The 72089-nt window shown below is 36.3% G+C and overlaps 5 protein-coding genes and 1 long non-coding RNA gene across 11 annotated transcripts; 5 read left to right on the top strand and 1 right to left on the bottom strand.

Moving 5' to 3' along the window:
- Nucleotides 1–3621: 3621 nt before the first annotated feature.
- On the bottom strand, nucleotides 3622–8745 carry LOC147292481 (uncharacterized). Of its 6 annotated transcripts, XR_015120489.1 has the most exons (8): nucleotides 8285–8719; nucleotides 8081–8181; nucleotides 7231–7285; nucleotides 6582–6643; nucleotides 5877–5970; nucleotides 5160–5295; nucleotides 4894–4943; nucleotides 3622–4021 (listed from the first exon to the last, which is right to left on the bottom strand). It is a non-coding gene; the product is annotated as an uncharacterized LOC147292481 (long non-coding RNA). The 6 variants fall into 6 exon arrangements; XR_015120488.1 differs by having other exon boundaries at nucleotides 3622–4943; nucleotides 6582–7032; nucleotides 8285–8745; XR_015120491.1 differs by lacking the exon at nucleotides 4894–4943 and having other exon boundaries at nucleotides 5141–5295; nucleotides 8285–8718.
- A 125-nt stretch (nucleotides 8746–8870) lies between these two features.
- LOC147292480 (germin-like protein 12-2) lies at nucleotides 8871–9440 on the top strand (the record flags this gene model as incomplete). The annotated part of the gene is made up of 1 exon (XM_086230386.1): nucleotides 8871–9440. A coding segment is annotated over one exon (570 nt), but the record flags the coding sequence as incomplete, so codon positions are not given.
- Nucleotides 9441–20658: 11218 nt separating this feature from the next.
- LOC147292479 (germin-like protein subfamily 1 member 14) lies at nucleotides 20659–21697 on the top strand. The gene is made up of 2 exons (XM_086234541.1): nucleotides 20659–20794; nucleotides 20947–21697. Exons 1-2 carry the CDS (start codon nucleotides 20659–20661, stop codon nucleotides 21501–21503), a joined length of 693 nt encoding a protein of 230 aa, XP_086090667.1. The 3' UTR covers nucleotides 21504–21697.
- Nucleotides 21698–34732: 13035 nt separating this feature from the next.
- On the top strand, nucleotides 34733–35782 carry LOC147292478 (germin-like protein subfamily 1 member 14). The gene is made up of 2 exons (XM_086234536.1): nucleotides 34733–34879; nucleotides 35032–35782. The coding sequence occupies exons 1-2, from the start codon at nucleotides 34744–34746 to the stop codon at nucleotides 35586–35588; spliced, it is 693 nt and encodes a 230-aa protein (XP_086090662.1). The 5' UTR covers nucleotides 34733–34743; the 3' UTR covers nucleotides 35589–35782.
- A 10992-nt stretch (nucleotides 35783–46774) lies between these two features.
- Nucleotides 46775–47840, top strand: LOC147292477 (germin-like protein subfamily 1 member 14). The gene is made up of 2 exons (XM_086234501.1): nucleotides 46775–47002; nucleotides 47155–47840. Exons 1-2 carry the CDS (start codon nucleotides 46867–46869, stop codon nucleotides 47709–47711), a joined length of 693 nt encoding a protein of 230 aa, XP_086090627.1. The 5' UTR covers nucleotides 46775–46866; the 3' UTR covers nucleotides 47712–47840.
- Nucleotides 47841–56834: 8994 nt separating this feature from the next.
- Nucleotides 56835–57883, top strand: LOC147292476 (germin-like protein subfamily 1 member 14). Its single transcript, XM_086234542.1, has 2 exons — nucleotides 56835–57016; nucleotides 57198–57883. Exons 1-2 carry the CDS (start codon nucleotides 56881–56883, stop codon nucleotides 57752–57754), a joined length of 693 nt encoding a protein of 230 aa, XP_086090668.1. The 5' UTR covers nucleotides 56835–56880; the 3' UTR covers nucleotides 57755–57883.
- The last annotated feature ends 14206 nt before the right edge of the window (nucleotides 57884–72089 follow it).

Below are 72089 nucleotides of genomic sequence, written 5' to 3'. Positions count from 1 at the left end.
CTCAAGAAATGGTAACTTTTTCTCAATGAATTGTAAGTTACCATTTTCTTAATCCAAGTTACCATTTTCTTGAACCAAATCTCAAGAAAATGGTAACTTCATCACTGGGCCAAAAAAACGTTTCGCACTGCAACTGTGTATACACGAAAGGGCAATTGCATTCTCAGAGTGCTAAATACAAGCTCCTGTTTAACAATCAGATTTTGACATGCAATTCAAAATTACACTATTTGACAAGTCTGGAGACGCGCCAGAGGTTCATTTTTTTTTCAACTTGGGTGGGTTAATTTTATATTTTGGGCGAGGATGGAATTTTTTTGGTTTCAATTTCAATATTTTGTGTTTTAATTTTTTTGTTTTAGTGATTTTCAGTTTTAGTTTTTTGAATTTTAAATTTTGTAGGGGGTTTTTTTTAGATCAAATTTTTTAAGGTATTAAGTATTAACAAGTTTAATTAAAAACCTTATACTAAAAGTCTATAACTATATACATTACACATTTACATGTGTTTTACATTTTTAATCAATATTGTATCAAAATGTTTAGGCATTCTTGAGTTGGGTAAAATTTGTTGAATATCAAGTACCCAAAAGTGCCAATACATATTTTGCCAATACACATGCTTGTATTTTGCTGCCCCTTTATGTATTAACCAAAATCTTTTTCTGTTTTTTAATCATTGAATAATGCTGTTATAATTGGGATCCTGAGCAGTCCCTGTCGAATCGTTTAAAATCATTTAAACAGATCAAACGCAATGGATGAATTGTCAAAAGAACAAAGCAAATGCCATTTGTTTTTTCAGCCCAACTGATATCCAAAACAAGATTGGAAATCGTAATCAAGTTTTTTCGATGTATAAAACCTCCTGAAACTGATATAAATAAACAAGATTATACATGTCAATTTTTAATGGGATTTGGATGTTATAAATGTTATTTATATTCCATTCTCTCATAAAAATCCATCCATTCAACAAAAATCCATCCATTCATAAAAAATTTCATCCATTCATTTAACTAATCAATATTTGTTCAAATACATGTTCCAAAAGCACGGAGAGTTTCAGAGACCAATTTTGATCCTTGGAGAACATAATGGGACCATTGGAAGTGGTTTGGAAAATATCAGCAACTAGCTTGAACACACTTGGTATGAAATACTAGTCAATCTTCATGTGTTGATTGCTGTGACGTTGCAGACCACACAATGGCAACATACTCTGCCTCTGCAATAGGTCTGGAGGTAAGATTGCTTCTTCACACAATTTTAACATGAAGATATACAGTGAGCGAACGGAACTACCAACCCAATCTGCATTCATTAGTTTGTTTTCATTAATAGAGCCTTTTAGATCCCAATTCAAAAACTTCATGAGATAGCAAAGAAATACATAAGATAGCACAAGATACATGATTATTCAATTATAACTGCTGAAAATGGCAACAAAACAAGTAAGAAAGTAGTGTGTGACATTTACTAAAGAAATCGGAATATTAATGTGTGATTTAACTTCTCAATGTTATCTGCTATATGATACTTAGGTTATACCAGACAAAAGGATAAAAGAGTAGTACTTATCTCGGTGGTATAAGCTTCTGTGCTTCTTTTCCTCAGTTTGTCATGCTGGTCAATAATTCTGAAAAACAGAGAAAAGAAAAGTGGTAAGCATGCTAAATACTTGCTAAAGAAAAGTGGTAAGCATGCATATACTTGCTAAAGTGGGAGACTTGAATATATTGTGCCCTGGAAGAATTTCATGCTCATATATTGTCTGAACACCCATGCCCAAAATTTTTAACCATGGAATAGATTTAGTCTCTAGTTGTTAAAGTCAAAAGCGGCTGCCAAGTCCATGCAAAAAGTCTGAATTACTAGTGACCTTCCCATTTCTTAGAAAAAACTCAGATGAAGGGCCTTCGTTTTCTCTTCTCTACCTCTCTACTCCAATTTTTAGTCATGAATTTGACCCGTGCAGCTGATACCGGTTGTTTTTGTACATGGTTCGGACTCCATTTTTTTGTACATGGTTCGGATTCCTTTTTTTTTTGTACATGGTTTGGCTTCCTTTTGTACATAGTTGGGATTCTTTTTTAACATTGTTCAGATTCCTTTTGTACATGATGCGGAGTCCTTTTGTACATGGTTCTGATTTATTTTGTACATGGTTCGAATTCTTTTTGTAAAGTGCACATGACATACTAAAATATTTTCAGAATATTTTGCATAATCGAAGCACTAATTTCTGAAATTTCTTTTTTGGCCACTGCACCCATTTCTTAACTTCCCTTCATTTATATAACACAATCTTTAATGTTGAAAAAAATTAAAATGTCTATACGTGTTTCATATACCACGCATGCAACTGTATGCAGACAAAGAGGCAATTGCATTATCGGGCTATTACAAACAAGCTCCTGTGTATCAATCCGGTTTGGAAATTCAATCACAAAATTAAATTTTGCAGAACAACTAAAAAAATTACCCATGTTGTAAGTGACCATTTTCTTGATCCACAGTTACCATTTTCTTGAGATTTGGATCAAGAAAATGATAACCAAATCCATGCCTCAAACCAAGTTATCACTTTCTTGATCATTAGAATTGGTTCAAGAAAATGGTAAATTGGACCAAGAAAGTGGTAACCAAGCCCAAGATTGACCAAAGTTACCATGTTCGTGATTTTTTCCCTCAAGAAATCATAACTGTTTCTCTAGTAATGGTAAGTTCCCATTTTCTTTCTTCAAGTTACCATTTGCTTGAACCAATTCTCAAGAAAATGGTAACCAAATCAGTGGGGCAAAAAACGTTACCACTTTCTTGGTCCAATTATCAAGAAAATTGTAACTTGAATCAACAAAGTGGTAAACAATCTCAAGCTTGACCAATGTTACCATTTTCTTGATGTTGTTCCTCAAGAAATGGTAACTTTTTCTCAAGAATAGGTAAGTTAAGATTTTCTTGATCCAAGTTACCATTTTATTTAACCAATTCTCAAGAGAATGGTAACTTCATCACTGGGCCAAAAAAAGGTTTCGCACTGCAACTGTGTATACACGAAAGAGCAATTGCATTCTCAGAGTGCTAAATACGAGCTCCTGTTTGACAATCAGGTTTTGACATGCAATCAAAAATTACACAGTTTGACTAGTCTGGAAACGCGCCAGAGGCAGCATCTGTTGAAAAATCTGCCTCCTTCTTGGACACATGGAACTCTGCATGGGATTGAATGAAAGGTCTACTGCATCCTCGTGCACAACTCGGGTTCGTATTAGGCATATTTTTACGGAGGCAAGCCCCTGACCATGTCATTATGTTTTCAGCATATCTTCTTCGTAGAATGTAGATGTTTAGTTTCATACCTCATTTTTGGGAGGGGAAGCAAATTTGGTTTCAATTTCAATATTTTTTTAGGGGGTGGGAATGAATTTTGATTTCCATTTCAACAAACTAGGGTGGGAAAAAGTAAATTTCATTGGAAGCCTCAGTCATCGCACTATCTACCATATCAACTAGCTCTTACGAAAAATAACTGAGACAATGTATTAGAGGTCAATATTGGTACTGCATAACACTGAAGTTGGAACATTTTTTCGTCTATCACAAAAGCTTTCACTAGTAAAACAAATTAGCCCTGTAATGGATATGGACTTGTTGCAATCATTTAATTTAAAATACAAGAAACAGCAGTAGATACAGTAACACTCGTTTAAAACAAAAAACTGGGAAACAAGGGACCCAACTATAATTACTTTCTTGCTGAAGGCGGACTCACATTTGTATTCAGCATTCACTATACCCGTACACTTAGGAACTTAAACTCACCCCAGACAGTATCAAAGAGGTTTCAGACTTGACTCAATAATTGACAACAGCACAAATCAATTGACATCAATTCACATGAACCATAATTCAATGAAAAAAAAAGAAATTATAAAAGCAACAACGTTTCTCTCCAATATAATCCTATGCAAAAGGATTCCCTCCAATAGATGCAACAGGTCCATGCGTTGGGACACTCCTGCAAAATAAGCAACTCCACATTGGTTTCAGGAAAAGTTACAAGCATACAAAATAACAGAATGCAACAGCAGTATGTCAAGCATCAATCTCTTCTCTAACACCAGGCAACTTGAGTTGCCAAACTCTATGTAGCATCTTCATAATGTAGTTCCAGATATTCAGATTGTCCATAATCAATCTTATCCAGTACCACCAATACACTAACATAAGTATTTAGTGAAAAAGTATTTAGGGAAAAGTATTTAGTGAAAAACTTAATTAAGGTCTTGTGTCGGCATGCTGGAAAAGACAGATGCATAGATAATTTAGGTTAAGTATTTTACTGAATTTAGCTTCCTAAATCAATTGGGAGTGAAATTTTTAACAAGTTTAACTGTAAAAGAAAATTATTTAAGAAATCATAAATGAAGAGAAAGATAAATTTATACTATTATATCTTAGAGTTTAGGTCTACAAAATACTATTATGCAATAAGTAATTGCACAACAACTAATTATTTTGAACTAATGTGGTATAATAAACTAATACATGATCTGGCAAGTTTATTTATGTTGGTTCCATTTTAGAGAGAACTTTATAGTTGAATTCTTCTTTCTTGATCTTCTAAAAAGTAAGAACAATCTATTATAACTATAAATACCCTTATCATTTTAATCATAATCTCATCATTTAGTGAAATTGAGATTGAAACTATTATTTGATTAAATGGTATTTGCAAAAGCCAACTTTTACCAAATTCAAATTGTAGGATCTGAAGCCATGTCTACTATCATCTTACATATTAGGATTCCTAAACCCTAATCACCGGAAACTGATATAATACTAATGATGAGAAAAGAACAGAATCCAGAACACGAGTAGAAAAACAACTTATGGAATTTGAGAACTTTGTGCTTGCCCAGCCATGTATTGCAAGGGACCTACACAATGAAATCAAAATCTCATTGAATGAAAAGGATAAGATTGTTATGACTAGACATGTGTTAATGGACGACAAATTTCTTCATAGCATCTAATATGATGCTTGAAGCACCACTGGATTAACAAATATACCGCTCTGGAACAAGTGGCAGGAAAAGGCAAAAAACAAAACCAAAAGAAAATAATGTAGCTTCACCTAGGACTAAAAAACGTACTTTCTGCTGCAGCTGGAATATAAGGCATCACAGTCACCGGATTTTGGGGAAACCATGGCTGAGATACACCACCCATGAATGAGGATTGCAACTGGGCATTTCGGAGAGAAGTTTGTAAGGAGCTCATGTCCAAAAACTGAAATACATAACACAGACAATTAGAAACGATAAACCTAAAAAGTGTACCATGTTTATGTTTTTGGAGTCAAAGTTGCTGTCAGTATTCCTGAAATTATGGAAGAAGAGCGGGGGAATAAAAAAAGTCTTGGTGTTCTTAATCATTGAGAAAATGAACAAAGGAGTTTTAGCTTCATGGCACCATTAGGTTTGAGAAACCTCATGTTAAATTGTAGACCAATTATATATGCCAAGGATGATTGAACTATAATAGTATATACATGTAAATTGGTCCTTGTACAGTCCAAATCCTTCTTTAATTTGACTAATCCCCATTTACAGTCCAAGCAAGACATGGTATACATTGATTAAAACCAATATGTTACAGTCTATAAATCACATCACTTGCAGACTTGGTCAGGAGATTAAAACCACAACAATGAAATAACAAGCAATTGAACAATGGCCATCTCTATGTTTACATCTTTCATTTTTCTTTCTTGTTTATCACTCTGTTTTCTTACAAAGCCTTTTCTATGATTGATCGCAACACAAATTCAATTTCTATCATACAGTACAAATCAGCATAACAGAGGCAACCTGACGAAGTTACCAATGGCACGCCCAAAACCACATGGAACTGCTGCAGCATCGACATCCCAATGCACATGAGTCGTGGCCAACAGTTCTCACCCTGAAAGAGAAAAATTGAACTGCCTTAATAAGAGGCTCAGCAAGGGAAAAAGCCATAAATTGAAAAAAAAAAAAAAAAAAAAAAAAAAATGATGCCTAGATACTTCATCAGAAGTGGGGAAAATCAAGGCTGAAAAAAAGGTGCTTTTAAAGGATTTTTTTTAGTGTGGTACTTAACACTGGCCAATGCCTCTAAACAAAGCATGCCTCTCAACCCCAGTAGAAACCAAAGAGTTTTAAAATATAAATTGATTGCATGTCGCACTGGCAAGGTTGCTTCTTCACACAATTTTAACATGAAGATATACATTGAGCGAACGGAACTACCAACCCAATCTGCATTCATTAATTTGTTTTCAATAATAGAGCCTTTTAGATCCCAAATCAAAAACTTCATGAGATAGCAAAGAAATACATAAGATAGCACAAGATACATGATTATTCAATTATAACTGCTAATTATAACTGCTGAAAATGGCAACAAAACAAGTAAGAAAGTACTGTGTGACATTTACTAAAGAAATCGGAATATTAATGTGTGATTTAACTTCTCAGTGTTATCTGCTATATGATACTTAGGTTATACCAGACAGAAGGATAAAAGAGTAGTACTTATCTCAGTGGTATAAGCTTCTGTGCTTCTTTTCCTCAGTTTGTCATGCTGGTCAATAATTCTGAAAAACAGAGAAAAGAAAAGTGGTAAGCATGCTAAATACTTGCTAAAGAAAAGTGGTAAGCATGCATATACTTGCTAAAGTGGGAGACTTGAATATATTGTGCCCTGGAAGAATTTCATGCTCATATATTGTCTGAACACCCATGCCCAAAATTTTTAACCATGGAATAGATTTAGTCTCTAGTTGTTAAAGTCAAAAGCGGCTGCCAAGTCCATGCAAAAAGTCTGAATTACTAGTGACCTTCCCATTTCTTAGCAAAAACTCAGATGAAGGGCCTTCGTTTTCTCTTCTCTACCTCTCTACTCCAATTTTTAGTCATGAATTTGACCAGTGCAGCTGATACCATATCTCCATCACAATTCATCATAGAATGTTTTTGCAGCATTCTTGTAACAATCTCATAAGAATAAATTCAGTATCACATATAATCATTTACTTCAAAAAAAAAAAATTGTTAAATCTTGTAAAGAAACATGAGCTGACAAACATAAAGGGAGCATTAAGACAGGAGCTCTGCATTTCATGAAACCTAGAGGTGTGGAGGTCAATTGTTGAACTCTCAGAGATTAAAATAAATGAATTACCATGAATCTGTTCCTTATGCTCAGTTGCAGTTTGAAACAATCCCACATTGAATATCTGAACATATTTTGATGAGTTAATAGATGATGCTATACATAATGCTTCAAAATATGAATTAAAAATGAACCACGTATGCAATTCAAACAGGTCGATAACATGTCATGCTATCACAGAATAAAAGAAGAGGTCCAGTGGCATGTTTTTGTATCAAGCACAAAGGTACAAAAACCATTTAAGCAATTATATGTAAGGTCCTATAGCATGTAGTTTTCACTACTTGCAGTGATCTACAATACCCGAGTACAGGACCCGAAAGGACGTATCTAAGCATTGTAAAATAATACAATGCTTAGATGGGAAAGAAATCTTTAATACAAATTTATTATTTAAGAAATAACCAATCAGAAATGGAGCCAATAAAGTAAGCCAGAAATTGTAATGCCCTACTAAGAATTGGTTGATTACAGGCACTGATCCAATCTACCATTTTCTTCTATTAAAACCTTGAACTAAAATATAAAATTGGTCTTTCAATAACAATGGAAAAAAGCATCAACATCAGCAGATTAGAGAAGACCAAGCACATGGCCATAGGAAATATGCTATCTACACAAATAATAGGAAAAATAAGATGCGGGATTAGCCTTTAACTCCAGAACAAACATACACAAAACTAAAACTTCAGACAATTTTTATCTCTCCCTGATAACATTAGATTCAGAGAACGTAACAGTACAGGTAATGCAGGTACACATAGTTGCACATATCATAAATTCCTGCATCAAGGCAGCATACAAAACTGTACCCATACATACCAACATGTATCCAGTTTAAGGATAGAAAAAAACATACCAACAGATCTTCCTCCTGGCCTCTGTGCTGCTATATGTGAAAACCCAAATCGGGGAAAACACCAATTACATTTTCTGGCATAGCAAGAAAAACCAATTCCTCTGAAATCCATACAAGTAAGAGAATTTAAATACACAAATTTCAGAAAGCCATTGCAAGGTAATTGACAAGATTCACAATCTCTCTATGAGGACGCAATTATACCTCTGTAATGATCCGGTAGCGACCATGACCTGATACCTGATCCCCGAGAGAGACCTCGAAGCCGCTAGAAAACTCAGATCGCCGGCGAAGGGGTTGGATCTGTTCTCCTTTGATTCTCCTTCATGATTGAATTTTAGGTCTAAAGGAGGACACCCAGACGATCAGTGTGTCCAGAGGACGATGTCTTGGGTGGTCGGTGTCGCAACTCCGCCGGAGAAGGCGGATGGCCGTCACGAAGTTCAATCGGTTCATCGATTTCGACATGGTAAGTGGTAGACGAATATTTGAGGCCGATTTTGTCAACGTTGCCGCCGGACGGCTGGGTTTTGATCGGAGAAAGGGTGCGGGAGAGAGAGGGTAAAGAAGCAGATGAGATTTGCGTTTTTTGTTTGCGACTCAGAAGGATTTCTTTTGTTTTGTTCAGTTACGTCTTTCTCTCTCATAATGGGCTACCGATTCAGCCTTTATTTTTTTTCTCAACCGTTAGATCAAATATATCTCATCTAACGGTCAAAAGGTTGAAGGCATCTAATACCTGCAGTTATGTTAGAATTTCCGCACAACTATACATGAACTATATATTTTTTTTGTGCGAGCAGTGTTTGTGAATGGGAAATTCTGCAAGGACCCAAAGCTTGCATCAGCAAACGATTTCTTCTTTTCCGGGTTGACTCCGAAAAGTGCAGCAAACCCGGTTGGTTCTACAGTGTCACCCGCGAATGTGCAGCAAATAGCAGGACTCAACACTCTCGGTATATCCTTGGCTCGCATAGACTATGCACCAAAAGGCATCAACCCTCCCCACACTCACCCACGTGCCTCTGAAATCCTTGTGGTCTTGGAAGGCACACTCAACGTTGGCTTTGTCACCTCCAACCTTCCAAACGCTAAAAACAAGCTATTCACCAAAGTGTTGAACAAGGGAGATGTGTTTGTCTTCCCAATTGGTCTCATTCACTTCCAACAGAATGTGGGACACACCAACGCTGTGGCCATTGCTGGGCTGAGCAGCCAGAACCCAGGAGTCATCACCATAGCCAATGCTGTCTTCGGCTCCGACCCTCCCATCTCTGATGATGTTCTTGCCAAGGCCTTCCAAGTCGACAAGAATTTGGTCGACTATCTCCAGAAGCAGTTCTGGTACGACAACAATTAATTAATAAGTATACACAAAAAACAAAAAACAAATTACAATATAATATTGATTAAATAAAATGGTTTGCTAGCCAGCTCAATGATGTACTTCATCCTACGTGGATTTACTTGATGATCAGTATAATTATGATAATGATATTGCCCTAGTACGTGGTGCGGTGTGTTCCATTTCTTAATCTCTTACTTCACTTTGGAGTTTGGATACATGCAATTCAATTAAGAATTACTTACAAATATATCCATTAATTTAATTAGATATATATATATATATGAACACGTGCCTATGCTGGTTCCGGAGTCAATTTGATAATGAAGACTTCAAGAACATTGCTTTAATACATCGTACTATTAAATTGTTTTATGTCAAGTGAATTGTCCAAGCACCTAATTTTTTGGTAAGTATGAGTTTGTAAATAAATTCACCCGTTTGATTTAACCAATGACATTGCCACGTATCCTAGCCAATCATCCCATTTGAGGCGTTGACTTGTCAATGGAGGAGGAATCGGTTAGCACAGAAAACTGGGCCCTGATTCGACCACCGAATGATGTCTCAGGCCACTATTTGACCCCATGTTAAAGAGTTTGAAGATGGAGGCTCAAGAAAAGAAGCCCATCGGCCCAATTGCTCCTTGGCCCAATGGCCCATCAGAAGCCTTTACAAGGCCCATTGGCCCAAAGGCCCATCTACTACCTTATATAAACACCTTTACCCCTAAAAGTTAGGGGGGCTGATTTTCATTTACACATTACAGCATTCAAGTGGCTTTTCTCAAGCCAAATTTGTAGCTCTCCCATACAATTGTAATCTCTCCAAATACATATGCGGACTGTGGATGTAGCCCAAGTTTGGGTGAACCACCTAAACACATTGGCACGGTCTGTGGGAATTCGGCAAAAATCCATGTCGTTTCTCCACCAATTCTACCTTTGTTCACTGTGGAAAACACATGAACGAAGAACGTCTCCTCTTCCTAAAGAGTAAAGACCAAGATTCAAGAACATTCATTGTTCTTCATTGCCCTCACCTATTCGATCTCTTTGCAAAACAACTCATCTCTCTCTCTTCACTCACTGACAGAGACTCAAATTCAGAAAATACATCACCCATGTTCTTCTTCCCACTCTTACTGTACGGTGAAGAACAGGGGAAAAAACCATTCCTTTTATGCAAAAAGGAGAACAAACCAAAAAACCCCCCATTTTTGTGCTCTCTCTCCCTTCTCCCTGCCAACAAAGAAAACAATCGAGACCAGCCATGGTCTTCTAAACAAAAACAAAACTCCTATTGAGGAAGGAAAAACAGTTCATACAACTTACATACATTTCCTCTCTGCCAAAGAGAAGATCACCAACAAAAACACTCAAATCTTTCATGGGTAAAAATATCTGTCATCTTTCCCTCAAGCAACACCCAAAAAAGATCCATCTCACCATTTTTTATTTGGGAAGAGGAAATTAAAAAGGTTATCACTTCTCTGAAGGAATTCACTTCTCTCCACCGTACTCTCTCACTATACAGTGAATGGCGATAGTGATAAGAAAAGGACCGTTGGAATTATGATATTTTAAGTAATGAATATTTAAATTAATTATGGAAATATTTATTTGCTTAAATATTATATTCTATCTAAATGGAAAATGTAAATGGAAATGAATTAAGTATTGGGCTTTATAAAGTAATAGGTCCAACATTGATTTGTTTTATATAGGGTCATCCTCTAGTAATCCACTGGTATACGTTCAATTAAAACTGAACAGATACAAAGTTTCAGAAAGAAATACTGATTGAATTAAAACAATCATGGCCATGAACAGATGTGCCTTTTGCCCATTCAATAGAATATCTCTCTTGGCCATTTAATTCAATCAAAACCTTTTCAAAAGGCACTTTGCATCTATAAATATAGTAGTCTTGAAATTTTTGAAATATACAAAAAATTACTAAGAAAACTTGCATTCATTCAAGCATAGTCTTCCATTACCAAAGAAAAAGTTCTTTGCATATTCGGGTTCGCAAAACCTTGTAGTTTGAAGTGCTACTACTGCAAGGAGGAAGTCGTTGTATCCTGGGAGGCGAGCGCTGATTGACCATAGCACGGTAGGGTGGGCGTAAATCGTCTTAAGGTCATAGTGTCGAACACTAGACTCGATTTCAAAGGTTTTTCTAAACTTCCTTTATTGTCTAATGCTCTGTATGTTTTTTTTTTTTAATCTCTTTGTTTGAATATAGCAATTTATACCTGTAGTTTCCAATAATCTTAAGACGATTTAGTATGTAATTTGCTATATTGTTTCTACTTTTATTTTTTTTTTATTGATCATTATCTATTCATTCAATAACTGCTTTGACTTTGTTAATTTTGGTGGCTTTGATTTTTGTTCAATTAAGATTTGCTTTGGTTAGTAGTTTACGTTTTGATAGATATATATATATATATATATACTGTTTGTTGTTTCCAATTATATCAAGAATGCTCTAAAACTAACTGGTTAGTAAGTTAATACAAAACTAACCACCTTGTTGGGCCCACCGCATAATGTAATTTCAAAATCCATCGGTAACCTAGGTCAGTTCACGTTCTTATCTTTTTTGTTTTAGGTTTTGCTTATTGGTTTTTTTTGGGGTTTTCAACTTGCAAGTGCATGATTGAGCCTTGTCATTCGTCTACAGCACCGTCGTTCGTCATCATCACTGGAATGAGCTTCGTTGAGCCAAGGTCAAGAGTTTCGTCTCTCTCTCAGTCTCACTCTGCGAGTCTCTCTGTCTCGGAGGTCGGACGGCGCTTTGCGATTGCCTGTTCTCGGAGGTCGGACGACATCCTCTCGAGGCAGAAGCTTGGATCTCAGCCAAACGTGTGTTTTCTTACAGTTCTCTACCAGTCTCCCGAAATACACATCATCAGTAGCTCAGAGGAATTTGAAGAACTTTTGTCAGGTAAGCTAAAGTTGAGAATCTTGCCCCATGAATTCCGTAGACCATTGATTGGGAAGTGATTTTGGTTTTAATTTCTTTTTTCTGCAGGGGACCAATGCATGGTTGTTGAGGCAAAGCTGTTCTTGCTTTTGAAGAAAATGGATCCTCAAAAATTGGGGTTAGATTTGATAAAAGGATACAAGATGGCAATGATCTTGGTGGTCTTTGTGAAGAAGATCATGGCTTTTTTTTGTTCTGGTGATTTTCTAATATCATATGACTTTTCTATCACTACTTGCTTTAATTTGCTTTATTTTTGTTGCTGTATTCTTGTGTTAATAATTGATGCTTATTATGCAGCTAATAATTTATGTCACTTAGATGGTCCTGGAGCTGATGATATTGAAAAGCTTGCTATTAGTGAACTTCTTGAGGTACTCATCGCCCTTTACTGGACCAAGATAGTTGATGTTGTTCTTATAAAAAAAAAAAACAAAAGATAGTTGTTGTTCTGGTATTAAAATTTAAAGCACCCTTGTGCAGGTTGCATCAAATGATCGAGAATAAAAGTATTCCTTTGATATTGTTTGTGAAAGATATAGCAAAGGCAATGGCAGGTAACTCAGATGCATATATTGTCTTAAAGAGTAAGTTCGAAAATTTGCCAGAGAAAGTTGTAGTAATTGGCTCCCATACCCAGTTGGACAATTGTAAGGAGAAGGTAAGAGGTTGAGGATTTTGTTCAGTTAGCTTATTTTAAACTATTTTCGGTTTGACATTGAACTATATTTCATGTTTTCCAGTCCTATCCCGGTGGTCTTTTGTTTACGAAGTTCAGTTTCAGCCAAACAGCTTTGCTTGATCTTGCTTTTCCGGTATGCCAGTTGCCAGTATCTTCTTTTTTTCCTTGTTGTTTATGGGCATGTACGATTGGTTTCATTTATGTGAGTGTTGCTACTTGCTGCCTATTTCTAATGTCCTTTTTGGTTGCTATATCATCATCTGTGATCATGTTAATTTTGATTTTAGACCTTCATAAATGTGCGACGAAGTGCATGAATTTCTAGGTTGTAGTACGTGCAAGAGAATTTCATGAATTTTTATTCAACAACTATATTCTTATCTACTTATATAATTCCCTGTATGATTTATCTTTAATTCTTTCTCTCTCTCATGCAAATGTACACAAAGTACAAAGGTCAATTGAAACAATCTGAAGGGGGGAGGGGGGGAGGGGGGGGGGGGGCTCATCCCTGGTTATGTGGGAGTTTGGAACCATTTTAGCCTTTTAGGCAATTTTTATTGACAAATTGTTGGTTGCTTTTAAAATAAAGATGACACATTTATTGGTGGTTTCAGGATAACCTTGGTAGTTGGCTGCCTGATAGGAGCAAAGAAACCCCTAAAACAATGAAGCAGCTTAGTAGGATTTTCCCCAACAACGTGACAATACAGCTGCCCCAGGTAATGTGCCTTTTTCTTATATGTTTATTGTTCTGTTTGTTATTTGCTTGAATGAAGTAATATATTCATCTTTCCTTGTAGGATGAAGCCTTACTTTCGGATTGGAAGCAGCAGTTAGATCGTGATGTTGAAACTTTGAAAGCATAGTCAAATATTGTCAACATTCGCTCAATGAGTGCATCTGATCACATTTTGTATTTTTTTCTTTATCCTGGTGGTGGTTCTGTCACGAAAATATGTTTTTAAATGTACATTTTGCTAATCAAGCTCTGGACTGTTTTTGACACTCTCATGGTATATGTAGTTTTCTCTTGTACGCTATTTATAAATATCCACACATGTGCGCAAACACCATTTTGTGCACTCATTCAAAAACATACATGTGAAGATGGAGCAGATGCTCTTTGTAACATGCATCTGCATGTGATAATTCAGTTCTCTGATGATATATCTTTTAACCTGTAACTTTTTTGTTTTTTTAGTTAGCATTTTAGTGTATATTGTTTTGTTTTACCATTTACTATTCTAGTTCTTGATATTTACAAAAGGCATAATGATTTCAGGTTCTGAACCGTATTGCTCTGGATTGCCCTGACCTTGAAAGTCTGTGCATTAAAGATCTAGCGCTTACAAATGAAAGTTCGTATTCTTGAACTCTAATGCTTGTTCTCAGCCAAGGTCGTGACTAAACTTGCGAAGTTTGCGTTCATCTTAGCTGTTGTACTTTTAAATCCTTCATTTGTTTCTTTGGATGATGTTGAGGGTATGGATTCCAGTCCTTAAATGTTTCATAATTATATTGTAGTTGCATTGTGTATGTTATATCTGCATTTCAGCCGAGCATTGTTGTTGGAGCAACTTTAAGTATGTTATAAAATGGTGTACATAAATCATCTCGACATAAAATTCCAGCTTTTATCATAATCTAGCAATATAGAGCAATTGCATAGATACATAAAAATGTCTTCTTTAGAACCTGTTATGGAAAAAGAAAGGAAGCTATCTTAGTCGACGAACATTTATTTTGTGAAATGGTTTCTAATTTACAATGTTTATATCATATCATTTCATTTTAGCAGCCTCTAGAGTCCAGTCTAATTGTGGACTACACAAAGGAGTTGGGAGGGCTAGTTCACAATGCATCCTGTTATTGTTGTTTGATTTCAAGCAGGCACTGCATCAGGCTATTGACAATTATTTGAATCCTAAATTATGCGAATTTGCCTTGAATTTGAAAAAAAAAAAAAAAACCCCCGGCCCTTCACTGGTTTTGCATTGTCATTGTTGTTTTTGTTGTTACTTTATCATTATTATGCTCTAGGACCAGAGGAGAGAAGAGTTCTTGAAATCTGATTCCATCGTACTTTCAATATGAATAAACTTATTGGCAGGGGTTAAAGTTTCAATTGCAGTGCTAGGAGCTGAGATTGACAACTATTCTCCACCAGAACTCTTGAAATAGTTTGAGGAGATATTAACTGCAAAATCCGAGGTGCAAAAAGGGTTCTTTTTTGTTTTATTCTTATTTTATAATGTTCATATACTTGCTTCATAGTGTTTGGTCATACATTAATTTCTTTCTCCATAGATTGTAGAACAGATTGTTACATGAGATCTGAAGTGGACAAGATTTCATTCCTTGGTTAGGTCTGTATTTTTGTAATTCCTTCCAGAGGTGATTTTAGCATTCTTTTTGGTTTCCTAAAAAGGGAGTGGTGCAGAACCTCACTTCAATTTCTTTTACCTCATGCATGATTTCTTAATTGTAACATCTAATTAAGTAAAATTGAGCAAGCTCCTAACTAAAACTCTAATGTTTTGATTTGGATCATCACAGTTATCTTTCATATGCATGTTATGAAGAAAAAGAAGTGCATTTTCAGCCGTTCATGTACATATATATAGAAATGCATATGGCTCCTCAATATAGAAATGCTAAGTACTAACTTGCTTTCCTTAAAAAAAAAAAAAAAAAAATCAATGTACAAAGTGGAAACATAACTTTTGATAAGCCTTTTCGTTTCAATATTTCATTCTCATTCTTTCATTAAAATTGTTTCAACAGGTTGGTAGTCTGGAAGATGTTCTGAGAAAAATGGAGGTACTCAGTCTTGTCAATGAGGAAATTGAAGTCAATGAGGTGCAGATTTCTTAGGTTAATTTTGATTCAATTATTTTGTAAAATTATTTTCCCTCATGAACTGCTGTAATACAAATTAGAACAAATGTGCACGGCCATACCTTATATTTTGTACATGTTGACTATATAGGCCTAGCTTAGATTTGAAAGATGGGGTTAGAAAGATGAGGTCTCCCCCTAATTTTTGTGAAATGTAGACATGTTTTGGATGAATGGAATGCATTTTTGTACTTGGAATGTTTAGATGAGAAGCAAATTTGAAAATGCACCAATTTCAGGCCACACATTTATGTACTTGCATGTCCAGGGCATTTATATGAGGTTTTACACAAAAAATAATATTTCACACCAACCTTACATATCACTTTTTTCGGAGTTTTTAATATTAATTCTATTAAAAAATTGATATATAAAGATGGGTTTAACATCAGTTAATAACTGAAAAACGATATCAAAGTTAGTTTAGATATCCGTTTAATAGGTAATGCGATATGTAAGGATGGGTGTAACATCAGTAGTTTGTAGTGAAAATACATTTACATATCTGTTTAAAGTATATAAACAATATTTAAAATATGTTTACATATCAGTTCTTCCAAACTTTCTGTTATTAAAACATAAAATAGATATCAGTTTAATAAGAAATGCGATATATAAAGATGGTTTAGTATCAGTTATTTACCGAAAACCAGTATCAAAGTCTATTTAGATATTAGTTTAAAATACCAAAACGATATTTAAAATATGTTTAGATATCTGTTTTACCTAAATTCTTACCCTTTTTGACATTTTAGATATCAGTTTGAGATGTTTGGATATCAGTTTTTCCAAACGTTCTGATATTAAAACATGTAATAGATATCAGTGTATTACCGATATCTATTCTAGGGGTAGAATAGATATCACCCCTGGAAATATCGGTTTTTCACCCTAATAGATATCAGTGGATTACCGATATTAAAGGTCTTTTTTTGTAGTAGTGTGGTTAGCAATATTGGTATGATTAAATCAACCAAGAAAATGCTAACTAATAATTTTGACATGAAAGATATAGGCGTTGCAGATGTGATTCTAGCAATTAAAATTTCTAGAACATCTAATGGACTAGTCTTGTCTCAATCACACTACATTGAGAAAGTACTTGATAAGTTTAACAAGTATGATACAAGTCCTGTACAAACACCTTATGACCCAAGTGTTCATCTTATGAAGAATAATGGTCAAGGTATATCACAAATAGAATACGCTCGTATTATTGGTAGTCTAATGTATCTTATGAACTGCACTAGACCTGATATAGCCTACTCAGTTAACAGATTGAGTAGATATACAAATAATATATCTTGGAAAGGATCATTGGAAGGCTATAATTAGGGTATTTAAATATCTAAGATACACTAAGAATTTTGGACTACATTATACAAGATATCCAGCCGTACTTGAGGGCGATAATGATGCCAACTAGATATCAGATACTAAAGACTCGAAATCCACAAGTGGATATGTACGTCTTTACGATTGGAGGCGCGGCTGTTTCATGGAGATCCACCAAGCAAACGTGTATTGCTAGATCCACTATGGAATCTGAGTTCATAGCCTTTGATAAAGCAGGAGAAGAAGCCGAATGGCTTCAGAATTTCTTAGAGGATAGTCCATGTTGGCCTAAGCCTGTACCGGCTATATGTATACATTGTGATAGCCAATCAGCGATTGCAGGGCACAAAATAACATGTATAACGGTAAGTCTCAACACATACGTCGAAGACATAACAACCGTGAAGCAACTGCTCTCTAGTGGTATCATTACCATTGACTATGTGAAGTCAAGAGTTAATTTAGCGGATCCGTTTACGAAAGGTTTGAATAGAGAGCAAGTTTATAGATTATCAAGGGAAATGGGATTAAAGCCCTTGTAAAAGAGAAGCCATAGTGGAAACCCAACCTAGTTGACTGGCGATCCCAAGATTTAGGTTTAAAAGGGACAACTAAATTATGGTATGCTCTGACCTAGCACTGTGGAGATAAAATCTCCTTCCCATTCCTAATAAGACGAAGCAGTGCTGCCTGCAATGTGATTATAGGCTAAGCTATGCTTTTAATGATTCTATCTTGGTTTATCCAAGTTGGGTATGACAGGATATTCCTTATAGGCAGTCACCTATATGAGTGGACATGTGGCCGTTTCTATGAGAATTTTACGTAGGGCTGAATTCTCTAAAGCACTCATGAATACCAGGTTTTGTTCAAGGCCAAAATGAACACAACCGTTAGAACCAAAATATGTCTGGGAGATTATTGTGTGACTACTATTGTCTTGGTTTACACCAACGGCTGAATAGTTCAAGACATTGCGTTCACTGATTAGCCAAGTAAATCTGATAGTTCTTCACTATGGAAGGTTCAAGGCCACAAGCTACCTATCTTGATTCAATAACTTTCCAATAAGTAACTCTTTCTAGTGTCTGCATCCTCATATACATATATTTGTGCCAATTTTCATTCATGTGGGGGATTGTTAGAATTATGATATTTTAAGTAATGAATATTTAAATTTATTATGGAAATATTTATTTGCTTAAATATCATATTCTATCTGAATGGAAAATGTAAGTGGAAAGGAATTAAGTATTGGGCTTTATAAAGTAATAGGCCCAACATTGATTTGTTTTATATAGAGTCATCCTCCAGTAAGCCACTGGTATACGTTCAATTAAAACTGAACAGACACAAAGTTTCATAAAGAAACACTGATTGAATTAAAACAGCCATGGCTATGAACAGATGTGCCTTTTGCCCATTCAATGGAATGTGTCTCTTGGCCATTTAATTTTTTAATTTTTTTCAGTTTGTTTTTTTAATTTTTTAATTTTTTAATTTTTTTAATTTTGTTTTTTTATGAATGGACAAAAATACCCCCATAAAAGTGGTCATGTGTGGTGCACATGATCACTTCCGTCAACTGACTGGATGAAAGTTAACATTTGTACTGACTTGAAACACTTTGAAAAGTTCAAGGGCAAATTTCTCACATTTTAAAGTTCGTGAACCACTTTGAGATACGAGTGAAAGTTAGAGGACCATTTTTGTATTTAACTCATAGTGATTTCATTCACTTTATTTCAAACATTCAATAACCTTCAAGGTTAACAATATTGGTGTTTGAACTATAGGTCCTTATTATTCCACGTTTTTAATGATATTCAATTCTACTAGAATTGCCTCTTTCCAGTTTGGCCAATCATTTAATTTTGTCGGCATTTATAGTAGATGTGATTCCACATTATTATAGCCCCTGATTATTTTTAGTAGCTACTATAAACAAAATATATCATCATTATATCAACTATCTCACAATTCTCATTTGCATGCATATATTAGATATAAATATATCTTTATAATTGGGTACCCATGCCTCTTCAGGGACTTTTATAGTCTTTTCAGGGACTATCATCTCTTCTAGGATGATTTGTGTAGAGAATGTGGATCTTCAAATTTAATTAATTGGGCTTGTGTAGACCATCTCATATACTCGATCTCCACTTCTGGAGAGCTAAACTTTGGAACCTATATATTTTTCACGCTTCATGTGTGCAATAAATCATTTTCGGCCAAATTGATGGACTACCATGTCAGGACATCAATCCATGTTGGCATATATAAAACTTCCATATGTGACTTTGCAGTTTAGTTGTATATATATGCATCTAGTTTTCGAATAAATGCATTCACTATATTTGCATTATCATTCAATTCTCATTCTCATATTGAATGGTATGAAAAAAGACTAGTATATGCATATTATGCTATTTCACGCCGTTCTTTATGATCGGTCATTTCTCCCATTTACAACCGAAAATTTTCATAAGTGCATACATAAAAATCAATATAGTGAGTGTTATATAAACTCAAACGCTTATATAACGTCAGGTAATATCAATAGGAAGCATAATAAGATTTGCAATTCACATGTATGTATATGAAACTTCGTAGTTTCAAATAATTCTTCAGCATCTAATTTCAGGTTATAATGAAAATCAATAAATTAATTATGAATATGAACATATATATATATATATGGCAAAATGTTCTAAATTGAAGCTATAATATATTAAAATGGGTTATTTAATGAAATTTCCCAAAACCAAAAGGAATTAAAATGCACAATCCAGTTAGTGCTAACAATTAATTAGTGCATTTTCTATGATCTCTAATCTATCTACAGAAAAGATTGTGGACATTTAATTTAAGAAATTGACATCATATATAGAAATCCATTCGAGAAGGAAGAGGAGAAATTAAATATCAAATATATGTTGGAGCAAGCTAGTAGTCTAATTAATGTACCTAGCTCAAATTTTGGTTTTTGTTTTTTTTGTTTTTGTTTGGGTTGATCGATTCACATTCACATGTAAAGACTTAATCAACGTACCAATTCAGTCCTTACCTGCTAGGAAAAATTAGCCAAGTCGTTACCTGCTTCGACAAAAATCAAAGACCAGTTCTTTCAGTGTCTAGCTCCAAAGACCAGTTCGTTCAGCGTCTAGCTCCAAGCTGCTATAAATAGGCATATACCCAATGCAGGATTTTCATCCATCGATCTCAGACTCAAACCAATTAAGTAGTCTACACAAAACAGTACAAGTTTGAGGCCAACCAATTAAGCTAGCAAGCAAGCTTATAAGTTATAATTCGATCAGTATGATGAAAGCTGTTCATTTCCCTGCAGTTACTGTAATTGCCATTCTGGCATTGGCAACCTTCCTTGTAGTGTCTGCCTCTGACCCCAGTCCTCTGCAGGACTTCTGCGTAGATATTAATGACACCCAATCTGCTGGTATATATACTTATGCATTACTATATATGATTATTATACATGAAGAATTATTACATATATATGTACAATCCATTCGTATATATATATTTTGTTCCTTAATGAATGCATGCCCACAACTATACATGAACTATATATTTTTTTTGTGCAAGCAGTGTTTGTGAATGGGAAATTCTGCAAGGACCCAAAGCTTGCATCAGCAAACGATTTCTTCTTTTCCGGGTTGACTCCCCAAAGCACAGCAAACGCGGTTGGTTCTAAAGTGACACCTGCGAATGTGGAGCAAATAGCAGGACTCAACACTCTCGGTATATCCTTGGCTCGCATAGACTTTGCACCAAACGGCATCAACCCTCCCCACACTCACCCACGTGCCTCTGAAATCCTTGTGGTCTTGGAAGGCACACTCTACGTTGGATTCGTCACCTCCAACCTTCCAAACGCTAAAAACAAGCTATTCACCAAAGTTTTGAACAAGGGAGATGTGTTTGTCTTCCCAGTTGGTCTCATTCACTTCCAACAGAATGTGGGACACACCAAGGCTGTGGCCATTGCTGGGCTGAGCAGCCAGAACCCAGGAGTCATCACCATAGCCAATGCTGTCTTCGGCTCCGACCCTCCCATCTCTGATGATGTTCTTGCAAAGGCCTTCCAAGTCGACAAGAATTTGGTCGACAATCTCCAGAAGCAGTTCTGGTACGACAACAATTAATAAGTATACACAAAAAAGGCCCATCTCCCTGCTATTCGGATGTTATATATGGCCAATTCTATCATGCTTAATTTTCACTACACAAATTACAATATAATATTGATTAAATAAATTAAAGGGTTTGCTAGCTAGCTCAATGATGTACTTCATCCTACGTGGATTTACTTGATGATCAGTATAATTATGATAATGATATTGCCCTAGTACGTGCTGCTGTGTGTTCCATTTCTCAATCTCTTACTTCACTTTGGATACATGCAATTCAATTAAGAATTACGTACAAATATATCCATTAATTTAATTAGATATATATAGGAACAGGTGCCTATGCTAGGGGTATAGACTATAGAGATATTGCAACTATATATACATGCTCGAACTGTTAATTTGTTTTAACAGCAAGAGCATTGAAGACGTAGCCCAAGTTTGGGTGAACCACCTAAACACATTGGCACGGTCTGTGGGAATTCGGCAAAAATCCATGTCGTTTCTCCACCAATTCTACCTTTGTTCACTGTGGAAAACACATGAACGAAGAACGTCTCCTCTGCTTAAAGAGTAAAGACCAAGATTCAAGAACATTCATTGTTCTTCATTGCCCTCACCTATTCGATCTCTTTGCAAAACAACTCATCTCTCTCTCTTCACTCACTGACAGAGACTCAAATTCAGAAAATACATCACCCATGTTCTTCTTCCCACTCTTACTGTACGGTGAAGAACAGGGGAAAAAACCATTCCTTTTATGCAAAAAGGAGAACAAACCAAAAAAACCCCCCTCTTCGGAGTCAATTTGATAATGAAGACTTCAAGAGTATTGCTTTAATACAACGTATTGTTAAATTGTTCTATGTCAAGTGAATTGTCCAGGCGCCTAATTAATTTTTGAGTAAGTATTCATATTTTCACCAGTATTTTTCGGTAGGTATGTATGCACATCTTCGATGACTTACTGATTTACTCCAACTTAATTGTAAACTAGACTAGTCTTATATAAAAGTAACCTATCAAATGTAATGATTAGTGATGTAACACACATCAGTAAACAGCAACACAATATGAACCGCAATATTGAAGAGAAAGTGATCAAAGTGGCACTATATATTAGCTTTCTATTAAGAAGGAAATCAATACATGCAGCCCCAAAGAACAGGAAATACATGAAGTGAAGCCTTACAATCACAATATTGAATAATGAAATTTTACAACAAGGGAAGAATTGGATGCTAAACATTAAATACAATTGATCATGTTCTATTTCTAATTAAATATAGGAAGACTTAGAGTTTAGTCCATTTTTTGAGTCTTTCTTAAACTAATACTGGTAGTGATTTAAGGTTTTTAATTAAGTCCTTTTATTTTTCTTCTTTGACGGCTTTATGTTAGGTTTTAACTCCAAAATTTTGAGTTCCGCCCAAAATCTCGGAGTTAAAACCTAACATGCAGCTTCTACAAAGCCCACTCTACACCCTAAGAGGGGAAATACCCTTCAAATAGGGGGAAATACCCTTCAAATTGGGGAAGGACTTTATTATAAATTAAAAGAACTTTCTTATAAATTAAAAGGACTTTATTATAAATTAAACGGATTTTTTTCTAAATTATTATAAATTAAAAGGATTTTCTTATAAATTTGAAAACACCCCCGATCTCCATCTAAAAACTGTTTTTATAAAGGACCTAAGCCTAATTATCTCTTAAATATATATTAAGCTAAGCTGCACGTACCCATTATCAAAGGAAGAATATGATGCTTAGAAAAATCAAGATGCATGTTTCTATTCTACTTCTTTTGCCTCTTCGGAGCTCAAGTTGACAAGCTAGGGGTCTAGACTATATATAGAGCTACTGCAACTATATATACATGCTCAAACTGTAATTCATGGGTATATTTGAGCATGCTGTCAAATATTAAAAGCAAGCAAAACGAAAGTGAGAATAATGTCTCGTAGCATAGATTTGATGTTGAGTGCACTAAAATTGACAATACATGTTAACTATCACATGGTGAGCTAATATCGTCCGAAAATGTAATCCCTTTAGCATTTTTCCAGAGACGTAAACAACGTATATGCCACATCTCACATGGGTTTACTTATAATTTTTCAAATTGTCCATTTGGGCAATTATACCATAACCATTCAATTAAGTATCATCCAATGCTAAGAAATGTGCCACATGCTCTATCATGTTTGCCATGGTGATAGTGATGGACTTCGATCTTTTTCCCTATGAGGATATGATCAATCAAACAGCAAAGCCAAATAGCCATAGAAAAGATAATAATGAAGTACTATATGGGAACAACATGCATGCATATATGCAAGTACATATATATGAGAAGGACAGCCATGTGATACGAGAACCAGATGTACATAAAAGATTTCCTACCAATAATTCAGTTTGAAAAGGTAACTCGACCTCTCTATAACTGATTAGTGCATATATGCGCGCACTTTGATATATGGAAGCCAAAAATGACACAAATGCAAGTCTCTATATATATAACTGATTGACTAGCTAGTGTCACCAATATATTTGTTTGGATGCTGACTGCTGAGGCAGTATGTGTTGGTGAAATTAATCACAAATACTTGGTGCTTGTACATAATTACTAATTCTAGAGCGTTGGAAAGGTACTTATGTGAAAAAGGATTCAACCATCTAAGGCAAAATTTGCAAAGTGATAAAATTCAGTTGAAACCTTGCTAGGAAAAACCCGGTGGGACAAAACCCTAGTCGAAGGAAATTAAAAGAGTACAACACGCAAAACGGCTGGATGCTCCTCCTGATAACAACAAGCTTTAATTTGACTGGCTCAAAAATCCAGCAAATAATGATATCTCAGATGCCATCTTCTAAAGAGTGAAGTTTGGCAATGCTTGTATGAACAATGCTTTTAGACTTCCAGGAGATATATGCTTGTCATCATCTGTTGAATTCTTGTTGAGGTTAGAGCAATACTAACAAAATATAGTTCCACTAAATAAAGTGGTTAGAAACAATTCTCTCTAAAAGAGATTATTTATTATGAAAATACTTTTGAGTATTGGAAAAATTACCTGAAACAAAGCTATATTAATTCGGTCTACTGCATCGTGCTAAGTTAAATAAGGCACATTAAGATATGATGCTTTTGGACCAAAGAGTTTTCTTCCATCTTCCTTAGTAGGAAGCAAGTAATCATTCTTAGTGCCAATAGACCGAATAATCGTTGGGCATAAGAATTTCATTAGTACAATACTCGATCTGTAGCTCGAGACACTATTTTCATTTCCCAAGGTCATTTATATCAAATCCAATATTCAAGCATTCAATAATCTTATGAGCACTTCAGGAGTCTCAATTAATTCATAACTTCTTTCAAGAGTTTAAATATGTTGTAACAATTTCTGAATTCGAGTTCTAATCAAAGTACTCAATAAGGCAATTTTGACCATATTCATAGTGTTAAAGTTGAGTACATACTTTGAGCTTCAGGTTTCAATCCTTCAAGGATTTGCTTCAAGCACATAATATTTCATTGCACTTTCAATTTGGGATTTGACTTAGTAATTTGTCCTATATCTTGTAGGAAATCGCTTCTGGTGATATGCTTCTGGCATTTCATAATCTGTAAAGGTTTTCTCCATGTGCAATGAACACATTAATTTTACTAAATTTGTTAAAATGCGGTTGCATCTATAACAGGAGAATATATAACCACAATCTCATGTTTCTTTAGAGAAACCTTGTGCCATTATAAATAGTGATTGGGTTAAATACAAAAATGGTCTCCAACTTTCACTCGTGTCTCAAAGTGGTCCACAAACTACAAAATGTGACAAATTTGCCCACGAACTTTTCAAAGTGTTTCAAGTCGGTACAAATGTTAACTTTTATCCAGTCAGTTGACAGAAGTGATCATATGCACCGCACATGACCACTTTTATGGGGGTATTTATGTCCATTAAAACAAACAAACTGAAAAAAAATTAAAAAGAAAAATATTAAAAAAAAAAGGGAAAAAAAAAACCTAAAACTCAAAGAAAAAAATAAAAAGGGAAGGTCCCCCCCATTGCCTTCACCCTCCCCTTCCCCCTGGCCCGTGTCGCACCCCATCCTTTCTCTCTCTCTTTCCCTTCCCAGATTTTCTCTGAAAATCCTTTCAAAAAAAACCCAAAAAACCAACTCTATTCGCACCATTTACAAAGAAAGCAAGAAGAAGTTGGTTCCCTCATCCTTGTGGGCTCTGTGAGTCCTCAATCTATTATTCACAGATCTGTTGCATTTTTTGAAATTCATATACATATTATATATTAATGGGTTAAATACAAAGATGAGGTGCAATATATTCGTGGACAGATCCATGGGTGTGGGTGCGATGGGGCCAGGGGAGGGGGATGGTGGAGGCAGCGAGGGGTGGGCGATGAGGGGACCTTCCCTTTTTATTTTTTCTTTTAGTTTTTTTTTTTCCAGTTTGTTTTTAATATTTTTCTTTTTAATTTTGTTTTTTTTTTTCTGAATGGACAAAAATACCCCCATAAAAGTGGTCATATGTGGTGCACATGATCACTTCGTCAACTGACTGGATGAAAGTTAACATTTGTACTGACTTGAAACACTTTGAAAAGTTTGTGGGCAAATTTCTCATGTTTTGAAGTTTGTGAACCACTTTGAGATATGAGTGAAAGTTGGAGGACCATTTTTGTATTTAACCCATAGTGATTTCATTCACTTTATTTCAAACATTCAATAACCTTCAAGGTTAACAATATTGGTGTTTGAACTATAGGTCCTTATTATTCCACGTTTTTAATGATATTCAATTCTACTGGAATTGCCTCTTTCCAGTTTGGCTAATCATTTAATTTTGTCGGCATTTATAGTAAACGTGATTCCACATTATTATAGCCCCTGATGATTTTTAGTAGCTGCTATAAACAAAATATATCATCATTATATCAACTATCTCACAGTTCTCATTTGCATGCATATATTAGATATAAATATATCTTTATAATTGGGTACCCATGCCTCTTCAGGGACTTTTATAGTCTTTTCAGGGACTATCATCTCTTCTAGGATGATTTGTGTAGAGAATGTGGATCTTCAAATTTAATTAATTGGGCTTGTGTAGACCATCTCATATACTCGATCTCCACTTCTGGAGAGCTAAACTTTGGAACCTATAGATTTTTCACGCTTCATGTGTGCAATAAATCATTTTCGGCCAAATTGATGGACTACCATGTCAGGACATCAATCCATGTTGGCATATATAAAACTTCCATATGTGACTTTGCAGTTTAGTTGTATATATATGCATCTAGTTTTCGAATAAATGCATTCACTATATTTGCATTATCATTCATATCTCATTCTCATATTGAATGGTATGAAAAAAGACTAGTATATGCATATTATGCTATTTCACGCCGTTCTTTAGGATCGGTCATTTCTCCTCTTCATAGCGGAAAATTTTCATAAGTGCATATATAAAAATCAATATAGTGAGTGTTATATAAACTCAAATGCTTATATAACTGTTGAACAAAAATTGTAAATAAATGATAATAATCATATTACCCAACATAATTTCACCCAAATTCATTTAAGGAATAAGGGTTTTATTATTTTGGGTACGACCCATTCAAGATGGATTACATCTCTTAATTACAATCCCTTGACTTAAAGGAATACCTTTTGATTTCAATTGCAATGAAACCAACAGATCACTTTGTGAGTGTTTGGATTTTCAATAGGTGAAAGACCTATTGAAATGAAATTTATTTGCGACTGCGGTTGCACCCATATTTCAGGTTGCCTACATACCCATTGCAGGATCAAACCACACGTAGTTCCAAGGTTTTGGGATTTAAATGGGTGAATGACCCATTTAAATGATTTGAGTAATTTGGGTAGGGTTTAAAGCCCTTGGATTTTATTTGAGAAATTAATTTAGCTTTTATGTATGGAATTAATGTCTGGGAAATTTGAACGAATTTGATTTGGTTACGGTTGCACCTGAATTTTAATAGGTTGCCTACATACCCCTGACGGGATCAAACCAAATGTAGTTCGTAGATTTGACTTGATTGGCTTTGTGCCATTTTCGAGTTGAATTTAGGATTTGGATTTGAGAGATTTGGTTTTGTACCATTTGAGAAAGGTGGTTTTGTATCAATTTGAGAGTTTAAATTTGGGATTTGGATTTGGTTTCGGTTTTGTACCGATTGAGAGAATTAGTTTTGTACCAACCAACAATTTGGTTTTAGTTTTGTACCAATTGAGAGAATTGGTTTTGTACCAACCAACTTTTCACTAGAAATTTATTTTGTCTAGATGGTTATATTCAATTTACACCCATCAATTTTGTCCATTTAATTTTATTGGACCCAGTTTGCATTGTGGGCCAAAATTTTCATTTCTTTTGATTTGCAAGTAGACACCCCGTGGAGAAATTGATCCTCATTTATCATCCTCTTTTTTTTTGCTTGCTACCTGACCATTTGTTGTTTGCCGCAACTTTGGAAATCTAAGTAGCTCATTAACAAACCCACTCCAATTAATGGACCCTCCATTTGACTTAATAAACCCATCAATTATGAAATAAGCCCATCAACTTGTCGCCACATATAGAGTAAACCAATAATCCTTATCCCACCTATATTGGGAAGAGAAGTCCCAATTGTACTGAAACAAATTTGGTACGAAATCCTCTAATTCCTAAGCTTTTCAGTTTTGAGTTCCATGTCAACTCTAAAAGCCCACTTTAATTAGGATTTGGACTTTATAGAAATCTTTATAAATGGCAGAGAGTTGCGCCTCTCTTTTACACCCGGGTCTCACCACAAACTCCCCTCCTCTCCTCAGGAAAAGATAGCACTTTTTGAGTGAAGACTGGTTCCTTTTACATCCGTCAACATCAGGTAGCAACCAAATTCTCAACTTTTATGCATATTCATTATTTTCTTTCTCTCTTTCTTCTTTATTTATGAATCATCAAGATAACATGGCTTTCTTTGCAAACTGCACTGAACCATTCTTTATTTGTCTTTCTTGAACCAGGTGTCACAAAAGCAACCTCCCACATCCTTTCTTTATCTTGCTGCAAGGTCATTTCGTCATCAAGGCACAAGAGAAGGTGAGTCATTTTTATCTTATCTTGTTAGCTGCAGTCCTTTTTATTTTTCATTCCTTTGACAAAACACAAGACTAACTCATGTTATTTTTCTTGCAGGAAAAGGACCAAAATCAGCTATCTTTTTTTTCCTTTGGAATTTCAAGTGAAAGAGGTTTAGATCACCATGCCTATATTACATTTTTTTTTTTTTTTGCTTTGCTGCAGAGGAAAGTGAGACATTTTTTTTTTATGTATATTTTGTCTCATTCCAAGATATTTCTCCTTTTTGTTTGCAGCAAATCATTGAAACAAAAGAACAAGCTAGGCTTTTAACACTTGCCAAAAGTCCAAGAGGTGGTCAAACTTTGATATTTCCTTCAATTTCTATTCTTTCACTTTATGCCACAAGTCACCAACGTGAACCAAAAATTAAACTTGTAACTTGATCAATTCTCTTACTTAAAGCTCTTTCTAGCCCACTGAAGCTAGCACCAATTTAATTCTCTTGCAGGTGTTGATAAACTCAAAAGCCTTGGTGTCAGAAAATTAAAAGAGGTCACTACAACAAAATCTAGCAAAGGCAACCAATTTTTTTTGGTAGGAATAGATGCAACTGCCACTGTTGTTAGTTTGTATTGCCCATTGCCACCATGCAGTCACCATAGAGCATGTTGGAGGTTGGTGTTGGGGTGGCAAGGGAGCTAAGCCCACCCACATGTAAGAATGGTGGAAGAATTTGACAAAAACTGTCATGACAGTCTGACAAGGCAGCTGCTCACTAATGCTGCAGTTAGTTGGTTTTTTCCCTTCACTATTAGATGTAAGGTTGATGTATTGGTGTTAGAATTGATATCATTAAACAATGTCTCCATGAATTTTGGTGACTAATTAATTAGAATTCAAAATACATTTTCCCACAAACATATCCTACAGTGGGATTGAATCTTACATTAAAACTTATTCCATGCAAGACAACAATTCAAATAAACAAGGGACAATACTAAAGATGTGGGGTTTGTGGGATAAAGAACAAAAAAGAAATGAAGAGGATGGGGTTGTTGATTAAAAAAGTGAAGGATGAAAAGGAAGAGAGAAGAAAAGTGCAAATGAAGAAGGAGGTTTCGCACTTTCAAGCTACTGGAGGTTCGGTCTTCTCTCATGAGGTCCGGTCCTCAATCTTCTTCTTAGCTTCTGGAGGTCCGGTCCTCTCCCATGAGGTTTGGTCCTCAAGTTTTCTTCTTGATCTTGTTGTCCTACATCGCAACCAAGCAAAACCACAAAATATAAACTCACAAGGAAAAGGAACATAAGTTCAAAATGAATTTTGTTTGGTCAAAGTTGAACATAAGCAAAATCATATTTTGGAGTTATAAACATGCCATAATCGAAGTTATAATTAATAGAAGTGAAAACATACCTTTCACTACAACAAACTCAAATAAGCTTGCGAAATGAAAAATATAATGAACTTTGATAGCATTGAAAAAATGCCTCATGCCTACTGAGAGGCAATAGAGAAACTATTACTTAATCATGTTGAAAAAGAAAAAGAAAAAGAAAGACTAGTTAAGGGGAGCTCATGCTAGTATTCAAGTCACATATGAGGTTCAGACATATACCTTTCCCATATGCATGTTTGAACCGCATTTGTGACTCATTCCCCTGTTCACCTGTGAACTTGAAGGCAATACATATAGATTGAAAACACACACACAAAGCATAAATTAAAAGAAAGTTTAAGTTAGTATAGATTAAAATAAGAAACTATAAGTATGCTTCCCAAACCCAAATAATGAGCAGCTAAGAAGCACACCTTTTGTCTGAAGGAAAATATCAGAACTTTCTCATATTTTTACTTGGAGATCGAATACCTTGACAGCAACATCCTGTAAATAGCAAAGATATAACTCAACCACACATGAAAATTATATATGCTCACAATACTTTCATGCTTCTCTCACTTCCATAACCTAAAGATAATAAAAATAAAAATAAAAAAAAAACAAGACAGATCCCACGATGCACTATCATTGTTACACTTGTTCATATAAATAAAAAGAGTTGTTGACCTATACTACAGACACATAAATTAGACTTTTGAGTAGTATGTTATACACTGCATTTTTCTTCATTAAGGTCACTGAAAATCATCACTAGAGCATATCACTTTGGTTAAATCAGGAAATTTCATTTTTATGTATGCACTTAAATTTGAAGTTAACTAAAGAAAGAGTGAAAGAACATACTGATCCATACCACAGACCATGGTATTTATAGTTCCACATGAACCTGCAGAAGGTTGGAAAATGGCAAAAAAATATCAGAACAAATATGAACCAAGCAAAACCACAAAGTATAAACTCACAAGGGAAAAGAACATAAGTTAAAAAGGAATTTTGTTTGGTCAAAGATGACCAATTATGCAGTTATTAGATGGACATTTTGGTTATCACTGCAAACAGTTGATGATTCAGGAAAGATCAAGTACATATTCGGGACAAAACTATGTCAAACAATGCAGTATATCAATAAGAAAACCATTGAACTATATTGCTTGAAGGAGTTAATGAATACACGAATCAAGAATCACAGCTATATATTGACTGCTAATAGAATATTGAAACCAACTAACTAATCTCTTAACAAAACAAGCCACATGACACACAACTATAGGCTATATACTAACTAGCATAACTAATAACCATAATCACTGAAAATACAGACATGTGTACAATTCAGCACAGCCATGAAGCAGATCGAGGACAGGACCTCCACCTTGAGGACTAGACCTCCAGGAAGCCACCATGAAGCTGAGGACTGGACCTCCACCTTTGAGGTCCGGACCTCCAAGACCCCCAGCAATCAACACATTTTTACAGCTCACTTGTTTTTATTTCTTTATGTCAAAAGAAACAAAAACAAACCCAAAAATAAAACCTAAAATTAGTAATTTCTCATATATATAATTAAGATATATATATAGATATATCTATATATATAAGACACCAATTAGTTAGTACCTCAGCCAAGCGTAACAACTCCGTCAACATCCCGTCATACATCGTCGGAGTCGCCAGAGATCGGCAGAGGAAGGTCGCGGGTGTTTGGGCTTTGAATCGCCATCTATGTTGGTTGCCGAAATGATTTAACGACACCAATCAACTCAAAGCAAAGAGAGGATGAAAATAGAGGTCGTGTGCCTTGCTGCCTTGCCGCCGGAATAGTGAAATCGCCGGAAAAGATGGAAGTTTTGTTTGGTTTTCGATCTAGCTTCATGGCTGAGTTTTTGGGAAGAAAAAGATCAAAGGGAGAGAGAGGAGGAGGAGACGAAGAGTTTGGAGGTAGTCGCGCTGGAATCCTCACTGGATTATCCATGTTCGATCGAAGACAGAGAGATGAAAGAGAAGGGAGGGTGTGGCTGGTTTAGGGATGTGGGAGGAAATGAAGAATAAATTCTGGAGTTAGGTTTTTATTTAACCCTATGTAGCGAAATTACACATTTAGCCCTCAAACAAAAATCACCATAATTTGTTAACCGGTACACCAATTCGAATCTTGATGGTCGTAACTCCGTTTTACATCTTCTTCGTGTCTACGCGCTCGTAGTCCCGAGCCCTATCCAACTAGACCAAAAACTCTTGTATAATGTAAACATTTAATTTTGTCAAAATAAAACCTTAAACCAATTTACGTCTTCTTCGTGTCTACGCGCTCATAGTCTCGAGCCCTATCCAACTAGACCAAAAACTCGTGTATAATGTAAACATTTAATTTTGTCAAAATAAAACCTTAAACCAATTTACGTCTTCTTCGTGTCTACGCGCTCGTAGTCCCGAGCCCTATCCAACTAGACCAAAAACTCGTGTATAATGTAAACATTTAATTTTGTCAAAATAAAACCTTAAACCAATTTATAAAAGCATTTCTTTTTCAAGAAACAATTTTATAAATTCATAGAAAAATAATTTTAATGAAATATATTAGTTTAATGAAATATTTTATAAATTCATCCCTAAACCCAAAATGTCAATTGCCACTTTCCCAACTTTAGTTTCAAAGAAAAGAGGCCTTGTGCACAGCCACCATTACAAATTTAGTTTGGATTAGGGGTGGGAAAAAAAAAAAATTATCCCACTAATCTCCCAATTTGGTTACTGTGTTTATAGAGCTACCAAAAAATCAACTATTGTACAAATTAGTGGGTCCTAAAGCAACTATCATCTCCACCATAAACATAGTAATCACTAAGAATAAGTATTAGTGACCACCTCATTTGTCAATAGGCACCCCCAAATTTATGGGTGCAAAAAATAGAGGCCTTTGGCCATATTTGTTGTAGTGGGTCCGCTCCTTTATCTCCAAGTTGCAACTTTTTATTTATTTATTTATTTGTATTCTTTCAAAGCTGACCGCTATTTTTTCGCAGACAGCCTTTCCTCACATACCTTCAACCAAACAATCTACAGGTATAGCAAGCAAGCCCATTTTCTTTTCTTATGTATTTTGCGGGCGTATAACCTTGCTAACTCTCTTTTCCTTATTTTTTTGTTTGCACGTAAGTTTTGGTTCTCACTTTGATCTTTTGTTGAAAGTGAGATTAATTTATGAGGGTTCAGTGTCAGAACCCTCTAAAGAGAAAAAAAGACTTTTTTTGAACATAATTCTCATCTTGAGGCGAGATCAATTATGGGGGGTTCAGGCCAGAACCCCCATCTTGAAATGAAAGGAATTCATGGGGGGTTCAGATCAGAACCCCCATTTTAATTAAGATGGGAAGGATTTATGGGGGGGTATCAAGCCAGAACCCCCATCTTGAGATGAAAGGAATTTATGGGGGGTTCAGGCCAGAACCCCCATCTTGAGATGAGATCATTTTTATGGGGGGTTTAGACTAGAACCCCCATCTTAAAAGAAAGAACACTGTCATGAGCCACTACCTTGAGATTGAACAGCAACGGTCTTGTCGTAATTCCTCTTTGGATTGCCAAAAATTCTCTCTTTTCTGTACTCTCTTCTCCTTCAGCCTTTCGGTGCTTTTTTTTGTTATTTTCTGAATGACCTCTCTCTAGCTCTCCACCTCTTTTTATAGGCAACACGAGAAGCTTAAGAGATAAAAACCACCCACCTAAATTTGAAATGCTGATAATAATCTTTATTTTGAATTTTGAAAGATTACTTATCAATACATTTATCTGCTTTATATATATATATATATTTTTACACACATTTATCTCTTTTTTTTTTTTTTTTTTTTCTTTCAGGTCTCTGATATCTACAGAAGATAAACAGGTGAGATAGCTTTATCCCTATTTTTGAATTTTGAAATCTTCCTTTTCCCATTTTTTTTACGCTTCAACAATAACGTCAAGTAATATCAATACGAAGCATAATTAGATTTGCAATTCACATGTAGGTATATGAAACTTCGTAGTTTCAAATAATTCTTCAGCATCTAATTTCAGGTTATAATGAGAATCAATAAATTAATTATGAACAACTATGAACATATATATATATATATATGGCAAAATGTCTAAATTGAAGCTATAATATATTAAAGTGGATTATTTAATGAAATTTCCCAAAACCAAAAGGAATTAAAATGCACAATCCGGTTAGTGCTAACAATTAATTAGTGCATTTTCTGTGATCTCTAATCTATCTACAGAAAAGATTGTGGACATTTAATTTAAGAAATTGACATCATATATAGAAATCCATTCGAGAAGGAAGAGGAGGAATTTAATATCAAATATATGTTGGAGCAAGTAGTCTAATTAATGTACCTAGCTCAAATTTTGATTTTTGTTTTTTTTTGTTTGGGATGATCGATTCACATTCACATGTAAAGACTTAATCAACGTACCAATTCAGTCCTTACCTGCTAGGAAAAATTAGCCAAGTCGTTACCTGCTTCGACAAAAATCAAAGACCAGTTCTTTCAGTGTCTAGCTCCAAAGACCAGTTCGTTCAGCGTCTAGCTCCAAGCTGCTATAAATAGGCATATACCCAATGCAGGATTTTCATCCATCGATCTCAGACTCAAACCAATTAAGTAGTCTACACAAAACAGTACAAGTTTGAGGCCAACCAATTAAGCTAGCAAGCAAGTTTATAAGTTATAATTCGATCAGTATGATGAAAGCTGTTCATTTCCCTGCAGTCACTGTAATTGCCATTCTGGCATTGGCAACCTTCCTTGTCGTGTCTGCCTCTGACCCCAGTCCTCTGCAGGACTTCTGCGTAGATATTAATGACACCCAATCTGCTGGTATATATACTTATGCATTACTATATATGATTATTATACATGAAGAATTATTACATATATATGTACAATCCATTCGTATATATATATTTTGTTCCTTAATGAATGCATGCCCACAACTATACATGAACTATATATTTTTTTTGTGCAAGCAGTGTTTGTGAATGGGAAATTCTGCAAGGACCCAAAGCTTGCATCAGCAAACGATTTCTTCTTTTCCGGGTTGACTCCCCAAAGCACAGCAAACGCGGTTGGTTCTAAAGTGACACCTGCGAATGTGGAGCAAATAGCAGGACTCAACACTCTCGGTATATCCTTGGCTCGCATAGACTTTGCACCAAACGGCATCAACCCTCCCCACACTCACCCACGTGCCTCTGAAATCCTTGTGGTCTTGGAAGGCACACTCTACGTTGGATTCGTCACCTCCAACCTTCCAAACGCTAAAAACAAGCTATTCACCAAAGTTTTGAACAAGGGAGATGTGTTTGTCTTCCCAGTTGGTCTCATTCACTTCCAACAGAATGTGGGACACACCAAGGCTGTGGCCATTGCTGGGCTGAGCAGCCAGAACCCAGGAGTCATCACCATAGCCAATGCTGTCTTCGGCTCCGACCCTCCCATCTCTGATGATGTTCTTGCAAAGGCCTTCCAAGTCGACAAGAATTTGGTCGACAATCTCCAGAAGCAGTTCTGGTACGACAACAATTAATAAGTATACACAAAAAAGGCCCATCTCCCTGCTATTCGGATGTTATATATGGCCAATTCTATCATGCTTAATTTTCACTACACAAATTACAATATAATATTGATTAAATAAATTAAAGGGTTTGCTAGCTAGCTCAATGATGTACTTCATCCTACGTGGATTTACTTGATGATCAGTATAATTATGATAATGATATTGCCCTAGTACGTGCTGCTGTGTGTTCCATTTCTCAATCTCTTACTTCACTTTGGATACATGCAATTCAATTAAGAATTACGTACAAATATATCCATTAATTTAATTAGATATATATAGGAACACGTGCCTATGCTGGTTCCGGAGTCAATTTGATAATGAAGATTTCAAGAACATTGCTTTAATACATCGTACTATTAAATTGTTTTATGTCAAGTGAATTATCCAAGCACCTAATTTTTGGGTAAGTATGAGTTTGTGAATAAATTCACCCGTTTGATTCAACCAATGACATTGCCACGTATCCTAGCCAAGCATCCCATTTGACGCGTTGACTTGTCAATGGAGGAGGAATCGGTTAGCATAGAAAACTGGCCCCTGATTCGACCACCGAATGATGTCTCGGGCCACTATTTGACCCTGTGTTAAAGAGTTTGAAGATGGAGGCCCAAGAAAAGAAGCCCATCGGCCCAATTGCTCCTTGGCCCAATGGCCCATCAGATGCCTTTACAAGGCCCATTGGCCCAAAGGCCCATCTACTACCTTATATAAACACCTTTACCCCTAAAAGTTAGGGGGGCTGATTTTCATTTACACATTACAGCATTCTAGTGGCTTTTCTCAAGCCAAATTTGTAGCTCTCCCATACAATTGTAATCTCTCCAAATACATATGCGGACTGTGGATGTAGCCCAAGTTTGGGTGAACCACCTAAACACATTGGCACGATCTGTGGGAATTCGGCAAAAATCCATGTCGTTTCTCCACCAATTCTACCTTTGTTCACTGTGGAAAACACATGAACGAAGAACGTCTCCTCTGCCTAAAGAGTAAAGACCAAGATTCAAGAACATTCATTGTTCTTCATTGCCCTCACCTATTCGATCTCTTTGCAAAACAACTCATCTCTCTCTCTTCACTCACTGACAGAGACTCAAATTCAGAAAATACATCACCCATGTTCTTCTTCCCACTATTACTGTACGGTGAAGAAAGTAGAAATATATGTTTGGGTAAAACTTATTCAATTCTATTCATCTCCATAAGGAGCTATTTATATGTTTACATAGGGCTTTACAGGTTTTACAAGGAAATAAGAATAAACTAGGAAACAAAGTCCTAATTGTACAAGAACTAGTCAACTACACTAATTAGGAAATCTCTTTCCTGATCTCACGCACACGCCAACACTCCCCCTCAAGCTGGAGCATAAATATCACCAAGGTCCAACTTGCTTAGTGTGTGCTGAAATACTCGGCTTGAAACTGCTTTCGTCAAGATATCTGCCAACTGATCTTCTGACTTTACAAACGGACACTGAAGTGTCTTGTTTTCTAATTTCTCTTTGATGAAATGCCTATCCACTTCAACATGTTTAGTTCGATCATGTTGAACTGGATTATGAGCAATATTAATGGCCGCAATATTATCGCAATATAATTTCATGGGTTTTTTAGGCTCAAAACCTAACTCTGTTAGAACATGCTTAATCCATAACAACTCACAAACACCATGTGCCATACCTCTATATTCTGCCTCCGCACTCGATCTTGAAACAACATTTTGTTTCTTACTACGCCAAGTAACAAGGTTACCTCCTACAAAAGTAAAGTAACCTGAAGTGGATCGCCTGTCTGTTTGGGACCCAGCCCAATCTGCATCTGTATACCCAATTACATCCAGATGTCCTTGCTTCGAATACATTAACCCTTTACCAGGAGTTGATTTCAAATATCTCAAGATGCGATTCACTGCATCTCTATGAATCTCGCTTGGGGAGTGCATAAATTGGCTTACAACACTCACAGCATATGCAATGTCCGGTCTCGTATGTGCCAAATAAATTAACCTCCCAACTAGGCGCTGGTATTGCTCCTTGTTAGTTGGTTTATGATCAGTACACTCACCAAGCTTGTGATTTTCCTCCATAGGTGTATTAACAGGTTTACACCCCAGCATCCCTGTTTCAGTTAATAAATCCATAACATATTTTCGTTGAGATAAGAAGATACCTTGCTGTGATCTAGATACTTCTATCCCAAGAAAATACTTAAGTGTACCAACATCTTTCATCTCAAACTCCTTAGATAAGTACTCTTGCAGTGCTTTTCTTTCGTCAGGATCATTACCTGTTACGATCATATCATCAACATATACTATCAGAGCTGTAATTTTATTTTTCCTATGCTTCAAGAACAAAGTATGATCAAAATTACTTTGTTTATATCCGAATGCCCTCATAGACTTTGTCAATCGCCCAAACCATGCTCTAGGTGACTGCTTCAGACCGTACAAAGACTTCTTTAATTTGCACACATAGTGTTTCGATTCAGAACTCATGTTACATCCAGGTGGAGGATCCATATAAACTTCTTCTTCTAAGTCACCATGTAAAAAAGCATTTTTTACATCGAATTGATGTAATGGCCAATCCAAGTTCGCAGCAAGTGATATCAGGATTCGTACAGTATTGATTTTTGCTACTGGCGCAAACGTCTCCTGATAATCCACTCCATGTCTCTGAGTATACCCTTTTGCCACCAATCGAGCTTTGTACCGTTCGATTGATCCATCTGCCTTTAATTTAATTGTATAAATCCATCTACAACCCACAGTTCGTTTGCCACTTGGGAGAGGAACAAGTTCCCATGTGGAATTCTTTTGAAGAGCTTGCATCTCATCATTCATCGCTTGTTTCCAGTTTGGATCCATCAGAGCCTCTTCTACACTGCTTGGTGTAGACAAAGAATCTAGTTGTTTGATCAACATGGCATGTGGTGCTGATAATCTGTGAGTGGAAACATGGTTGCTAATCGGGTACTTTATTTTAGCTTTGGGATCTGCTTCGTATTGAATCTTCGGGACACCACGATTCTTACGAATAGGTAATTGGTATGGTTGTAGATGTACCTCATTAGATGGATCGTCTGAAAACAAATCAGTTAAATATAAATCTTCAACATCAATGGTCTGGGATGTTACCTGGGTTGTAGTTTCAGAAGACACCTCGGAGGATAATTGGTTAAATGGTACAGAGGCTTTAGAAACGGGCATCAATACATCATTCTTCTCCCCCTGACCGGGTGACGGGGTTGTTGGTGAGGAGACCAACGACGACCGGTCATTAAGACTTTCGTGCGCAGTTTCTGAAGTGGTACCTGACGAGCCGATTAGTGCATCCTCAACTGGCGAATGACATAACGACTCCAAAGTAACAAATCCTTCCGAGTCGAATTGATCATCAATAGTATCCGAACTCGCCTGTGCCTGAACTCCCCCAGAAAAATACATTTCTTCTTCTCGAAAAACCACATCCATAGTGATGTAGAGCTTCTGAGTAGGTGGATGATAGCAACGGTACCCTTTTTGATGTTGGGCATAGCCAATAAACACACACTTGAGTGCTCGAGGCTCCAACTTGTTGCGCTGATGTGTATAAAGGTGAACAAAAGTTACACATCCAAAGACTCGTGGCTCCAAATTGGGAGTGGAATGAAGAGCACAAAACTGACGAAGGGCTTGTAATGGCGTTTGGAAGTTCAAGACACTGGAGGGAACCCGATTAATAAGATAAGCAGCAGAACACACTGCTTCTCCCCAAAAAAAACGAGGCATTTGAGCATCAAACAATGAAGCTCGAACCACTTCTAACAAATGACGATTTTTGCGCTCTGCTACCCCATTTTGCTGAGGGGTATATGGACATGTTCGCTGATGTTCAATCCCATGAGCTTCTAAAAACTGACAAAGATCATGATTCACAAATTCACCCCCATTATCAGAACGAAGGATCTTAATTTTTGCATGAAATTGAGTGTCTACCATCTTGTAAAATTGTTGAAATGTGGTACACACCTCCCCTTTGGTTTTTACGAGAGAAATCCAAGTCATACGTGTGCAATCATCAATAAATGTAACAAACCAACGAGCACCAGAAGGAGTAGAAATTGGGGCAGGACCCCAAACATCAGAATGAACAATCGCAAATGGCACCGTACTTTTATTCATACTCAAAGGGAAGGAAACTCTATGGCTTTTTGCCAGTTCACATACATCACACTTAAAATTAAAATCTGAAAGTTTACTAAACCATGAAGGAAACAACTTTTTAAGATATCCAAAGGAGGCATGACCCAATCGTCTATGCCACAACCAAATAAAATTCTGATTTTTCTCGGTCGCATCTCCACTGGTCTTGAAGGCTTGAGAAATCCGGGTCTCACCACTTGGTGCCAAATCCAGATAATACAGCTTGCCCCTCCTAGTACCATGACCAATTATCTTCCTTGTGAGGATGTCCTGAAAAATACAACAATTTGGCCAAAACGTTACAGTACAAGAAAGAGCATGAGTAATTTGCGCAACAGATAGCAAATTAAAATCCAAGGATGGCACAACAAGTACTGAATCCAGGTGTAACGAATCTGTAAGGGATAAAGAACCCTCTCCAACAACATGAGAGGAACTACCGTTTGCATTAGATACTACTGACTGTGAAGATGGAGACAAAGATGTGATTTTATTCGAATCACATGTCATATGATCAGAGGCGCCTGAATCAATAATCCAAACATCACTGGTGGGTGAGGTGGAAGAAACATTCAGTGCATAACCAGTTGTACCTGATGTAGCCACAGCCGCAGATGCAGAAGCATGTTCATTCGATTTGTTGCCACTTACAGGGGGGATCTCTGGAGTAGCAGAGGCTTGGAGTGCCTTATGACCACTTCTTTTATTCTTAGAGTGATCCCACCAAGATGGAAAGCCAACTAATTCATAACAATGTTCACGAGTATGCTTCGAACCACCACAATGAGTGCACTTGAAAACTGGTTTCACCCCTTGGGTTGAGGAACTCCCGTGAGATGAAGGTGGTCCCTTAGAACGTTGAGCCACCATGACAGTGGCATCAAGAGAGGCGGTAGCACCAGTAAAATTGGCGCGTTGTTGTGCATCACGACGAACATAAGCAAAACTTTGGTCGAGATCCAGCTTAGGTTCCTTGCGGAGGATTTCACTACGGACTTGATCAAATTCGGGATCCAGTCCAGAAAGAAAAATATGAACTCGAAGACGGTCGAGTTTTTTCTGGTATGCATCAGTGTCAGCAGCGCACACCATAGATGGGGGGTCGCGATGATCCAGTTCCTGAAAAAGACTCTGAAGCATGCTATAATATTTGGAAACAGGTTGGGCATTCTGTTTGAGGGTGAATGCCTTCCTGTTCAATTCATAAACTTGAGATTCGTCGGATCCATCATAAAATACTTTCTTGACAGCAGCCCAAATCTCCCTGGCAGTGCGAAGACGAATAAAGCGGCCCATCAACTCAGGGGACATAGAGTCAATTAACCAACCTTTGACCCGTAGATTTTCAGTGGTCCACGCTTCAAAAGTAGGAGCAGATTCGGCTGGCATAGCAATAGATCCAGTAAGATAGCCCAACTTTCCACGGGTAGCAATTCGAATTTCCATGAGTTGAGACCAGAGTGCATAATTGGTCTCATTGAGAATAACTCCTGTAGGCAACGCAGAATTATCATTCTGGATGGTGACAATCTGTGGAACCGACGGAGTTAGAGATTGTGCAGGGGGGAGAATAATGGAAGACTCAGGTGTTGTCATCGCAGCGGAAATTGATGGTGTGGACGTATGAAATCAATATATATGTGGGAAAAACTAATGAACTCAATATAGGTTTGAATTCAATTAGAGGGTTTGGGAAAAACAAGAAACCACCAGATCTGTGGCTCTGATACCAAGTAGAAATATATGTTTGGGTAAAACTTATTCAATTCTATTCATCTCCATAAGGAGCTATTTATATGTTTACATAGGGCTTTACAGGTTTTACAAGGAAATAAGAATAAACTAGGAAACAAAGTCCTAATTGTACAAGAACTAGTCAACTACACTAATTAGGAAATCTCTTTCCTGATCTCACGCACACGCCAACAAAGAACAGGGGAAAAAACCATTCCTTTTATTGAAAAAGGAGAACAAACCAAAAAAACCCCCCATTTTTGTGCTCTCTCTCCCTTCTCCCTGCCAACAAAGAAAAGAATCGAGACCAGCCATGGTCTTCTAAACAAAAACAAAAGAGAAGAACAGTTCATACAACTTACATACATTTCCTCTCTGCCAAAGAGAAGATCACCAACAAAAACACTCAAATCTTTCATGGGTAAAAATATCTGTCATCTTTCCCTCAAGCAACACCCAAAAAAGATCCATCTCACCATTTTTTATTTGGGAAGAGGAAATTAAAAAGGTTGTCACTTCTCTGAAGGAATCCACTTCTCTCCACCGTACTCTCTCACTATACAGTGAATGGCGATGGTGATTAGAAAAGGACCATTGGAATTATGATATTTTAAGTAATGAATATTTAAATTAATTATGGAAATATTTATTTGCTTAAATATATACTATCTAAATGAAAAATGTAAATGGAAAGGAATTAAGTATTGGGCTTTATAAAGTAATAGGTCCAACATTCATTTGTTTTATATAGGGTCATACTCCAATAATTTACTGGTATACGTTCAATTAAAACTGGTATACGTCCAACATCTCTTCTTTTTAGCGAATATGGCTTTCTCTTTCAGCCCTTTTTTTTTTTTCTTCTTCTCCTTTATGGCTTTCTCTTTTAGCCTTCTTTTTTTCTTCATCTCCTTTCTTTCATTTATCTCAATTAGTCCATCCCCCGTGCTTCTCTCTCTCTTTCGGCATCTCAATCCTAGCCCACCCTCATGTCGCCGCTGCTGCCAAAACCCAATCTCTCCTTTCTTCCTCCCTCTTCCACGGCCTCAGCCTCCCCAAAACCCAGCCTCCCTAAACCCAGAAATCCCACCCAGCGAAAATTTCGCCGAAATTTTGAGGTTTTCGGGGAAATTTTTGAAATTTCGGCGAAATATTCCGAAATCAAAACGAAAATGATATGGTATTGTGAAAAAATTTCACCCTCTCCAAAAAACGAAATTTTCCTCCTTGCATATATATACTATCTAAATGAAAAATGTAAATGGAAAGGAATTAAGTATTGGGCTTTATAAAGTAATAGGTCCAACATTGATTTGTTTTATATAGGGTCATCCTCCAGTAATCCACTAGTATACGTTCAATTAAAACTGAACAGACACAAAGTTTCAGAAAGAAATACTGATTGAATTAAAACAGCCATCGCCATGAACATATGTGCCTTTTGCCCATTCAATGGAATATGTCTCTTGGCCATTTAATTCAATCAAACCTTTCCAAAAGGCACTTTGCATCTATAAATATAGTAGTCTTGAAATTTTTTAAATATAGAAAAAATTACTAAGAAAACTTGCATTCATTCAAGCATAGTCTATTCGTTCAATAACTGCTTAATTTGACTTTGTTAATTTTGGTGGCTTTGATTTTTGTTCAATTAAGATCTGCTTTGGTTAGTAGTTTACGTTTTGATATATATATATATATATATACTGTTTGTTGTTTTCTATTATATATCAATATTGATATACATATGCTACTGGTTTTTTTTTCTTTGATCTATATTAGTTTTTTTTTTTATCTTGCCATATTCATGTCTTTTGTCCTTTACATAATTAATGTTGCTTTGACTTAAGAATTCCTTTTGTCTTTTCTTATTTATATTGTTTTTCATATTGTTTATCTGAAAGTATAACATCTCAGTATTGAATTTTTTCGGATCGGCTCTATATTGATATATTGCCTCTCTATAAGATATATCGTTGATTTAAAATTTGTTTATTGACTTCAAAGGAAAATGGGTTCCTAAGTAATGAAGATGAGAATGCCATGACTGGGCCTATGCCCGATACTGTCCCTATATCATCAGCTATTCCTATAGCATCTGCTTCTCCTATGTTGCCTCAATCTTCTCATCATGGAGAGAAACCAGGAAAGTTCAATGGAATTGACTTCAAGATGTGTGGCAGCAGAAAATGTTGTTTTATTTAACAATAATGAACTTGGTCAAATTCTTGAAGGAAGATGCCTCATGCTCTTGGAACTTCCAAAGAATCTTTGGTTGCTGCTGATGCCTAGCACCATGCTGATTTTATTTGCAAGAATTATATCCTCAATGGGTTGGACGATATATGCACTCTACAATGTGTATAGTCCAATGAAAACAGCCAAGGTGTTGTGGGAGTCTTTGGACAAGAAATACAAGACCGAAGATGCTGGAATGAAGAAATTCATTGTGGGTCGTTTTCTTGACTACATGATGGTGGACTCCAAAAGCGTGATCAGTCAAGTCCAAGAGTTCTAACTTATTTTGCATGAAATTGATGCAGAAGATATGGTACTTCCTGAGTCATTTCAAGTGGCTACTGCATGTACGTAATTGAGAAATTACCGCCATCCTGGAAGGATTTCAAGAACTACCTTAAGCACAAGCGCAAAGAGATGGGGCTTAAGGATCTGATCGTGCGATTGAGGATCGAGGAAGATAATCGCCGCTCTGATAAGCTAGGATCTTCCATGGAGGCTAACGCACACATAGTGGAGAATGGGCCAAAGAATAGCAAAAAGAGGAAGCATTTGGGGGAAGGCACAAGTCAAGGAAATTCCAAGAAGGCCAAGGAGTTCAATGGCAAGTGCTTTAATTGCAATAAGACTGGCCACCGTGCAAAGAACTGTAGGAGTGGCAAGAGTCAAGGCAAGAGTCAAGGCAAGAAGAAATGCAAGGGAAATGAGGCAAACATAACCGAGGAAGATAAGCTCTCTAATGATATATCTGATATCAATCTTTCTGCGGTCGTCTCTGAAGTTAATTTGGTGGGAAATATCAAAGAATGGTGGGTTGACACTGGGGCTACTCATCATGTGTGTGCTGATAGGAAAATGTTCTCCACTTATCATGGGCTTGATGGAGAACAACTGTTCAAGGGAAACTCCTCCACCTCAAAGGTTGAAGGCCAAAGGAAAGTGGTTCTGAAGATGACATCTGGCAAGGAGGTTACTCTCAACAATGTGCTTCATGTTCCTGACATCCGAAAAAACTTGGTTTCTGGATCTCAATTGAGCAAGAATGGTTTCAAGTCGGTGTTTGAGTCTGACAAGTTTGTACTTACTAAGAATGAGATGTATGTAGGAAAAAGGTACCTGAATGATGGTCTGTTCAAATTGAATGTAATGATTGTTGTACCAAAAGTTAATAAGAATAACACAGTTAGTTCTTCTTATACGCTTGAGTCATCTAATGTTTGGCATGGTAGATTAGGCCATGTTAATTTTGATACAATACACAAATTAACTAACATGGATCTGATTCCTAAGTTTTACATTGATTCTAATACTAAGTGTAAAACTTGTGTTGAAACAAAGCTAACTAGAACATCATTCCATTCTATTGAGAGAACTACTAAACCTCTGGATTTAATTCACAGTGATATTTGTGATTTAAAATTTATACAAACAAGGGGTGGGAAAAAGTATTTTATTACTTTTATTGATGACTATACAAGATATTGTCATGTGTATTTACTAAGAAGCAAAGATGAGGCGATTGAGATGTTCAAACATTATAAGACTGAAGTTGAGAATCAACTTAGCAGAAAGATCAAAGTATTGAGAAGTGATAGGGGTAGTGAATATGAATCACCTTTTGGTGAGTTTTGTGCTCAACATGGAATTATTCACCAAACTACTGCACCCTGTTCACCTCAACAGAACAGTATTGCTGAACGAAAGAACCGTACATTAAAAGAGATGATGAATGCTTTACTAATAAGTTCTAGAGCACCTCAGAACTTGTGGGGGGGAAGCACTGCTATATGCAAATCTTATTCTCAACAAGTTGCCTTATAAGAAGTTAAACAAGACCCCATATGAATTATGGAAAGGTCACCAACCTTCTTACAAATATCTCAAAGTGTGGGGTTGTCTAGCTAAGGTGGCAGTTCCAAAACCTAAAATGGTTAAGATAGGACCAAAAACCATTGACTGTATCTTTATTGGTTATGCAATTAACAGTGGTGCATATCATTTCCTTCTACATAAATCTGATATTTCAAATATACATGTGAACACGATTATTGAATTAAGGAATGCATATTTCATCGAAAATATATTTCCTTATAAAGAGGCACGAGAAAGAAGTTTTCTTAAAAGAACTTATAATACTGTAAATGGTAATAACCAAGAAAGCCATCAAGAAAATATAGACCAAGGGTCTAGTGGACAAGAACCCAGTATTGAACCTAGACATAGACGAGAGAGCAAGAACATCTAAGTCCTTTGGTCCAAATTTTCTAACTTATTTGTTAGAAAATGAGCCTCGTACTTACAAGGAAGTGATGCATGTCTTCACCTGAAGCACCGCTTTGGAATGAGGCTATTAATTCTGAAATTGATTCCATCTTGCAGAATCATACTTAATTGAGAATTGGTGGATCTTCCCCCTAGAAATAAGCCTTTGGGTTATAAGTGGATTTTCAAGAGGAAGATGAAGGCCGATGGAACAATTGATAAATATAAAGCTAGACTTGTTGGGAAAGGATATAAGCAAAAGGAAGGCATAGATTACTTTGACACATACTCACCAATTACAAGAATAACATCCATTAGGATGCTAATTGCAATAGCAGCATTGCAAAATTTAGAAATTCATCAAATGGATGTCAAGACGGCATCATATATACATTTAATTTAAGAAATTGACATCATATATAGAAATCCATTCGAGAAGGAAGAGGAGGAATTAAATATCAAATATATGTGGGAGCAATTAAGTAGTCTAATTAATGTACCTAGCTCAAATTTTGGTTTTTGTTTTTTTTATTTGGGTTGATCGATTCACATTCACATGTAAAGACTTAATCAACATGCCAATTCAGTCTTTACCTGCTTGGAAAAATTAATCAAGTCTTTACCTGCTTCGACAAAAATCAAAGACCAGTTCTATCTTTCAGTGTCTAACTCCAAGCTATAAATTGGCATATACCCAGTGCAGGATTTTCATCCATCGATCTCAGACTCAAACCAATTAAGTAGTCTACACAAAACAGTACAAGTTTGAGGCCAACCAATTAAGCTAGCAAGCAAGCTTATAAGTTATAATTCGATCAGTATGATGAAAGCTGTTCATTTCCCTGCAGTCACTGTAATTGCCATTCTGGCATTGGCAACCTTCCTTGTCGTGTCTGCCTCTGACCCCAGTCCTCTGCAGGACTTCTGCGTAGATATTAATGACACCCAATCTGCTGGTATATATACTTATGCATTACTATATATGATTATTATACATGAAGAATTATTACATATATATGTACAATCCATTCGTATATATATATTTTGTTCCTTAATGAATGCATGCCCACAACTATACATGAACTATATATTTTTTTTGTGCAAGCAGTGTTTGTGAATGGGAAATTCTGCAAGGACCCAAAGCTTGCATCAGCAAACGATTTCTTCTTTTCCGGGTTGACTCCGAAAAGTGCAGCAAACCCGGTTGGTTCTACAGTGTCACCCGCGAATGTGCAGCAAATAGCAGGACTCAACACTCTCGGTATATCCTTGGCTCGCATAGACTATGCACCAAAAGGCATCAACCCTCCCCACACTCACCCACGTGCCTCTGAAATCCTTGTGGTCTTGGAAGGCACACTCAACGTTGGCTTTGTCACCTCCAACCTTCCAAATGCTAAAAACAAGCTATTCACCAAAGTGTTGAACAAGGGAGATGTGTTTGTCTTCCCAATTGGTCTCGTTCACTTCCAACAGAATGTGGGACACACCAACGCTGTGGCCATTGCTGGGCTGAGCAGCCAGAACCCAGGAGTCATCACCATAGCCAATGCTGTCTTCGGCTCCGACCCTCCCATCTCTGATGATGTTCTTGCCAAGGCCTTCCAAGTCGACAAGAATTTGGTCGACTATCTCCAGAAGCAGTTCTGGTACGACAACAATTAATTAATAAGTATACACAAAAAACAAATTACAATATAATATTGATTAAATAAAATGGTTTGCTAGCCAGCTCAATGATGTACTTCATCCTACGTGGATTTACTTGATGATCAGTATAATTATGATAATGATATTGCCCTAGTACGTGCTGCTGTGTGTTCCATTTCTTAATCTCTTACTTCACTTTGGATACATGCAATCCAAGAATGACTTACAAATTAATATATTCATTAATTTAATTATATATATAAACACGTGCTATACTGGTTCCGGAGTCAATTTGATAATGAAGACTTCAAGAGCATTGACTAATACAACATACTATTAAATTGTTTTATGTCAAGTGAATTGTTCAAGCACCTAATTTTTAAGTATTTTTGGATAAATATGCATTCGCCAGTGTTTTTGGGTAGGTATATACGCACATCTTCGATCACTTACTGATTTACTCCAACTTAATTGTAAACTACTAATCCTATAGAAAGAGTAACCTATCAAATGCAATGATTAGTGAGATAACACACATCAATAAACAGAAACACAATATATGGATGAAAATATTGAAAAGAAAGATATCAAAGTGGCACTAGCTATTAGCTCTCTATTATGAAGGAAATCAATACATGCAGCCCCAAAGAATAGAAAATATATTAAGTGAAGCCTTACAATCACAACATTGAATAATGAAATTTTACAACGTACAAAGGAAGAATAGGATGCTAAACATTAAATACAACTGATCAGTTCTATTAATTCTAATTAAATATTAAGCTAAGCTGCACCCATTATCAAAGGAAGAATCACTACAAGAAAAATATATTTGGGCGACGAAACTTTGGGAGACGAACCAAAATTCGTCGCCCAAAGCAACTTTGGGCAACGAACAAGAAACGTTGTCGCCTAATCCCATCTAGGTTTGGGCGACTAACATATTCGTCGCCCAAGATAACTTTGGGTGACGAATATAATATTCCTTGCCTAAAGGTACTTTGGGAGACGAAAATATGTGGTCGCCTAAAACATGCGCCAAAACGATTGTTGATCCATACGTTGGGCAAGGAACATGCATATTCCTCGCCCAAAGTCTCATTGCCTTTTTTTTTGTACAATTTTATGTAGGTTATATTCATATAATGCGATTGTGTTTCCATTAATCCAAACCGTTCAATTTTTAATTCCTCACTCAATGATCATCATTGCAAAAAATTAGCTCAATTGGAGATGTAAAAGTTACGTAACGGTGCTCGAATTTATGAACGATCATGAATTTTCTAATACTAATCGATTGAGTAGATCAATTCCGATTTGGCCGATTTTTTGCAGGGATGATCTTTTAGTATAAACGAATAAAATGAATGGCTCCGATTGTTGAAATCACATTGTAGTCTTCACAATTGTTGAATCGACAAAGTTTCAACGAAAAAGCTAATAGAATTATACTCTTCAAGTGTATTTGTATGTAGAAGCTCACTTTTCTATTGTGTTTTTAACGATCCGAACCGATCATTTCTTAGTGCCCCACTCAAAGATCATCCATGCAAAAAATTATCTCAATCGGCGATGTAGAAGTTAGGTTTGACGTTTAGGGTGTATAAACGATCGTGATTCTTATAATAATAATTGAACGGGTATATGAACTCTGATTTGACTGATTTTTTGCAGGGATGATCTTTGAGTATCAACATAGATGGTGAACGGCTATGATCGTTGTAATCTTGTTGTGCTCTTCATAATTATTGAAACGACAAGGTTTCAATTAAAGAGTTAATAGAATTTTATTCTTCAAATGTATAAACCATTCTTTTATATATAGAATCTCAAATATCGATCGTGTTTTCAATGATCTGAATCGTTCATTTATTAGTTTCCCACTCAAAGATCATCTATGCAAAAAATTAGCTTAATTACAGATGTAAAAGTTAAGTATCGGAGTTCAAACGCATGAATGATCATTGCCAACTAATAAAGGTTTGGGCGATGAACCATTTCCTCGCTCAAAGTTACTTTAGGCGAGGAATGTAAAATTTCGTCTCTCAAAGAGGCTTTGGGCGACGAAGATGATCGTCGCCTAAGATAACTATGGGCGACGAAATTTAATATTCCTCGCCTAAAATGACTTTGGGCGAGGAAATAGTTCGTCGCTCTAGGTTACTTGAGGTGAGGAATATTAGTATGCGTCGCCCAAAGTGATCTGAGACGACGAAATGTGCAGTTCGTCGCCCAAAATCTCATTGCCTTTTTTGTGTACAATTTTATGTATGTAATCGTATAAGATGCGATCGTATTTCCAACGATCCGAACTATTCATTTTTTAGTTCCCCACTTTACGATCATCCCTGCAAAAAATTAACTAAATCGGAGATGTGTAAAAGTTAGGTAATGGTGCTCGAACTTATGAACGATTGTGAATTTTTTAATACTAATCGAACGAGTGGATGAATTCCGATTTGACTGATTTTTAACAGAGATGATCTTTGAGTATAAACGAATAAAATGAACGACTCAGATCGTTGAAATCACATTGTGGTCATCACAATTGTTGAATCGACAAAATTTCAACAAAAAAGCTAATAGAATTATACTCTTCAAGTGTATATGTATGTAGAAGCTCACTTTTCTATTGTGGTTTGAACGATTCGAACCGATCATTTCTTAGTACCCCACTCAAAGATCATCCATGCAAAAAATTATCTCAATCGAAGATGTAGAAGTTAGGTTTGGCGTTTTGGGTGTATGAACGATCGTGGTTCTTATAATAATAATCGAATGGGTAGATGAACTCCAATTGGACTGATTTTTTGCACGGATTATCTTTAAGTATGAACATAGATGATGAACGGCTCTGATCGTTGTAATCACGTTATGGTCTTCACAATTATTGAAATGACAAGATTTCAATTAAAGAGTTAATGAAATTTTATTCTTCAAATATATAAACCGTTCATTTATATATATAATCTCATATATTGATTGTGTTTTCAACGATCCGAACTGTTCATTTATTAGTTTCCCACTCAAAGATCATTTATGCAAAAAATTAGCTCAATCAAAGTTTTAGAAGTTAAGTATCGGAGATCGAACTTATGAACGATCATGATTTTAATAATGATAATCAAACGGCTAGATGAATTCCGATTTGACCAATTTTTTGTAGGGATAATCTTTTAGTGAGGGACTAATAAATGAACGGTTCGGGCGACGAAAATGCTTCGTCGCCTAAGGTTCTCGAAATTTTTAAAGTGCTTTCTTTTCTTTTTCTTCTTCTTCTTCTTCTCCTTCTTTTCTTTCCTTTCTTTTGTTTTCTCTCATCTCTCTGATCTTCTCTCCCAGCCCCAGCCCCGCCCATCCCCGCCGATCCCCGCCCAGCCCCAACCCCAGGCCGCCCATCTCTGCCGATCCCCTCCCAACCCCAGGCCCAGGCCCGCCCATCCCCGCCCATCCCCACAGAAACCCCAATCCCCCCCGATCCCCGCCTCATCCCCGATCGCCCAAAACTCTCTCTCCCGATCTCTCACCCGCTCTTCTTTCTCTCTCCTCGAACCCACCCCCTCATCATTCTCTCTCCTCGAAACCCTCCCCAGCTTCCTCTTTCTCTCTCCTTCCCCTCTCCCTGCCGCCTCCCTCGATTCCCATTCCTATCCCCACTAGAAACCCTTACCCCAACCAGCAACCCCACCTAAACCCAACTGCAGCAAACCCACCCGATTATGGGTTTTTGGTGGGTTTTTTTTTATATTTTTTTTATTTGGGTGTTTTTTGTTTTTTTGTTTTCTGTGTTTTTTTCTCATTAGCTTTAGTTTTTTTTTTTCAGAGGGATCAAGTGCAGGTGGCCAGGGGAATAGTAATACCCAGGGAAATTTTTCAGGTCAGACTTAAGACTCAATCACTCCTTTAATGTTATTTGGCTGGTGTTTTTAAATTTTTGTTCTTAAAATTGTTTATTAGTGTTGAATAAATTAGTTTAATTCTGATCATTGTTCTTAGAGAAATTAGTTTGCTGATATTTTCTTATGCTAGATAACAAATTAGTTTTCATATAAAATTAGTTAGTTTTATATGTTTTTTAATTTTAAAATTTATTAGGTAGTTTGTTAGTTTTTAAATATAAAATTTAGCTTAATTACAAAATGTAGATTAATTAGTTTGAGAAATATAATTTTGTTATAAGGTGGAAGGCGATGGAGTCAGCTCCCAATGATGTAGTTCAGCCATCCTCGAGTACTGGGAGCCCTTCTATGCCACGGAGGGCCCATCGATCTCACCGCTCTAGTCAGGTCACCGCTTCCGCTTCATCTACTGCGACGTCATCCACTGCGACGAGGGGACCATGTAGTGGGTTGAAGTCCTCTCAGATCGTGCGCAGTACTAGGGCGCGAATTCCAGTTATGTGTGTGCAAAACGGCCGACGACCGTTAGATCCTAACGTTGACAGTTTGTTCTCGCACGATGTGGGGGCTATTATCCGTGCCGAGTGCGCCATGGTTGCAACCACTTGGAAAAAATTGCCGGCAGAGATTCAACACAAAGTGATCCGCTCCATCTTAGTGAGTATATAGCTCAATAATTAATTCAAAACGGTAAATTTGATCATTCATAACAATCTAATATTTTTTTCAGGTTAACTTTGACATTCATATGAATGATCCCCTCACCGTCACGTACATGACAGATTTACTCATCAAGTCCTACAGGCAGTGGAAGCACGAACTACACGTGCATTTCAAGGGATTTTCATCGGCAGTTGAGGCATTGGCGAACCCCCCTATGGAGTTGGTAGAGCGGTCTGACCAGTTGCGTTCTTTTGTGCGATCATTTCATGAGCTCATCGTTTTTGGTACGTTTTATCATTTTAAGACTTTGAAAAATCGATTATTGTTTTGTTATTCTATTATTGTATACATACACTAACACATTTATAATTTGCTTAATATTTAACAGAAGAAGTCAGTCGCCAACGCCAGAAACCGGAAAGGGAAGCCGTTTAACTATCATAGTGGTTCGACGCCCATCTCATTTCGAGTGGAGTCGCGACGTCGGGTACGTCATTATTTAATTTAATACATATATATTCTTTAATATTGTTTGGGTCTTTGACAAAATTATTTTCTTTTTCAGCGGGGATCGCAATTCCCGGAGATAGACACTTTGGGGGATATCTATGTTCATCCCGGTTGTGATGCTACCAAGGCAAAACATGTTAGTTTTTTATATTTTAATTTTTTTCACAATTTTTATATTTATTTTTCTAATTGGTTACTTGTATATATAACATTTTGAAGGATGAGATGGTGGCCAACTCGAGAATATATTTGGAGAGCTTGGCCGAGCAGCACCCTCCAGGTACTCCGTTGGAGTCAATTCCAGTACCCGATCCCGATGTCGGACTTCGTATTACGATAGACTCATTGGGTGTTAGGCCCGGTAAGGAAATACGTGGCATGGGATATGGGCGAATTCGTGATGTTCGATCTTCGTCTTCGTCTTCATCTTCTTCTCAGCCATCTGCAGTCGTCGCAGGGTTGTCCGCTTAAGTGAGGAAGTTGCAGGAGGACTTACGAGTTGAGAGAGCGAAGAAGGAGGCGTTGTATGCTGCATTGACCAAGCCGATACCTGGGTTTGTCCTGCCACCATCTTCTCATCAACCTCCGTCAGATATGAATGATGATAATGCTACTGGTTTAGAATAGATTGACCATTAGGGTTATTATTACTTTGTATGGATATTTGGATATATAAATTTATTAATTTTGTTTTATATAGTTTTTGAATAAAGATTTTTTTTTTAAATATTAAATTCAAATATATAATCTAAATAAAAAAACAATTTTTTTTTTAAATATGTTTAGGCGACGAAATTGTTCGTTGCCTAAACATGCTTTGGGCGACGAACTTACTTATTACTCGCCCAAATAATATTTAAGCGACGAACAATTCCGTCGCCTAAACATGCTTTGGGTGAGGAATAAGTAAGTTCGTCGCCCAAAGCATATTTAGGCGAAGAACAATTTCGTCGCCCAAAGCATGTTCTGGCGAGGAAATTAATTATTCCTCCCCTAAAGCAGGTTTAGGTGACGGACAATTTCGTCGCCCAAACATGCTTTGGGCGACGAACCTAATTTTCCTCGCCCAAAACATGCTTTAGTTTCGTCGCCCAAAGCATGCTTTGGGCGACGAATAATATGCTTTAGGAGACGAACTAAATCCGTCGCCCAAGGTATCTTTGGGCGACGAAATTTACTGGTTCGTCGCCCAAAATCTTGGGCGTCATGGCTTGGGCGACGAAATTCGACTTTGGGAGAGGAATTAGGTTCGTCGCCCAAACCTTTTTTTTCTTGTAGTGAATATGGTGCTTAGAAAATCAAGATATATGTTTCTATTCTACTTCTTCTGCATCTTAGGAGCTCAAGTTGACAAGGGGTACGTATAAAGTTAGTACTGCACAAGGGGTACGTATAGACTATAGAGCTACGTACTGCAACCATGCATATATACATGCACGAACTGTAATTAATTCATGGGTATATTTGAGCATGGTGTCAAATATTAAAAGCGCGCAAGCAAAATAAAAGTGACAATAATGTCTCTCAACATAGATTTGATGTTGAGTGCACTAAAATTGACAATACACGTTAACTATCACATGGTGAGCTAATATCGTCCGAAAATGTAATCCCTTTAATTAGCATTTTTCCAGAGACATAAACAACATATATTCCACATCTCACTAGGTTTACTTATAATTTTTCAAATTGTCGATTTGGGCAATTATATCTTAACCATTCAATTAAAGTATCATCCAGAGTTGAGAAATGTGTCACATGCTCTATCATGTTTGCCATGGTGATAGTGATGGACTTTGATCTTTTTCCCTGAGACGATATGATCAATCTAACAACAAAGCCAAATAGCCATAGAGAAGATAATAATGAAGTACTATATGGGAACAATATGCAAGTACATATATATGAGGACTGCCATGTGATACGAGAACAAAATGTACATAAAAGATTTCCTACCAATAATTCAGTTTGGAAAGGTAACTCGACCTCTCTATAACTGACTAGTGCATGACACCAAATTGTACGCACTTTGATATATGCATGGAAGCCAAAAATGACACAAATGCTAGTCTCTATATAATTGACTAGTGTCACCCATATATTTGTTTGGATGTTGACTGCTAAGGCAGTACGTATGTGTTGGTGAAATCACAAATACTTGGTGCCTGTACGTAATTACTAATTCTAGAGTGTTGGAAAGGTACTTATGTGAAAAAGGATTCAACCATTTTTAATACAACTCTATCTTTTTTAACCCTTCTCTCTCAACTTTATCTTTTATGACTCTTTGGCCCTTCTTTGGACAAAAATTCTCTTCTCATCGCCACATGGTTGACATGTCGATAATCTGTCGACAAAAAAAAAGGTAGAAAATGATAAATATGATGATCGAATTGGCTGCAGCACCATCTAAAGTTGTTGTACCACTATGTGTTGACCATTTATCGACCATTTGTTGACCATTATTTGTCAACAATTTGTCGACCATGTGTCGTTAGGAATCAAATTTCCGATATAAAACAACAAACCCAGGTCGAAATTTCAGATCTGGAACATCAAACCCATATCAAAATTTCATTAATACCACTCTAAATCAAGATTTAAAACTCATATAAATCAACAATCAAAACTCAAAATTATCCATTTATTATACAAGAATTGAGAACCTAGATCTACTACACAAAGATCTTAGATCTGCAAAATTGAGAACCCACTTAAGCAAACCCACAAATTCAATCTCATATATATTGATACAAGAATAGATGCTTGATTTACATAATGAATTGATAAAAAATAAAAAAGTGAAACTGCAAAGCGCTCTGTTTGGGGATTTTGGGAGGAACCCACCGCAACTCGTGAGAAATCGAGAGTAACCAACTAATTGGAGAGCATTTCGGCAGCAACCAACTAATTGGAGAAGATTTCAGCGGCTGTAGACAATTGTGGAGATGATTCCCAACGACCCAAGCTTGGAAGAGGTTATTCGCGACATGTGGAGGTGATTTGCAGCAACCCTGTGGGTGGATGAAAGTCATGGATGCTTGATGATTTTAGCTTTTTGGTTGCTGCGAATCATCAAAATGCTATCCATTATATTTTGGGTCAACTTTTTGTGGGTGCTAATATGATCGAAATTTGTGGGTGAGTGGGTGTGGGTTGGTTTAGATCTGTGATTTGTGGAGAAGAAGAAGAGGATGTGGGTGTGAGGAAGAAGGTTAAGCATAACTGAGTGGTTTACATCAAGGGCATTTTTGTTTGAAAATGGGCTAAAGACTCATCAAAGATAAACTGAGTGTGGAGGGTTAAAAAAGATATAATTGTATTAAATGAGTTATTTAATGAAATTTTCAAAAACCAAAACGAATTAAAATGCACAATCCGGTTAGTGCTGAACAATGGCGTAAAGTCACTTCTGGTCCTTGTACTTTAGGGTAAGTTGCACTTTGGTCCCGTCATTTTAATTTGCACATTTGTATTAGTGTGCAATTAGGTCGAATTCATCAAAATCGTCTACTTCAGAGCCAATCATGTGGTGCCACGTCTTTTTTTTCTGTCTCGATTTTGCGACATTAATGAAAACACGGTCCTTACAAAATTTAAATTAAAATGATGGGACCAAAGTGCGACTCGTTTATAATACAAAGACAAAAAAAGTCCTTTTTCCAACAATTAATTAATGCGTTTTCTATGATCTCTAATCTATCTACAGAAAAGATTCTGGACATTTAATTTAAGAAATTGACATCATATATAGAAATCCATTCGAGAAGGAAGAGGAGGAATTAAATATCAAATATATGTTGGAGCAATTAAGTAGTCTAATTAATGTACCTAGCTCAAATTTTGGTTTTTGTTTTTTTTATTTGGGTTGATCGATTCACATTCACATGTAAAGACTTAATCAACATGCCAATTCAGTCTTTACCTGCTTGGAAAAATTAATCAAGTCTTTACCTGCTTCGACAAAAATCAAAGACCAGTTCTATCTTTCAGTGTCTAACTCCATGCAAGCTATAAATAGGCATATACCCAGTGCAGGATTTTCATCCATCGATCTCAAACTCAAACCAATTAAGCTAGCAAGCAAGCTTATAAGTTATAATTCTTTCAGTATGATGAAAGCTGTTCATTTCCCTGCAGTCACTGTAATTGCCATTCTGGCATTGGCAACCTTCCTTGTCGTGTCTGCCTCTGACCCCAGTCCTCTGCAGGACTTCTGCGTAGATATTAATGACACCCAATCTGCTGGTATATATACTTATGCATTACTATATATGATTATTATACATGAAGAATTATTATATATATATGTATATGCAATCCATGAACTATATATATGAATTATTATATATATATATGATTATTTTGTTCCTTCATGAATGCATGCCCACAACTATACATGAACTATATATTTTTTTTGTGCGAGCAGTGTTTGTGAATGGGAAATTCTGCAAGGACCCAAAGCTTGCATCAGCAAACGATTTCTTCTTTTCCGGGTTGACTCCGAAAAGTGCAGCAAACCCGGTTGGTTCTACAGTGTCACCCGCGAATGTGCAGCAAATAGCAGGACTCAACACTCTCGGTATATCCTTGGCTCGCATAGACTATGCACCAAAAGGCATCAACCCTCCCCACACTCACCCACGTGCCTCTGAAATCCTTGTGGTCTTGGAAGGCACACTCAACGTTGGCTTTGTCACCTCCAACCTTCCAAACGCTAAAAACAAGCTATTCACCAAAGTGTTGAACAAGGGAGATGTGTTTGTCTTCCCAATTGGTCTCATTCACTTCCAACAGAATGTGGGACACACCAACGCTGTGGCCATTGCTGGGCTGAGCAGCCAGAACCCAGGAGTCATCACCATAGCCAATGCTGTCTTCGGCTCCGACCCTCCCATCTCTGATGATGTTCTTGCCAAGGCCTTCCAAGTCGACAAGAATTTGGTCGACTATCTCCAGAAGCAGTTCTGGTACGACAACAATTAATTAATAAGTATACACAAAAAACAAATTACAATATAATATTGATTAAATAAAATGGTTTGCTAGCCAGCTCAATGATGTACTTCATCCTACGTGGATTTACTTGATGATCAGTATAATTATGATAATGATATTGCCCTAGTACGTGGTGCGGTGTGTTCCATTTCTCAATCTCTTACTTCACTTTGGATACATGCAATTCAATTAAGAATTACTTACAAATATATCCATTAATTTAATTAGATATATATATATATATGAACACGTGCCTATGCTGGTTCCGGAGTCAATTTGATAATGAAGACTTCAAGAACATTACTTTAATACATCGTACTATTAAATTGTTTTATGTCAAGTGAATTGTCCAAGCACCTAATTTTTGGGTAAGTATGAGTTTGTAAATAAATTCACCCGTTTGATTCAACCAATGACATTGCCACGTATCCTAGCCAATCATCCCATTTGACGTGTTGACTTGTCAATGGAGGAGGAATCGGTTAGCATAGAAAACTGGGCCCTGATTCGACCATCGAATGATGTCTTGGGCCACTATTTGACCCCGTGTTAAAGAGTTTGAAGATGGTGGCCCAAGAAAAGAAGCCCATCGGCCCAATTGCTCCTTGGCCCAATGGCCCATCAGATGCCTTTACAAGGCCCATTGGCCCAAAGGCCCATCTACTACCTTATATAAACACCTTTACCCCTAAAAGTTAGGGGGGCTGATTTTCATTTACACATTACAGCATTCTAGTGGCTTTTCTCAAGCCAAATTTGTAGCTCTCCCATCCAATTGTAATCTCTCCAAATACATATGCGGACTGTGGATGTAGCCCAAGTTTGGGTGAACCACCTAAACACATTGGCACGGTCTGTGGGAATTCGGCAAAAATCCATGTCGTTTCTCCACCAATTCTACCTTTGTTCACTGTGGAAAACACATGAACGAAGAACGTCTCCTCTTCCTAAAGAGTAAAGACCAAGATTCAAGAACATTCATTGTTCTTCATTGCCCTCACCTATTCGATCTCTTTGCAAAACAACTCATCTCTCTCTCTTCACTCACTGACAGAGACTCAAATTCAGAAAATACATCACCCATGTTCTTCTTCCCACTCTTACTGTACGGTGAAGAACAGGGGAAAAAACCATTCCTTTTATGCAAAAAGGAGAACAAACCAAAAAACCCCCCATTTTTGTGCTCTCTCTCCCTTCTCCCTGCCAACAAAGAAAACAATCGAGACCAGCCATGGTCTTCTAAACAAAAACAAAACTCCTATTGAAGAAGGAAAAACAGTTCATACAACTTACATACATTTCCTCTCTGCCAAAGAGAAGATCACCAACAAAAACACTCAAATCTTTCATGGGTAAATATATCTGTCATCTTTCCCTCAAGCAACACCCAAAAAAGATCCATCTCACCATTTTTTATTTGGGAAGAGGAAATTAAAAAGGTTATCACTTCTCTGAAGGAATCCACTTCTCTCCACCGTACTCTCTCACTATACAGTGAATGGCGATGGTGATGAGAAAAGGACCGTTGAAATTATGATATTTTAAGTAATGAATATTTAAATTAATTATGGAAATATTTATTTGCTTAAATATCATATTCTATCTAAATGGAAAATGTAAATGGAAATGAATTAAGTATTGGGCTTTATAAAGTAATAGGTCCAACATTGATTTGTTTTATATAGGGTAATTCTCCAGTAATCCATTGGTATACGTTCAATTAAAACTGAACAGATACAAAGTTTCAGAAAGAAATACTGATTGAATTAAAACAACCATGGCCATGAACAGATGTGCCTTTTGCCCATTCAATGGAATATGTCTCTTGGCCATTTAATTCAATCAAAACCTTTTCAAAAGGCACTTTGCATCTATAAATATAGTAGTCTTGAAATTTTTTAAATATAGAAAAAATTACTAAGAAATCTTGCATTCATTGAAGCATAGTCTTCCATTACCAAAGAAAAAGTTCTTTGCATATTCGGGTTCGCAAAACCTTGTAGTTTGAAGTGCTACTACTGCAAGGAGAAAGTCGTTGTATCCTGGGAGGCGAGCGCCGATTGACCATAGCATGGTAGGGTGGGCGTAAATCGTCTTAAGGTCATAGTGTCGAACACTAGACTCGATTTCAAAGGTTTTTCTAAACTTCCTTTATTGTCTAATGCTCTGTATGTTTTTTTTTAATCTCTTTGTTTGAATATAGCCATTTAGACCTGTAGTTTCCAATAATCTTAAGACGATTTAGTGTGTAATTTGCTATATTGTTTCTACTTTTATTTTTTTTTTATTGATCATTATCTATTCATTCAATAACTGCTTTGACTTTGTTAATTTTGGTGGCTTTGATTTTTGTTCAATTAAGATCTGCTTTGGTTAGTAGTTTACGTTTTGATAGATATATATATATATATACTGTTTGTTGTTTTCTATCATATCAAGAATGCTCTAAAACTAACTGGTTAGTAAGTTAATACAAAACTAACCACCCTGTTGGGCCCACTGCATAATGTAATTTCAAAATATGAACCGTCTATTTTTTAGTTGATTTTCGATTTAGTTGATTTTTTGTAATGATGATCTTTGAAGTATGACCTAAATAATTGATGGTTCGAATTATGAGATTAGTTATGTGGTTGTCCCAAAAGTATGGTTAGTTTCGTATTAATTTACTAACCAGTTAGTTTTAGAGCACTCCTCCTTATTATATATCAATATTGATATACATATACTACTGGTTTTTTTTTTTCTTTGATCTATATTAGTTTTTTTTTTATCTTGCCATATTCATGTCTTTTGTCCTTTACATAATTAATGTTGCTTTGACTTAAGAATTCCTTTTGTCTATTCTTTATTTATATTGTTTTTCATATTGTTTATCTGAAAGTATAACATCTCAGTATTGAATTTTTTCAGATCGGCTCTATATTGATATATTGCCTCTCTATAAGATATATCGCTGATTTAAAATTTGTTTATTGACTTCAAAGGAAAATGGGTTCCTCAAGTAATGAAAATGAGAATGCCATGACTGGGCCTATGCCCGATACTGTCCCTATATCATCTGCTTCTCCTATGTTGCCTCAATCTTCTCACCATGGAGAGAAACCAGGAAAGTTCAATGGAATTGACTTCAAGATGTGGCAGTAGAAAATGTTGTTTTATTTAACAATAATGAACTTGGTCAAATTCTTGAAGGAAGATGCCTCCTACTCTTGGAACTTCAAAAGAATCTTTGGTTGCTGCTGATGCCTAGCACCATGCTGATTTTATTTGCAAGAATTATATCCTCAATGGGTTGGACGATATATGCACTCTACAATGTGTATAGTCAAATGAAAACAGCCAGGGCGTTGTGGGAGTCTTTGGACAAGAAATACAAGACCGAAGATATATGCTGGAATGAAGAAATTCATTGTGGGTCGTTTTCTTGACTACATGATGGTGGACTCCAAAAGCGTGATCAGTCAAGTCCAAGAGTTCTAACTTATTTTGCATGAAATTGATGCAGAGGATATGGTACTTCCTGAGTCATTTCAAGTGGCTACTGTAATTGAGAAATTACCGCCATCCTGGAAGGATTTCAAGAACTACCTTAAGCACAAGCGCAAAGAGATGGGGCTTAAGGATCTGATCGTGTGATTGAGGATCGAGGAAGATAATCGCCGCTCTGATAAGCTAGGATCTTCCATGGAGGCTAAGGCACACATAGTGGAGAATGGGCCAGAGAATAGCAAAAAGAGGAAGCATTTTGGGGAAGGCACAAGTCAAGGAAATTCCAAGAAGGCCAAGGAGTTCAATGGCAAGTGCTTTAATTGCAATAAGACTGGCCACCGTGAAAAGAACTGTAGGAGTGGCAAGAGTCAAGGCAAGAAGAAATGCAAGGGAAATGAGGCAAACATAACCGCGGAAGATAAGCTCTCCAATGATATATCTGATATCAATCTTTCTGCGGTCGTCTCTGAAGTTAATTTGGTGGGAAATATCGAAGAATGGTGGGTGGACACTGGGGCTACTCATCATTTGTGTGCTGATAGGAAATGTTCTCCACTTGTCATGGTCTTGATGGAGAACAACTGTTCATGGGAAACTCCTCCACCTCAAAGGTTGAAGGCCAAAGGAAAGTGGTTCTGAAGATGACATCTGGCAAGGAGGTTACTCTCAACAATGTGCTCCATGTTCCTGACATCCGAAAAAACTTGGTTTATGGATCTCAATTGAGCAAGAATGGTTTCAAGTCAGTGTTTGAGTCTGACAAGTTTGTACTTACTAAGAATGGGATGTATGTAGGAAAAAGGTACCTGAATGATGGTCTGTTCAAATTGAACGTAATGATTGTTGTACCAAAAGTTAATAATAATAACACAGTTAGTTCTTCTTATATGCTTGAGTCATCTAATGTTTGGCAAGGTAGATTAGGCCATGTTAATTTTGATACAATACGCAAATTAACTAACATGGATCTGATTCCTAAGTTTTACATTGATTCTAATACTAAGTGTAAAACTTGTGTTGAAACAAAGCTAACTAGAACATCGATCCATTCTATTGAGAGAACTACTGAACCTCTGGATTTAATTCACAGTGGATATTTGTGATTTAAAATTTATACAAACTAGGAGTGGGAAAAAGTATTTTATTACTTTTATTGATGACTATACAAGATATTGTCATGTGTATTTACTAAGAAGCAAAGATGAGGCGATTGAGATGTTCAAACATTATAAGACTGAAGTTGAGAATCAACTTTGCAGAAAGATCAAAGTATTAAGAAGTGATAGGGGTGGTGAATATGAATCACCTTTTGGTGAGTTTTGTGCTCAACATGGAATTATTCACCAAACTACTGCACCCTGTTCACCTCAACAGAACGTATTGCTGAACGAAAGAACCGTACATTAAAAGAGATGATGAATGCTTTACTAATAAGTTCTAGAGCACCTCAAAACTTGTGGGGGGGGAAGCACTGCTATCTGCAAATCTTATTCTCAAAAAGTTGCCTCATAAGAAGTTAAACAAGACCCCATATGAATTATGGAAAGGTCACCAACCTTCTTACAAATATCTCAAAGTGTGGGGGTGTCTAGCTAAGGTGGCAGTTCCAGAACCTAAAAAGGTTAAGATAGGACCAAAAACCATTGACTGTATCTTTATTGGTTATGCAATTAACAATGGTGCATACATTTCCTTGTACATAAATCTGATATTTTAGATATACATACATGTGAATATGATTATTGAATCAAGGAATGCATATTTCTTCGAAAATATATTTCCTTATAAAGAGGCATGAGAAAGAAGTTTTCTTAAAAGAACTTATAATACTGTAAATGATAATAACCAAGAAAGCCATCAAGAAAATATAGACCAAGGGTCTAGTGGACAAGAACCCAGTATTGAACCTAAACATAGCAAGAGAGCAAGAACATCTAAGTCCTTTGGTCCAAATTTTCTAACTTATTTGTTAGAAAATGAGCCTCGTACTTACAAGGAAGTGATGTCTTCACCTGAAGCACCACTTTGGAATGAGGTTATTAATTCTGAAATTGATTCCATCTTGCAGAATCATACTTGGGAACTGGTGGATCTTCCCCCTAGAAATAAGCCTTTGGGTTATAAGTGGATTTTTAAGAGGAAGATGAAGGCCGATGGAACAATTAATAAATATAAAGCTAGACTTGTTGGGAAAGGATATAAGCAGAAGGAAGGCTTAGATTACTTTGACACATACTCACCAATTACAAGAACAACATCCATTAGGATGCTAATTGCAATAGCAGCATTGCATAATTTAGAAATTCATCAAATGGATGTCAAGATGACATTTCTAAATGGTGAATTAGACGAGGAAATATACATGGAACAACCTGAAGGTTTTGTTATTCCTGGTCAAGAAAGTAAGGTGTGCAAGCTTGTTAAATCTTTGTATGGCCTAAAGCAAGCACCAAAACAATGGCATCTAAAATTTGACAAAGCCATGATGTCAAATAATTTTAAGATAAATGAGTGTGACAAATTTGTGTACACTAAAAGCACTCAAGATGGGTTTGTCATTATTTGTCTATGTGCAGATGACATGTTGATTATGGCACTACTACAAAAAAGGCCATAGATATCATTGCTAAGATATCAGTTTGTAACAAAACCGATATTATATAAGTTTAGATATTAGTTGATTTTTCTGGTGATATCTATAACCTATTACATATTAGTAGTTTTTAAAACTGATATCTAAACTTTTACCCATAAACCAAAAAAATCCTAAAAACCGATATCTAGAATATGAACTGATATCTTTAATTACATTAAGTGATTAACCGCTGAATTTTCCCCCGACTTAAAATTTTTTTGCGTACCACTACATCCCAGACACAACTCCCAAGACTTAGACTCACTTACCCATTCGAAGACCCCCCAACACTTAGACACAAACGTCATCAATCTGCATCCTGCCATCATCGTTCTCAATTCCTCCTGCTCTCTCTCTCTCTCTCAATTCTTATCCCTCTTTCTGTAAACCTCGGTTAGATCTGTATTGGGAGAATTTGAAGCCTTGGGTGTTTCCTTCGAACAACCTCGAAGTCGTTCATCATCTGCGATGGTCTGGTACATGCGCCGTCACACTGAGCTACTCCATTAGCAACCTAGGTCAGTTCACGTTCTTGTCTTTTTTGTTTTAGGTTTTTCTTATTGGTTTTTTTTGGGGTTTTCAACTTGCAAGTGCATGATTGAGCCTTGTCATTCGTCTACAACACTGTCGTTCGTCATCATAACTGAAATGAGCTTCGTTGAGCCAAGGTCAAGAGTTTTGTCTCTCTCTCAATCTCACTCTACGAGTCTCTCTGTCTCGGAGGTCGGACGGTGCCTTGCGATTGCCTGTTCTCGGAGGTCGGACGACATCCTCTAGAGGCAGAAGCTTGGATCTCAGCCAAACGTGTGTTTTCTTACAGTTATCTACCAGTCTCCCGAAATACACATCATCAGTAGCTCAGAGGAGTTTGAAGAACTTTTGTCAGGCAAGCTAAAGTTGAGAATCTTGCCCCATGAATTCCGTAGACCATTGATTGAGAAGTGATTTTGGTTTTAATTTCTTTTTTCTGCAGGGGACCAATGCATGGTTGTTGAGGCAAAGTTGTTCTTGCTTTTGAAGAAAATGGATCCTCAAAAATTGGGGCTAGATTTGATAAAAGGATACAAGATGGCAATGATCTTGGTGGTCTTTGTGAAGAAGATCATGGCTTTTTTTTGTTCTGGTGATTTTCTAATACCATATGACTTTTCTATCACTACTTGCTTTTGCTTTATTTTTGTTGCTGTATTCTTGTGTTAATAATTGATGCTTATTATGCAGCTAATAATTTATGTCACTTAGATGGTCCTGGAGCTGATGATATTGAAAAGCTTGCTATTAGTGAACTTCTTGAGGTACTCATCGCCCTTTATTGGACCAAGGTAGTTGCTGTTGTTCTTATAAAAAAAAAAAAAAAAGATAGTTGTTGTTCTGGTATTAAAATTTAAAGCACCCTTGTGCAGGTTGCATCAAATGATCGAGAGTAAAAGTATTCCTTTGATATTGTTTGTGAAAGATATAGCAAAGGCAATGGCAGGTAACTCAGATGCATATACCGTCTTAAAGAGTAAGTTCGAAAATTTGCCAGAGAAAGTTGTAGTAATTGGCTCCCATACCCAGTTGGACAATTGTAAGGAGAAGGTAAGAGGTTGAGGATTTTGTTCAGTTAGCTTATTTTAAACTATTTTCGGTTTGACATTGAACTATATTTCATGTTTTCCAGTCCTATCCCGGTGGTCTTTTGTTTACGAAGTTCAGTTTCAGCCAAACAGCTTTGCTTGATCTTGTTTTTCCGGTATGCCAGTTGCCAGTATCTTCTTTTTTTCCTTGTTGTTTATGGGCATGTACGATTGGTTTCATTTATGTGAGTGTTGCTACTTGCTGCCTATTTCTAATGTCCTTTTTGGTTGCTATATCATCATCTGTGATCATGTTAATTTTGATTTTAGACCTTCATAAATGTGCGACGAAGTACATGAATTTCTAGGTTGTAGTACGTGCAAGAGAATTTCATGAATTTTTATTCAACAACTATATTCTTATCTACTTATATAATTCCCTGTATGATTTATCTTTAATTCTTTCTCTCTCTCATGCAAATGTACACAAAGTACAAAGGTCAATTGAAACAATCTGAAGGGGGGAGGGGGGGGGGCTCATCCCTGGTTATGTGGGAGTTTGGAACCATTTTAGCCTTTTAGGCAATTTTTATTGACAAATTGTTGGTTGCTTTTAAAATAAAGATGACACATTTACTGGTGGTTTCAGGATAACCTTGGTAGTTGGCTGCCTAATAGGAGCAAAGAAACCCCTAAAACAATGAAGCAGCTTAGTAGGATTTTCCCCAACAATGTGACAATACAGCTGCCCTAGGTAATGTGCCTTTTTCTTATATGTTTATTGTTCTGTTTGTTATTTGCTTGAATGAAGTAATATATTCATCTTTCCTTGTAGGATGAAGCCTTACTTTCGGATTGGAAGCAGCAGTTAGATCGTGATGTTGAAATTTTGAAAGCATAGTCAAATATTGTCAACATTCGCTCAGTGAGTGCATCTGATCACATTTTGTATTTTTTCTTTATCCTAGTGGTGGTTATGTCACAAAAATATGTTTTTAAATGTACATTTTTCTAATCAAGCTCTGGATTGTTTTTGACACTCTCATGGTATATGTAGTTTTCTCTTGTACGCTATTTATAAATATCCACACATGTGCGCAAACACCATTTTGTCCACTCATTCAAAAACATACATGTGAAGATGGAGCAGATGCTCTTTGTAACATGCATCTGCATGTGATAATTCAGTTCTCTGATGATATATCTTATAACCTGTAACTTTTTTGTTTTTTTAGTTAGCATTTTAGTGTATATTGTTTTGTTTTACCATTTACTATTCTAGTTCTTGATATTTACAAAAGGCATAATGATTTCAGGTTCTGAACCGTATTGCTCTGGATTGCCCTGACTTTGAAAGTCTGTGCATTAAAGATCTAGCGCTTACAAATGAAAGTTCATATTCTTGAACTCTAATGCTTGTTCTCAGCCAAGGTCGTGACTGAACTTGCGAAGTTTGCGTTCATCTTAGCTGTTGTACTTTTAAATCCTTCCTTTGTTTCTTTGGATGATGTTGAGGGTATGGATTCCAGTCCTTAAATGTTTCATAATTATATTGTAGTTGCATTGTGTACGTTATATCTGCACTTCAGCCGAGCATTGTTGTTGGAGCAACTTTAAATATGTTATAAAATGGTGTACATAAATCATCTCGACATAAAATTCCAGCTTTTATCATAATCTAGCAATATAGAGCAATTGCATAGATACATAAAAATGTCTTCTTTAGAACCTGTTATGGAAAAAGAAAGGAAGCTATCTTAGTCGACGAACATTTATTTTGTGAAATGGTTTCTAATTTACAATGTTTATATCATATCATTTCATTTTAGCAGCCTCTATATAGAGTTCAGTCTAATTGTGGACTACACAAAGGAGTTGGGAGGGCTAGTTCACAATGCATCCTGTTATTGCTGTTTGATTTAAAGCAGGCACTGCATCAGGCTATTGACAATTATTTGAATCCTAAATTATGCGAATTTGCCTTGAATTTGAAAAAAAAAAAAAAAAACCCCCTTCACTGGTTTTGCATTGTCATTGTTATTTTTGTTGTTACTTTATCATTATTATGCTCTAGGACCAGAGGAGAGAAGAGTTCTTGAAATCTGATTCCATCGTACTTTCAATATGAATAAACTTATTGGCAGGGGTTAAAGTTTCAATTGCAGTGCTAGGAGCTGAGATGGACAACTATTCTCCACCAGAACTCTTGAAATAGTTTGAGGAGATATTAACTGCAAAATCCGAGGTGCAAAAAGGGTTCTTTTTTGTTTTATTCTTATTTTATAATTTTCATATACTTGCTTCATAGTGTTTGGTCATACATTAATTTCTTTCTCCATAAATTGTAGAACAGATTGTTACATGAGATCTGAAGTGGACAAGATTTCATTCCTTGGTTAGGTCTGCATTTTTGTAACCTTCCAGAGGTGATTTTAGCATTCTTTTTGGTTTCCTAAAAAGGGAGTGGTGCAGAACCTCACTTCAATATCTTTTACCTCATGCATGATTTCTTAATTGTAACATCTAATTAAGTAAAATTGAGCAAGCTCCTAACTAAAACTCTAATGTTTTGATTTGGATCATCACAGTTATCTTTCATATGTTATGAAGAAAAAAAAGTGCATTTTCAGCCGTTCATGTACATATATATAGAAATGCAAATGGCTCCTCAATATAGAAATGCTAAGTACTAACTTGCTTTCCTTTAAAAAAAAAAAAAAATCAATGTACAAAGTGGAAACATAACTTTTGATAAGCCTTTTCGTTTCAATATTTCATTCTCATTCTTTCATTAAAATTGTTTCAACAGGTTGGTAGTTTGGAAGATGTTCTAAGAAAAATGAAGGTACTCAGTCTTGTCAATGAGGAAATTGAAGTCAATGAGGTGCAGATTTCTTATGTTAATTTTGATTCAATTATTTTCCCTCATGAACTGCTGTAATACAAATTAGAACAAGTGTGCACGGCCATACCTTATATTTTGTACATGTTGACTATATAGGCCTAGCTTAGATTTGAAAGATGGGGTTAGAAAGATGAGGTCTCCCCCTAATTTTTGTGATATGTAGACATGTTTTGGATGAATAGAATGCATTTTTGTACTTGGAATGTTTGGATGAGAAACAAATTTGAAAATGCACCAATTTCAGGCCACACATTTGTGTACTTGCATGTCCAGGGCATTTATATGAGGTTTTACACAAAAAAGAATATTTCACACCAACCTTACATATCACTTTTTTCGGAGTTTTTAATATCAGTTCTATTAAAAAATTTATATATAAAGATGAGTTTAACATCAATTAATAACTGAAAAACGATATCAAAGTTAGTTTAGATATCCGTTTAATAGGTAATGCGATATGTAAGGATGGGTGTAACATCAGTAGTTTGTAGTGAAAATACATTTACATATCTGTTTAAATTACTTAAACGATATTTAAAATATGTTTACATATCAGTTCTTCCAAACTTTCTGTTATTAAAACATAAAATAGATATCAGTTTAATAAGAAATGCGATATATAAAGATGGTTTAGTATCAGTTATTTACCAAAAACCAGTATCAAAGTCCATTTAGATATCAGTTTAAAATACCAAAACGATATTTAAAATATGTTTAGATATCTGTTTTAACTAAATTCTTACCCTTTTTGACATTTTAGATATCAGTTTGAGATGTTTGGATATCAGTTTTTCCAAACGTTCTGATATTAAAACATGTAATAGATATCAGTGTATTACTGATATCTATTCTAGCGGTAGAATAGATATAACCCTTGGAAATATCGGTTTTTCACCCTAATAGATATCAGTGGATTACCGATATTAAAGGCCTTTTTTGTAGTAGTGTGGTTAGCAATATTGGTATGATTAAATCAACCAAGAAAATGCTAACTAATAATTTTGACATGAAAGATATAGGCGTTGCAGATGTGATTCTAGCAATTAAAATTTCTAGAACATCTGATGAACTAGTCTTGTCTCAATCACACTACATTGAGAAAGTACTTGATAAGTTTAACAAGTATGATACAAGTCCTGTACAAACACCTTACGACCCAAATGTTCATCTTATGAAGAATAATGGTCAAGGTATATCACAAATAGAATACGCTCGTATTATTGGCAGTCTAATGTATCTTATGAATTGCACTAGACCTGATATTGCCTACTCAGTTAACAGATTGAGTAGATATACAAATAATCCTGGAAAGGATCATTGGAAGGCTATAATTAGGGTATTTAAATATCTAAGATACACTAAGAATTTTGGACTACATTATACAAGATATCCAGCCGTACTTGAAGGCTATAATGATGCCAACTAGATATCAGATACTAAAGACTCGAAATCCACAAGTGGATATGTACGTCTTTACGATTGGAGGCGCGGCTGTTTCATGGAGATCCACCAAGCAAACGTGTATTTCTAGATCCACTATGGAATCGGAGTTCATAGCCTTGGATAAAGTAGGAGAAGAAGCCGAATGGCTTCAGAATTTCTTAGAGGATAGTCCATGTTGGCCTAAGCCTGTGCCGGCTATATGTATACATTGTGATAGCCAATCAGCTATTGCAAGGGCACAAAATAACATGTATAACGGTAAGTCTCGACATATACGTCGAAGACATAACAACCGTGAAGCAACTGCTCTCTAGTGGTATCATTACCATTGACTATGTGAAGTCAAGAGTTAATTTAGCGGATCCGTTTACGAAAGGTTTGAATAGAGAGCAAGTTTATAGATTATCAAGGGAAATGGGATTAAAGCCCTTGTAAAAGAGAAGCCATAGTGGAAACCCAACCTAGTTGACTGGCGATCCCAAGATCTAGGTTTAAAAGGGACAACTAAATTATGGTATGCTCTGACCTAGCACTGCGGAGATAAAATCTCCTTCCCATTCCTAATTATGTTAGTTTCTAGGATTTGTTATATTGGCTATTTTCCTTGTCAAAACAATTGTATTTATTTGTATTTAATCACTCACAAGCTCTAGGCTAGATTAAGGACAAGTTCAGCTGTATTGAAGTCAAGAATGAACAAAGACACAAGGTATACTGCACTTCATTCATTTCATGAAAATAACAGTTTTTTGTCTATTTGACTAGTCATTCACTGATCATAAAGAACAATGTTTTTCACGTACAGTGGTTGATACTTAAGTCACAGTCACTACAGTGGGGCCATTTCGATTTTACTTTTACAGCCCATTTCATTGAAAGCCCATGTTCTGTTTTTTACTAAACATGCATGTGCATTGCACATGGCTTGGTTCCCCTACTGTATCAATCAGATCTGATTGCATCTTTGCCATTCACGCCACACACCTTCACACATCAGCACTATTCATCATCTTCCCCATTTCTGATTTTTGCAAAATAAAGCAAAATTCCTTTTTACAGCTCCTCATTTCTATCCTTAGTAATACTAGGATACCCCTCTAGGACAAAGAGAATATGCCCCTGATTCGTCTCTTGTGGGCAGCCATTGATTGGCTTCCACGTGGCTCGGGCAAACATGAAAGTTGCGTGGGTGTGTACGGGTATATGGTGCATTCCGTTCAGATCTTTTTGTGTGGGTGTATGAGCATTTTGAGTGTGTACTTTTCGAGTTTCATGCCTGGGTATTTTTGAGGTTAAGTGCTCATCTTTAACAATTCAGAAAATGTTCTTTTAATTCTTCAAAAATCAAAAAGATTTTTCTGAACTTGTTTTGTTTCATCTAAAATTCTAAATGGGTTTGAGTGTTTAAATCTTTTCATATATTCTTCAAACACATTCATTTTAGATTTTAGTTGAAGGATTCATTATCAACCTTTTCATGCCTCTAGCTTGATAAGGTTGATCTTTTCTTTTTAAGAATCCTACATTGGCATATCATGTTCATGCATTGATGAATCTACTGGGCTTGGTGCGAATTGGTGCCATGGGTTGATGAGCTTGGAGTTGGAGCTGCCTTCTTCATGAATGACCGATTGCCTTGCTTATGGAAGTTGCACAAAGGGGTAAGAAAGCTGCCACTTAGTCTAGGACTTAGTGATTGAGCTTGTGTGCTGTGTGCTCCCTTTGTATTGAACTTCTTCTTTAGTGGATTGCTTGGTCAGCTGGAAAGACCCCCAGTTTTTAACCGTTAGTGGTTTTCTGGGTGAACAATTGTGTGGCTTGTTTGTGATCTGTTTTCCTATGTGTTGCTGATTATTGATTTGAAAATATCTTCACAAGATCACACACTTCACCTTAGCATGTTAACTTAGACCATGAATGCTAAATGAAAGTTTGTTAAATCTGTCCACACACCACTTTAGTTGTTGATAGCACTGGGATGCCTACATTGATGGATCCTTTGAGTGCATAGGGTGTCACTCAATTCCCTGGTGTGTTCTGACTTGTGGCATTTACTGAAGTTGATTTAATTTTACAAGTAAATCTGGAGGTTCAGATTTTAGTTACTGGAACGTCAGAGTTGTGTCTGTTTGATTAGTTCATGAATGATCATATAAAATTAAAATTGGGGTCCGATCACTGAAAGTGAATTTAATCAAGTTAATTAAGTGAATAGATCACCTAAATTAAACTTTCAATTGGTATCAGAGCGCTACTCTAAAAGCAAATAGAGAGGTCCTAGGGTATTGT

Source organism: Dryas octopetala, chromosome 2, assembly GCF_963921425.1.
Source record: "Dryas octopetala chromosome 2, drDryOcto1.1, whole genome shotgun sequence".
In the NCBI taxonomy this organism is placed as follows: Eukaryota; Viridiplantae; Streptophyta; class Magnoliopsida; order Rosales; family Rosaceae; genus Dryas; species Dryas octopetala.
Note: the sequence above shows the minus strand (reverse complement) of the source record. Positions and strands in the feature narration are given on the sequence as shown.

Coding starts and splice junctions, on each gene's coding strand:
- LOC147292477 (XM_086234501.1), top strand. CDS start 46,867: ATGATGAAAGCTGTTCATTTCCCTGCAGTCACTGTAATTGCCATTCTG. Junction 47,003..47,154: donor TAATGACACCCAATCTGCTG/GTATATATACTT, acceptor TTGTGCAAGCAG/TGTTTGTGAATGGGAAATTC.
- LOC147292476 (XM_086234542.1), top strand. CDS start 56,881: ATGATGAAAGCTGTTCATTTCCCTGCAGTCACTGTAATTGCCATTCTG. Junction 57,017..57,197: donor TAATGACACCCAATCTGCTG/GTATATATACTT, acceptor TTGTGCGAGCAG/TGTTTGTGAATGGGAAATTC.
- LOC147292478 (XM_086234536.1), top strand. CDS start 34,744: ATGATGAAAGCTGTTCATTTCCCTGCAGTCACTGTAATTGCCATTCTG. Junction 34,880..35,031: donor TAATGACACCCAATCTGCTG/GTATATATACTT, acceptor TTGTGCAAGCAG/TGTTTGTGAATGGGAAATTC.
- LOC147292479 (XM_086234541.1), top strand. CDS start 20,659: ATGATGAAAGCTGTTCATTTCCCTGCAGTTACTGTAATTGCCATTCTG. Junction 20,795..20,946: donor TAATGACACCCAATCTGCTG/GTATATATACTT, acceptor TTGTGCAAGCAG/TGTTTGTGAATGGGAAATTC.